The following is a 72,089-nucleotide window of genomic DNA, read 5'->3' as shown; positions in this document are numbered from 1 at the left end:
ACTGTTAATTGACTTCTTTTTTTTTTCTTAAAAAAATATTTTAATTAATATTACTGTCTTGACTGCTAAATTACTGTCTCCAGCAGTTATTTAACTGTCGGACACAGTAATTAAATTGTTAATGATTTTTTTTTTCTTAAGAAAAATATTTTAATTAATATTATTGTCTTCGTTGCTAAATTACTGTCTCAAGTAGTTATTTAACTGTCGGAGACAATAATTTAACTGTTAATTGACTTTTTTTCTTTTTGGAATTTTGTTTTTTCTAAAAAAAATTATTTTAATTAAAATTATTGTCTTGGCTGCTAAATTACTATCTCAAACAGTAATACTATTGTTCGGAAATATCAGTAATATTACTGTTCGGAAATATAATATTCATAATATTACTGTCCCAAACAGTAATATTATTGTCTGAGACAATAATTTAGCAGCCAAAGCAGTAATATTAATTAAAATATTTTTTCTAGGAAAAAATAAAATAAAAAAAAAGTCAACGCCGGAATCTGGCCGGAAAAAAAAATTTAGAAAAAAAATTATTTTTTCAAAAAATTATTATTTTGGGGGTTAATGTGATATATTTGTTTAAATCCGGGGTCAATGTGTAATATTAAGGAAGTTAGAGCATAATGGATGGAATTGATAATAATTATATTATGGAAGGTATTTTAGACTAAAGATATGGGGATAGGTTTATTTGAAAGACTGTTTTTTTGTTTTTTTTTTTGTGGACCAATGTGCATTTAAGTCCCTTGTGATAGACCTTTTTGTCATTCGCCCTATTTTGATCACCTTTCTCGAATGCGATCCAAGATCTTAGTTCAATTTTGGATTGTGTTGGTGGTACTACAAACAGGCAAGTGCACGTATTGAACAAGTAATATAATGGACAATTAAGTCCGAATATCGATCCCACAGAGAATATTTAATTACCTAATCCTTGTCGCTAAATTCTACCAATTATTATCAAGCATACCCTACACAGTCGAAAGTTGATTAATAATCATAAATTAAATTAAAGCAAATTAAACAAGTTAGAGCAAGAAAGCGATTAAACACGAAGATTTATCAGAATAAACAAGCATATGATTTTATTCTTCCCCATATGTGATTATTAATTCCCCAATTTCTCCAATTATGCAAGTTATAAATCGGATTACTAATCTGATATACTAAATTAACCATAACCCACTTTCGCGTGTATTATAATTCTAATACTCTAGATTCAATTACTGTATTCCTACGCAATTAATTCTAGAACACATCATGAAGCACAAATCTCAATAATAGCTACCTAAGAGATTAACTATATATTCTTATGTTAATACTACAAATGCTCTTCTACCCAAGTTCTAATTATTAACCCAATCTTCTGATTCATGGGATTAACAATAACCGAAAAGCATATAAAGTGGTCAGTTTCATGCACTTAATAAAGCATGTAGAAGAAATAATCTGGTTTAAAAACTTGCATAAAATCATGGAAAATGGTTCATAAATCCCACATAGGGTTCAAAATAAAATCCTATAATAAAAGAGTTCAGCTACTCGTAATTCTTATGATAAATCAAATAGAATAAATAAAATAAATAAGAAAAACTATGCTTTAGTCTTCGTTGATCTTCGTTCTTCACGTTTTGTGGTGTAAAATTTCGTGTTTATGGTGTAGAGAATTGTTGCTTTTATAGGCCTTTCTTGATATAAGGAAGTAGTGAAAACCTACTAGGAATCAATTTCCGCCACTTTCCCCTATCAGTATCTGTTCTTCGATTTTGACAATGCTGGAGACCGAATTTTAGAATGTTGTTGCGTGAAATAAGAATTGTAGCCCTTGAAATTAGTTTTCCAATGCCGCCGAAATCAGCTGATTTGGAGTTCGTATGAGAGAGATATGCTCGAAATGGTAAACACTGCCAAAGCTGTTGCGAGATTTCTTCTTCCAATTTAATTTATCTCCTTATTTGCACTTTTTCCTTTATTTTTGATCATTTTTCTTTCATGGACACTTAATTCTCGTTTTTCACCTATAAAACACAAAATCAATTAATTAAAGCACAAATACAACTAGTTTAAACAAAGATCCACGTAAAATAAACGTATTAAATGCAAAATCTATACTCAACAGATTGCGATCCTATTATCTAGAACTGGGGTCTGAGAGGTTTTATCTATCCTACACCCGGTGAAGGTTACACCGGGTGAATCTTTACCGTTGATCTACACATACCAATGTGGGTGTGTGTGTGTTAGTGTGTCTATGAATGGTAAAGATCTACCCGGTGAATTTCACCCGGTGTAGGATCTCAAAAGCCGGTCTGAGATTCCGTTACAATTCTGGAATTGAGGTCCCATAAGGCAACAAGGGTTTTTCATCCGGTTATCTCGGATTTTTAACGTTGTTTCGCCTCCTTGCCCACTACAACCTCGAGCTCTCTCTTTATTCTCATACACAGTCAATTAAACAACATATCAATGTATTTATCATATCAAATTACACAAAAGTCCAACCGAAAGTACATGTAATATAATTGAGCGCAATTTATACACTCAACAATACCCATACACATGTCTCCACTCCAACCTATGCCAAATCTCCCCATCTTCGTGTTGAAGCAAATTTGCAAAATTCATTCGAAAACAAATTCTTACCAAGATCGTGACGGTTTGTATTTCTTTTACTAAAAGCATTACCAAACCCTAATTTTTTCGGTAACAGATTCTAAACGGGGTGGATACCCATGGGTAGCTAGCATATCAAGTTATTTTACGTTCCCTATTCTAGTGTGATAGTAGAGGCGAAGTACCAATTCTCTTAGTGAGTGATGGTTCATAAGAAACACAAATACCAATACTTGATCATTTATCAACTTAGATAATTAATCTGGATTCAGCTTTTCTTTTAGTGGGTTCAGACTGTTGAATAGATAATTAGTACAACTAATCATCTACATCAGGTATGCCCATCCTTCATTAACATTTTTTAATTAAAGTGAAAAAAGTTTAAAATATAACCCTGCATTGTGAACAAGAAGTTCCATTACTTCATTATATAGTTTATTTAAGGTTAATTAATTAATAATTAAGAAAATGGGACTCATTAAGAATCTTTAGACAAGTGCTTTTTTAATTATAATGCCCTCATAATTTAGGTTTTGTACAACTTACACCTGATAAAATACACCATGTAATTTTATATCATTGATCTATACATAATAACACACACTCATGTGTATGTGTACTTAAATGAATTGTTACTTATATAAATTTACGATTTAAAACCACATGATGTATTTCAACATATATGTAACCCATAAACCTATAAACTACAATGGCCGCTCTAATAAGTTGGCATCTTATAGTTAAATTAATAAATTTAAAAGAATTATTATTATATATTATATTTATAAGAAGAAATATACAGAAACCCCAAAAAAGGAGAAAAGCACAAAAAGATGGATTGATGAAAAGGTTAAAGAGACAAGACTGGAACAAGTGATTCTGTCATGCAAAATTCTGCCATGTTGGAAATTTCTTTATTTCACGTGGCAAAGGTAGCTACCTCGTGATAAAATAATATTTTTATTTTATATTATAATTTAAAAATATGCATTAATTATTTATCAATTGTGTTTATAATTCACTTTTACCTGTATTATTAAAATAAAATAATATAAAATAAAAATTATTTTTTGTAACTTGATGAGGATTGAAATTGTCTCCAAACAATCAAGGTTTTTCCTTCGTAGCGGCTATTTGCGTTATTATCGACATGTTAATACTTAATAATGAAAATACATAGAACCTCAATAACTTAATAATATTTTTTTAATAATAATATTTTCATTTTCAACTTTGTGATAACATGTTACATTTTTATTCAATAGTGTAATATTTCAGTAGAATTAATAGAATTTTGCTAGTCCCAACTATATTAATTTATAAATATTTAATTCTACAATTTATATTTAGTACGTGGGATCATTTGTGAATTAATATAAATCAAGATACAAAGTGTTAACCCGATTGATTGAGGAAAACTAAGTACGTAACTAACTACTTCCTCTGTCCCATATTAATTAAGTACAACCTGCAACCACAAGGAACATTATATTACGAAGGAAAAAAATACACATCGCATCATAAATTAAAAGTTGTATTGTTTTAAAAACATATCTTTTTTTTTTTTCCAATTTTAAATCAAATAAAATTATTTGATCAGCTATTCAAGATCAATTGTTAAAAGCTCGTTCGAGCTCGGTTCACATAAATAACCAAGTTTGAATTTATATTAATCTCGGTTCATAAACCATGAAAATCGCTCGAGGTTGAGCACAATTAGAAAAAAATGACAAAAATAAGTACAAAAAAAAAAATTTACTCGAGCTCAAGTGCGTTCGAATAGATTTAAAGCTCGTTTGGTACTCAAACTAAGCTCAAACACAATTTAAAAACCCGATAAAAGTTCAAACAGGCTTGACATGCAATCATGCATTCAGACAATCAAACATTTAGCTCGACTCAATTCGTTTATATAATACTGATATATTTTTTTTTTTCATTTTATTGTATGATTATAGGATTAGGGCATGTGAATGGAACATTCATATGTTAATTGTGAAAGGCTGCAAATGATGATGAATAGAATTCGTTTGTGTAATAAGTTGTCTCTATTTTTTAATGTTTTTTTGTGTTGGGAGCAAATTAAAATAAAAGATCCTTAAACGAAAACAGTTGAGTTAGGTAATGTATCAAATGACACGCCACCACGTGGACAACAGGCAATCTCTTATTCCAAGAAAGGACAATCCCCAAGCATCGGATCATTTCATTCATACTATACACACACATTTCCTATATCTATATCTATCTTCTAATTAATATGTTTGTCAATTTTTTTTATTTTTTTTTTGCATGCATGCATTATTAATTGCATACATATATATGTTTTTGTTTCTTTTAATTAGAAGTGAAAACCCCCTTTTTAGTTGATATAATGATCGACGCAATCATCATTAACTTTCAACCACTATGATTAATTAATTAATTAAGGACAATATATATATATATATATATATATATATATATATATATATATATATAGTGTGAAATATGTATAAAAAAGTTATTTTCTAATTAACATTTGAGGGCCCATATAGAATAAATATATATATGTGGACACCATTTTTTTAATTAACGGAATAAATGGATATAAATATTGGCTGTACATATGTGTGTGTGTGAGAGAGAGAGAGAGAGAGAGAGAGAGAGAGAGAGAGAGAGAGGGAGCTTGAGAAGAAAGACTAGTAAAGAAATAGTATTTTTTTTTTTGTAAAAGAAAAAGCAAATGTTGGTGGTATAGGGTGGCACCTCCCCTCATTTACTTTTTCATTATTTTAATTTTATATTTCTCTTTTTGTTCTCTTATATCAAAACCCCCCTTCCACCCCCCAACTTCTCAAACCTCCCTCCCTCCCTTTTCCCTTTTTTGTCCATTCAATCAATTAAGGTCTCTCTCTCTCTCTCTCTCTCTCTTTAAATCTTGCAAGAGATAAGTTTTGTGCAACTAATTGTGTTTTTGTTTTTTTTACATGCAGCTGTATAGTTCTTGATTCTTCAGGCTTGGTCTCTAATTTTTTTGGACTAGAGGCCAAGCTAGTACATACATATATATATACAATACATATTTTTCCGTCAGGGTTTTCGTTTCAAAGGGTAGGGAGAGTAATTAATTTGGATATATATATATATGGCGCCGGTTTCATTGCCTCCTGGTTTTCGATTCCACCCCACCGACGAAGAACTCGTTGCTTATTACCTCAACAGAAAGATCAACGGCCGTAAAATCGATCTCGAAATTATTCCTGAAGTTGATCTCTACAAATGTGAGCCATGGGACCTTCCAGGTATCTACATAACCATGCATCCACCCTTTTATTTTCATTTAATTTAATGATTATTATATATATATACTTTTGTAGATATATAATTTATCATGCATGTTCTTAATTCATAATAACATTATGTTATATATACTTGGAATATCATTAAATCAAAGAATAATGTGAAAATAAAGATTGGAACTGAATAAAGTGAAAACCAAGGAAGGTATAATTGAGAAGGAAACCTCAGTCTTACAATTCCAATTCTTCAACCCCTTTTTATGATGAAACCCAAAAAGAATTAAAAAAATTAAAAAAATAAAATAAATCTTTGAACTCTACATTTCTGATTAATATATATATATATGCTTTCAATACTTGAATGAAAAAGGAAATTTCTGGATGGTTCTTACATCTTTTCAAGTAGGGTAAATTACGGCCACCTCCTGAAATAAGCTCAAATTACGAAAATACCCATCCTATTTCGATAATTACACTCTCAACGAAATATTGTCTTACAAAAAGATCCCTCGTTAAATAGTAAGTTTGACACTGTAATGCTGGACGTGTAAAATAATACATAGTTGGTGGGTAGTTGTAATTATCCAAAACATAAGTGTTTTTTCGTAATATGAACATACTTTAGGGGTTGCTGTAATTTGCCTTTCAAGTAATATCTTTCACAAAGATATATGCAATCATCCAAAATTATCAGTCTTATTACATAAAGCAACTGAAATATAATTAATTAAGAAAACACATGAGTACTTATTGAGCATAATCCAACAAATATAGCTACTTTAGTCAAATATAGACTAATTTCATCACAATTAGTATTACCAAATATAAATGCTATTTTAACTTTATAAGAGTAAGATTCCCATGCAACGTACTCTTTTTAATTTATTTCTACATATGTTACCTATTATTATTTTGCAGGAAAGTCTTTATTACCAAGCAAAGATCTTGAATGGTATTTTTTTAGCCCTCGTGACCGTAAATATCCGAACGGGTCGAGGACAAATCGGGCAACAAAAGCCGGATACTGGAAGGCGACAGGCAAGGACAGAAAGGTAAATTCACAGGCAAGGGCAGTGGGTATGAAGAAAACCCTAGTTTATTACCGAGGGAGAGCTCCTCATGGATCTCGTACCGATTGGGTTATGCACGAATACCGATTAGACGAAAGGGAATGTGAAATTCCTACCGGCTTGCAGGTTTAACTTCCCTTAATTACGCTAACTTTACTTGCTCGTATTATCGTAAAACTTGTGTTTTTATTCGTATTTCAAATTTTATTAATGTTCTTACTTTCTTGCTTTAATTTTTGGACATATACTAAATTAAGGTTATATTTCTTAATTAAAATGACTCACCTTCCCCTAAAAACTACATGCATGAACATTACTTTGTATTTATGCATAAAAATACAAAATCTTTTATTTGTTAAACCCGATTAATTTCATATAAAATAAAATTAAACCATATAAGTACGGGTATTTTATCGTAGCGTATATCAATGCATGATCGATGTAAAGGTAATGCAACCGAAAAAATTATCTTCACTAAGTGAAATCTTTTTGTATACGAACATTCCTTTTGTTTTGGTTAAAAAGTCCGTCGGCCAATTTCCCATCGCTTACATTTTGATCATTTTATATAATTTTTAAAATTAAATCAGGATGCTTATGCGCTTTGCCGAGTATTCAAGAAGAGTTTGAATATCCCGAAAGTTGGAGATCATTATGTAAATTCATCAAGTTCGAGCGTTGACTATCAATTGCCGTTGACTTCATTATCGACTCCAATTAACATAACTGGTTCTTCTTCATCAAACGACGCGAGTTGGGCACACTACTTATCAGACGAGGCTTTCAATCCATACTCCAATTGTGCACCCACACCATTTCCACCATCTAAGGTAATTTCATTTTTATTATGTTTCTTTATTTATTTATTTTACATTTAATCTCATGAAACTACATACACACATACATACATGTGGCATGCGAAAATAACGTACTATATGTTTATATTGATATTTACATTCTTAGTTTTAAGTTTTTGATTTTTTTAATTATTGTTAAATACTTTATCCAAAAAAAAATTGTTGTTAATATTTTTAGTATATATATTTTATTTAAAAATTGTTGCTAATACATATTATTTAAAAAAAACACTGTTGTTAATATTTAAATTGTATTTTTCCAGGTTGACATAGCATTAGAATGTTCAAGGTTACAGAATAGGTTTTCATTGCCTGCATTGGAGGTCCAGGATTATAACATACAGCCTCATTTCCCTAATTACAATCCAGGGATGATGACGTCATATTCAAGCCCTAATAATTTCCATGAGAATCAACCTCATGATATTGTGCAAGAAATTCTTTCAGTTGCTCAAGATCTTCAAAATAACCAGCGGGACCCGCTGTACGCTCCGGTCGACGATTTCTCGTTTTTTCTCCAGAGTAGTAACCAACAACAGCCTGATCAAATGAGTCCCTTCAAATATATAGACAATAATATTCACACATCCATTGAAATTGGAGATATTCATAATAGTGATCATTTATTCCAATCAGAGAGAATGGTTGAGAACTTGAGATGGGTTGGAATGTCTAACGAGGAACTTGAAAAGGTAAAATCTCTCTCTCTCTCTCTCTCTCTCTCTCTCTCTCTCTCTCTCTCTCTCTCTCTCTCTCTCTCTCTCTCTCTCTCTCTCTCTCTCTCTCTCTCTCTCTCTCTCTCTCTCTCTCTCTCTCTCTCTCTCTCTCTCTCTCTCTCTCTCTCTCTCTCTCTCTCTCTCTCTCTCTCTCTCTCTCTCTCTCTCTCTCTCTCTCTCTCTCTCTCTCTCTCTCTCTCTCTCTCCCCCTCTCTCTCTCTCTCTCCTCTCTCCCCGTCTTTCTCTCCCCCTCCCTCTCTCCCCTCTCTCTCTAGATCTCCCCCTCTCTCTCCCCCCTCTCTGTGTGTGTCTCTCTCTCTCTCTCTCTATCTCTCTCTCTCTCTCTCTGTATGTCTATCTCTCTCTCTCTCTCTCTGTATGTAACTAATTGTCTTAACTTTGACTTTGACAGGCCTTTTCAGATGAATATAAGACAGTTCCAATAGAGAACTTTTCCAGCATGCAAAGAGAATATCATGATTTTCAAGGTTAATTATTTGCATTGTCACCTTATTAATTAATCCCATTTCCCATGCATGCATGTATATATGTATATATATCATTCACCATTATATATCAATTCAATTAACATAACATTTATTTGATTAACAGGAGAAACTAGTAACCACAACTTCAATCCATTCACAAACACCATCGACGACGAGGCGAACGACGACAATATCTCAATCGGGCATTTAAATAACAACGACGGTGACAATATTAATAATGGAAGCGACAATAACAACTTCTTGGAAGACGGAGACCTGGACGATTTCTCGAGCACTCCAAACTTTGATTTGTACGAAGGCAAACTGCTCGTCTCGACCCGGCAAACTCCCAACACGTTCTATCACAAAGTCGTGCCTTCGAGGACAGTGCAAGTTCTTATGAACCCTACGGTGATGGTGCGTCAATTTCCGTCATTACCAAAATCGTCGAGCAACTATAACGGAAGTTTGTCCGAAAAGTTGGTGTCGTTTTCAAGAAATATGCTAAGTGTCGTGAAATCGAAAAACTGCGCCAGCGCAAGAGTTGTTGAAGGAGGGGAAGTGAACAACATAAAGCCTTACTTGACATTTGCTTTGGCTTTATGTGCCATTTGGGTACAAATTGTGACACCTTTCTCTTTAATTGTGTAAGTAGAATTGCAGTAAATTGCTGTATTATGTAAGGGGGGTCAGTCTAGTAATTATGCTTTGAACAATTTGGGATTTTTTATTTTATTTCATTTTTTTAATTTATTTTTTTTGGATTAAGTGGTAAGAGAAGTGGGAATTAATCCATAGATATTGGTAATTGGTATACTGTAACTTTATGAAATTTGACCTACTTTTGGGGTCATTAATCATTGTACATTTAAAATTTGGAAGATCTCCTTCTTGATTTTTATAATTGGATTCCGAATAGTTATTCGAATACATTTAGATGGTTTTTTTGCAAAAACAACCCTTGTGTAATCTTGAATTGTTGAAAAACCCCTTGTGTTAACTAAATTAGCAAATACCCCTTATGGAAATTAGTCAAAGGCAATAATGCCCCTGCTAGCCGAACGTGTGTAGCACGCGCGAAATGTGCGAATGGTTGTGTATTTTTTGATGTGAAAAAGACTCAAATACCCTTTAAATTAAAAAATTAAAAATTATAAATTCACCCCATAATTTTAATCAGGACCAAAATGAAGTTCTCAAAATTTTCAATTCAATCCCCAATATTTCTAAAAGGCAATCTTCCCAAATCAACCGAAAACCAATTTTTTCTTCTCCACCACACACCTACAACCACGAAAAGTTTCCCCCACCATCAAATAATCCATTACAAATCAACAAACAAAAGGGAAGTCGGAATTCAATTCAAGCCAAAAATGAAATACATTTGCATTTCCATTACAGACCGTATATTTGTGTGTGTGTGTGTGTAAGACCCACCATTAGAACACGTGGTGGGGAGCTTGAGCAGACACGTAATTATATTGTTGTTGACGGTAAAATTCGTGTAAACACAATAATAATATTATCAACCACATCAATATTTATTTCCTTTTGGCTTTTTTATTTTGTTACCATTGTTTTGTTATTTAAAGTGTCTTTTTTTGTAGTGATTTGTGACCGATTAACGTAATAACATTAATGTCTACTATTATAATATTACTGTAAACAAAATAATATTATTGTGGTTGACGGTAATATTACTATCGTTAGAGTAATATTATTATGGTCGACAGTAATATTACTGTCAACCACATCAATATTAATTAATTTTGCCTTTTTGTTGAGTTTGCCTTTGTTGAACGATCAATGTATTAATATTACTTTATTACACAATAATAGTGATGTTTTTTGTGTTAATATTATTGTAGTAGAAAGTAATATAGCAATATTACCATGTTAAACAGTAATATAGTTAATATAATTGTCAAACCACGGTAATATAACTATTTAAACGGGCAAAATAATATTCACGATTTTTTTTTTCAAAAAAAAAAAAAAAAGTCAATATCACCGGACACCAACGTGGACCGCCGGTCAGCGGCTGAAAAGAAAAAAGAAAAAAACAACGCCGGAGACCGTAGGTCAACGGCGGTGCAGTCGACATTGTAATCAAAATTGGATTAGGGGTCAAAATTGAATAGTTGGTGACATTTGGGGTCAAATTGAGGTTAAATTGGATTAAAAGATAAAATTTGAGCATATTAAAATGTGAGGGGGACACAACTGTGAACATTGTATGTTCGGGTCTTAGACCCGGAACCGGTCCGTTTGGGGCGGGTCTGGGCAAGTTAAATGGTTTTTGGTTGGGTAATGGGTTTCAGTTTCTAGAACCGGATAGTTCTGGGTCGGGTTACGGGGTCTTATTGGAACCGACTCGTATAAATATATCATATTTTATAATTAATCTATATATCCAAATTAATTTATGATTTCTTATATAAAACTTTCAATTTTCATTGTGTCTATTCTTTTTTACCCATTTTTCACAATTTCATATTTTTGAATCTCATTTCTCGTAAGTAAAATCTATCACTTGTACACCACCACTAGCCGTCTTGCCTTTTGAATTTTACTTATCGTAGAAGTTAAATATAATTCATTATATAATTTTATTATTCACTTTATATCACTTGTAGAAGTATTTTATAATATTGTATTTTAATTTTTAGATTATTCTGTTAAAATATAGAAGCAAAATATTATGAAAGTTCAAAAATAATAAATTTTTTATTTATGTTAACGGGTCTAGCGGGTCTGGTGGGTCAGAACCGTTTAATTCGAGTATGTGTTTGGGACGGGTCTGGGTCTAAGTTGAACCGGATTGGAGCGGGTTTGGATTTTATATATTTTTCGAGATCAGGTATCGGGCTTAGACAAACCCGGCCCACAACCGACCTGTTGTCATCCATATTTTCAAAAACAAAGATTTGCATAATCAACTTCATGAAATTGTACTTAAAGGGGAGGTTTTTATTATTTTCGGAGATTGAGAGATCTGAGAGATTTTCAATTTAGTCGATTTAGGATGATTTTCTATTTTTTTTTTTTTTTTTTTTTTTTTTGAGGTTAGATTTTCTATTTACATATGTTATTTTTCATAAGTTTTTAAGAGTATTTTTGACACAAAATTTAATATGAAATTATACAAAAATAGAACTTATAACTTGAATTATACATAGCCGCGAGTCCACCCTTGGGTAGATATGGCTACGGTTCAGTTCGGTTCCGATTCCAATTTTGGAGGAATCGAAACCGAACCGAATATTTCAGGTTTTTTACGGTTCGGTTCCCATTTGGTTCCCGATTCTAATCGGTAAAATCGGCCGATTCTTAGTAATATTTTTTTTATCTTTTTTATTTTTCATTTTTTAATATTTGACTTTAAAACAATACTTAAAAAAACTTTAACGAATAGTTAATTTGTTACCAAAAAAACAGTGAAAAGAATACTTCAAAACTTATTTATTTTTTTAAAAACATATTTATAGTTTTTTTTAAATACTTCAAAAAATTATTTTTGTTTAATTTGAACGTTGGAAATATTTTTCTTAAATAACCGATTTTCTTAAATAGTTCAAATTAAACAAACATAACCGATTTTCTAGGTTCCGGTTCCGGTTCCAATTCTTGTCAAACTAGTTTTGTTCAAAAATCATTAACGCCGGTTCGGTTCCAATTCCAGTTCTAACCGAACCGGTGGTCATGTCTACCCTTGGGTAAGGCTGGACTCAAGCCCATCATCAATTGATAATTTCCCACCTATATTATACTATATATAATTTAGACCACTCAATTTGTATTAGTTACCCACCCAAAATTTAGATTAATGCAAACAAATCCCTAATTTTCATTAATTAATCCACTAAAAACTCAAATTAATGCAAAAAAAAAAACCCATTTTATATTAATTAGTTGACCCAAAATTGAAACTATGCAAAAAAAAACCCAAATTTTTTTATTAATTACTCCACTGAAAATTCAAATTAATGCACAAAAAGCTCTAAAATTGTTTATTTTTCTTTTTTTATTTTCTGATTTTATCACAAAAAAAATCCTAAAAATAATTTTGGGAACACCGCGAAGGTGTTATATAAACAAGTCCAAAAAGAAAAAAAAAAGAAGAATAAAACCGAAAAAGGAAAATCAGAAGCATATACGAGTCGGTTTTTCTTTTTTCTTTTTTTTTTTTTTTTTTTTTTTGGTTTAGGTTTGAACTTCTAAAAGGTCAAAAAATATTTAAGGACTTATTTTTAAGAAAATAATTACCAAAGTAAGGTAGGTGCTCTCCTAATACAATTATGTTTTCCTAGTCCAAGTAGGTTTTTTCATCTGCCGTCTATATATACATATTTACTCATCTCACTTTTTCTCCCATCGACAAAATTCAATTCTTTTTTCTAAGGTACATCTTCTAATTTATCATATTTATTTATTTTTTTGTGTTTGTTTGTGCCTAGCTAGGTATATATTAATTTTTATATATACACACATTGATGGCTGATTGTACGAGCAGAGTGGGGTTCGAATATAATTACAACTTGTGGTTAGACTATAGTTTAATTTCAAAGGATCATGGTTACAGATTAACCCATGGTCACAACAATTTCATCTTCGAAATCCGAACTAATTTCATCCTAAAGAAGATACGTTCCGAAGATGAAGACGAAATTCTCGACTCGGAGGAATTCGGCGTATGCTTCTCCGACGACAACGGCGCTCCGTTGCCCCTGCACTTTTTTATTTGTTACAGGCTCGAAGACTACTGGATGACTTTCGACGAAACCAGCGCGCTAGAACGGGGCGCCGTCGCTTTCGCAAGACAAACCGCCGCGGCCGCCACGTCAGCGAATCGTGATCTCGTGTTCCCTGTGGTTATTGGGATCGACGTTTGCACCGTCCAACAAGAGGGAGAGACGATTGGGGAAGCGAGGGCGAGGGCGATTCGGTCAAAACACATGGTCCCGGTGTTTCTGTATCAACTCGCGTGTTTTAGACTCGATCAAAATAGATCTGCAAAGCTTTGTGTTTTTCTTAGGGATGTTCTGCCGAGAACGAGAGTTGTTGACGTTGTCGTTAGTGATGACGAGGATTTTGTGTGCCCGATGTGTTCGAAGCGTCCGTGGTTTGGGGTTCAAGTAACAAGCCTACCGTGTTGCGGACGGACTTTTCATTCGCATTGTATTGTTACGTGGCTCGAGCACAACCACGTTTGTCCGTCGTGCGATTCTCCGGTTTACGATCCAGATTACATGCACTTATATTAGTTTTTTTTTTTATTACAATTACAGAACCATAGTACTGTGTTTATTAATTATTATTCGACATGCTTATTAATATCAAGTTTTCTTGGCTTCCCTCTTACTATATGTAACCAAAGTACTTCTATCTGCTGGCTAGTATTTTTGTTATGTGATTAATTTATTTTTGTTATGTGACAGTCTACAGAATTACGACCCACGATAAATGGAAAGGAATAATTTTCAACTATGAGCCTTTTTTTCGCTATGCTTTACATAGTAAAGCGAACAAAAGAAAAATAATGCAAAATTGATTTTGAACTTTTGATCAAGTACAAATAAAATAAAATGATTTATGTTATCAAAAATTCATTCGGAATAAGTTAAAGTTCAAAACACATGTGCAAGTCGTCGTTCGTTTGTTCTAGTTTGTTGTGGGTCGAATCTTAGTGCAATTATTCAATATCCGATCGTTGTACCTTGGGAAACTACTGAGAATAGACGATTGCATCTTCAGCAACCCGGAAATATTATCTTTATTTATCTTAAGGGAATTGCTCGAGCCAGCCTGCTCAATCGTTATTTTGTGCGTTTACAAATTCCATATCCTTCCGGCAATCAAGTAAATGAAATACGTGATTTACAAATTTATTAATTTATTACACAAATTATTATTTACACCATACTTCAAAAGGAGGGTACACGATAGATAGAAAATAATGCGTGAGGAATAACTAGTCATTATCATCATTGACGATGCTGGAGATAGATCACTTTAAATAGTTGAAGTAGGATGAGTTGGAAGAACAAAGTGGATGACCTCGAGATATCTGCGATCAAAGAACACGTAAACTAAGCCGGGGGTTGATCCGTCAGAAACCCCTCCGACGGTCAAATCAGGTGTGTGGATAGCAAAAATCGTAGATAAAATACGAGCCATTGTATTGTTCGAATATTGAACGTACCTTAAAAAATGAATTGTAATCTTTATTTATACCGAGTTGGTTGGGCTGAAGTTACTTAATTGTAATTGTCGGGTACAAACTTTATTTGAAGGTGATTGAGCCTCGGTTGTAGTGATCTCAATATTGGGCTTGTGTCCCAGTAAATAAAGAAAATTGTAGGCCTATTGAATTGACCCAATTAGCCATATCAATCATAATAAGTTGTTTGATATCGAACTCCTTTACATACTTTAATTTGAAATTATTTTGGAATTTCCATATAAGCTAAAGTAAGATCGCAACAATATTTTAAATAATACATTAACAATAATATAGGAAATTTTTTAACATTTCAAAACAAAACTAGCTCAATTATTTTAATGTAGTTTCAGATTTATAGCTGCTCTAGTAGTGAAGTGGAACTCCACCTATAATTTAGATGACACCAAGATGCTCAAATCCAACTACTCTTGTTTTTCCCTTTTGTTTCTACTTGTGGCCGGTCTATATTATAAAGCGAATTCTCTCTTTATTATTTTTGTTACATTTTAGTGAAAGTGCAAATGCAATGATTTTGAAAACTATTTTAGCTAGGTATACATCTAAAGTGCAAATACAAACTTATGTGCTTTTATACTTAGAAGTATTATTATAGAGTTATATTTAGATTACAAGTTCTAGTTAGATTGTAGCTGGACCTATATTTCTTATTATAAATAGGGTATTTATGAAGGAATAATATGCAAATTAAATTAATTATGATATATTTCCAAATTGGTTCTAATATGGTATCAGAGTTATACTGTTGTTGGTTTTTTGGTGTTTATCCATCTTTCGCTCGATTCTACCGAGACGAAAAATACTATGGACCAACGCACTTTTTGATTTGTCATTGCTATCTTGTTTGTGTTGTTTCTTTTTATTCATCGCGCTTTCGCCGCAAAGGAAAATAAAATAAATTATTGCTCTTATTTTTCTTTTATTTTTGGTATTTCTTTTTATTCCTCGCGCTTTCGCCGCAAAGGAAAATAACATACAATACTATTCTTATATTTCTCTGCATTCTTATTTTTGGTGCTTCTCCATCTTTTGCTCGGTTTCACCAAGACCGAAAACAGTATAAATCATTGTTTTTCACATTGGTGAATGTACTTTTTATATAACAATCTTATTTTTTGTGTTTCTTCTTCTTTATCGCGCTTAGATCGCTAACAGAACACCATATATTATTGTTGTTATACATTCACAATCGTGCACAACGTTCCAATGAAGATCTTCGTTAGTCGATCTATTCAATCGATGGAATCCAGACGATCACAGGAGATGTTAGAAATTTTGCCCACCTTCGAGCGCCGGGACTCACAAAGCTACTCGCCTCAACTGAAGAGACATTGTTATGCTTTAGTTAACATCATTGATTTATGGTGTTCTCTAAGCGATCTAAGTGCGATAAAGAAGGATAAAACCAAAAACAAGATTATTCTATAAAAAAGTACATTCACGAGAGCAAAGCAGTAATTCATAGTGTATTCCGTCTTGGTAGAACCGAGCGAAAGATGGAGAAACACAAAAAATATAAGACTGTAAAGAAATACAAGAGCAATAATACAAGGTGTTTTCCTTTTGCAGCGGAACCGCGCGGAATAAAAAGAAACACCACAACCAAGATTGGATTGACAAATCAAAACGAGCGTTGGTCTATGGTGTTTTCCATCTTGGTAGAACCAAGTGAAAGATGGATAAACACCAAAAAATCAACAGTATGACTCTGATACTATGTTAGAATAGTTGGAAAACTATCATGACTATATTGAATTGTGTATTATTCTTTCATAGAGATACCCTATTTATAATAAGGAATGTAATTCTAGTTACAATCTTACTAGAACTCCTAATCTGAAAATAACTCTATAATAATACTTCTAATTATACTAACAGGTCCCGTCAAACTCAAGGCGGGTGATAGACCAACTTAAGGTTGTTAACTAAAGCATAATGACTTCTCTTCAGTGAACAGATTGCCTGGTTTCCATCGATTGAATTTCTTACATCTCCTATGACCGCCTGGTTTTCATATTGAATAGATCGGCTAACGACGATCTTGGTGGTACCTTGATTGGAACGTCATGCACAATTGTGAATGTATGACAACAGTGATTATGGTATTCTCTTAGTGATAAACGCGATGAAGAAGAAGAAACACCAAAAACAAGATTGTAGTATAAAAATACATCCACCAGTGAAAAGCAGTGATTTATAGTGTTTTCGGTCTTGGTCGAATAGAGCGAAAGATGGAGAAACACAAAAAATAAGAATCCAAACAAAAATAAGAGCGATAATTTTCTCTAGGGAATATGAATCAAAGGGCTCATGATCCCCTCTCATATGGTAGGATCCCCTAGGTGGAATAAATGTATACTCGCGATGATGTCCAAACCATGATAGCAACGACAATAAAAAATTATCACTCGCCCCAGGCACACGAAGAAAATAAGGGAAGAACGGAACAGAAGAGATGTGCCTTGAACCAAAAAACGGAGGAAGAATGTGACGGTTATTCAGCGGCTCGGGGAGAGAAAAGTCGCGACGTAAGGACTGAAGTAGATAGTCTCCGAAGATAAGCCCATTTTCCAACGGTAAGCCATATGGTTTCGGACTTGGAAAGACAAGCCCATTTTCCAAAGAAATCAGGAAGGATACCATTCCAGTAAATTATCGCGTTATTTGGTTCAAATACAATGGTACCACCGACCTAATTGAGCATTTGAGCCGGTTCAACAACACATCTTCTCTTCACCAACTAACCAAGGGAGTGAAGTTTCGGGATTTCATCAACACTCTTACTGGGGCCGCCCAAGCATGGTTTGGACTACCGCTGAAAGGCGGCATCCGATCTTTTGACCATTTCGCGAAAACCTTTGTGAATCAATTCACCGGTTCAAAGAAATGCAAAAAAAAAAACATCTTTTTATTCAACATTAAACATAAGGAAAAAGAAAGCTTACGAAGCTACATCAAGCGATTCCCCGCAGCAACCTTGGAAGTTCCTCTCACAAGCGACGAGGTGCTGATGGCTGGTTTATGCCAAGGGCTACAGGACGGTTAGAGGCATTGTGTCATTTCTAAAATGAGTTTGGACACGAGATCGACAAATGCTCCCACCTCAAGGACGAGGTAGAGAGACTCATATGAGATAACAAGATACACGATTTTGTCAAATTTGATCCACCACAAGAGCAAAAACGAGGTGCCCATTTTGGACCACAAGGGAGAGTAGCACCACCGCCCCCTCCCGAGAAGGGAAATGTTCAAATGATATCAGGTGAGCCAATTGGCGGAAACACATATCGAGCACAAAGGAGATACCTCGGGGAAATAAAGAATATAGGAGAGGTATATCAGATAATGTGCCCCACTAATAGGGGTGAACATTCAGCTTGGGTCGGATTATTCGGATTTTTGGCATTATAAATCATTACCCGAATCTAACCTGAAATAATTGAGGACCCGGCAATCGGGTACCCAGTTATTTCATATCAGGTCGGGTTCGGATTTTTTCTTATTTTTTTGTAATTTTTTTAATTTTTTTTAGCACAAATATTCAACAATAGTGTTGATATTCGAAATTCAGTAGTGTCATTATACCGTCACGCATTACAAAGCCATTTATCTTATATATAAAGAAAGAAACGCTAGGGCAACCCTAAGAAACCCTAATGTCATATTTGTAATTGTTTTTCAATTTTTATCAAATTTTTATCTCCTTAATATTATTTTAAATATTATTTTCGAATTTTATCATATTTGTATCCCTTAAATATTATTTTAAATATTATTTTTTATTTTTATCAGATTTTTGTCTCCTAAATATTATTTTTTATTTTTATCAAAAAAATTTCTCCTAAATATTATTATAAATAATATTTTTTTAATTTTATCAATTTTATCTCCTAACTATAATTTAAATATAATTTTCAACTTTTAGCAGATTTTTATCTCCTAGATATTATTTTCTAATTTTATCAAAGTTATATCTCCTAAATAATATTTTAAATATTTTTTTCGAGTTTTATCATGTTTTTATTAGTTTTTTTATCTCCTAAATATTAATTTTGTTTTTTTATCAGATTATTGTCTCCTAAATATTATTTTCGATTTTTATCAAATTTTTATCTCCTAAATATTTTAAATAACAATTTTTATTTTAATCATATTTTATCTCCTAAATATTATTCTAATTATTATTTTCGTATTTTATCAACTTTTATCTCATTAACATTATTTGAAATATTATTTTCGATTTTTATCAAATTTTTATCTCCTAACTATTATTAAATTTTATTTTCGATTTTTATCAGATTTTTATCTCCTAAATATTATTTTTTGATTTTTTTTCAAATTTTTATATACTAAATATTATTTTAAATATTATTATCGATTTTCATCAATTTTTTATCTCCTAGATATCTTATATATAAAAGAAAGAAACACTAGGGCAATCGTAAGAAACCCTAATGTCATATTTGTAATTGTTTTTCAATTTTTATCAAATTTTTATCTCCTTAATATTATTTTAAATATTATTTTCGAATTTTATCATATTTGTATCCCCTAAATATTATTTTAAATATTATTTTTTATTTTTATCAGATTTTTGTCTCCTTAATATTATTTTTTATTTTTATCAAATTTTTATCTCCTAAATATTATTATAAATAATATTTTTATAATTTTATCAATTTTATATCTCCTAACTATAGTTTTAAATATAATTTTCAAATTTTAGCAGATTTTTATCTCTTAAATATTATTTTCGAATTTTATCAAAGTTATATCTCCTAAATAATATTTTTAAATATTTTTTTTCGAGTTTTATCATGTTTTTATTAGTTTTTTATCTCCTAAATATTAATTTTGTTTTTTATCAGATTATTGTCTCCTAAACATTATTTTCGATTTTTATCAAATTTTTATCTCCTAAATATTATTTTAAATAATAATTTTGATTTTAATCATATTTTATCTCCTAAATATTATTCTAATTATTATTTTCGTATTTTATCAACTTTTATCTCATTAACATTATTTGAAATATTATTTTCGATTTTTATCCAATTTTTATCTTCTAACTATTATTTTAAATTTTATTTTCGATCTTATATATAAAAGAAAGAAACGCTAGGGCAACCTTAAGAAACCCTAATGTCATATTTGTAATTGTTTTTCAATTTTTATCAAATTTTTATCTCCTTAATTTTATTTTAAATATTATTTTTGAATTTTATCATATTTGTATCCCCTAAATATTATTTTAAATATTATTTTTTATTTTTATCAGATTTTTGTCTCCTTAATATTATTTTTTATTTTTATCAAATTTTTATTATTATAAATAATATATTTTTAATTTTATCAATTTTGTATCTCCTAACTATAATTTTAAATATAATTTAAAAATTTTAGCAGATTTTTATCTCCTAAATATTATTTTCGAATTTTATCAAAGTTATATCTCCTAAATAATATTTTTAAATATTTTTTTCGAGTTTTATCATGTTTTTATTAGTTTTTTATCTCCTAAATATTAATTTTGTTTTTTATCAGATTATTGTCTCCTAAACATTATTTTCGATTTTTATCAAATTTTTATCTCCTAAATATTATTTTAAATAATAATTTTGATTTTAATCATATTTTATCTCCTAAATATTATTCTAATTATTATTTTCGTATTTTATCAACTTTTATCTCATTAACATTATTTGAAATATTATTTTCGATTTTTATCCAATTTTTATCTTCTAACTATTATTTTAAATTTTATTTTCAATTTTTATCAGATTTTTATCTACTAAATATTATTTTTTGATTTTTTTATCAAATTTTTATCTCCTAAATATTATTTTAAATATTATTATCGATTTTCATCAAATTCTCCTAGATATTATTTATAATAATCTGATTTTCGATTTTACAGAAAACGGTTAATAAATCTGATTTTCATCCCTAGCGAATTTTGTGACATCGTTTTACATAATGTCTGCAACATTTGAATTTTATTTCTTCCCTACCTAAGGCTTCTTCTTTTGGTAACCCGACTTTAGATTTTGTTTTTTATCTTCTTCATCCTATTGAATGTGTGGCAATTAGTTTACATCTTTTTCTTCCATCATGGCTTATAGGTAATTTCATTTTGTTAAATTATGTGTTTCATTAATTTATACCAAAGTTTTCAAATTTTATGTATAACAATTATTTCATTTTATATGTTATTGGACATGTTATTGAAATGGACGATTTGAGAGAATTAACCAAAAATGGGCGGAGCCACAAGCTATTGGAAGTCGACCTTCAAGACTTATTGTTTGTATGCGATATTTAATTTATTGTTTATATTTATTTTTGTTTCTTAATTTTCCAATTGTTAATTCCAGTGGCAAAACAGCCTGAAAATGAGGCAGTGGAGAAGGGCTTAGTTCCGATGCAAGATGTATAGATGGCCTTTTATGTTGTCGATAGTTTAGTTTTGATTATGTTAACTAAGTTATTAAATCTAATTACTTTTAAGCTCAACATGAAAGACATAGTTGATGATTTTTTTCCTGGTTCAAATTTTCAATCTACTGGTATTAGCTGATTCAATTCATTTGGGAAATTATTCAACAGTAAAGTTATTTCCTTTTTTTTGTGTGTAGTATACTTAATGATGTTCCAGTATAATAGAATTTTGATCATACGATACATCAAACGTTTGTTTATATTCTTACAACATAAAAAACAATGCAATTTGTTGTCCCGTGCATCGCACGGGTACAATTACTAGTTTATGTAAAAAGTAATAAAAGAAGCCAATCTTAAATATTCTTAGATATTCCATTTTCCTTTTTTTTTTATTAGCCTGAGTACCCGATCGGGTATTCGGGTAGAAATACTAATACCCGGATCCTATCCTGTTTGTGAACACCGGGTACCCGAACCCGGCAATACCCGATAAAGTTGAAAATTACATGATCCGGTCAGATAAAATTCGACAGGGTTTGGTCACAACCCGATATAAATGCCCACCCTTACCCACTACCATTGAGTTTAGATCTGATGACGTCCTCGAAACCACTGGACCTCACAATGATCCTCTCTTAATAATGATTAGCGTAGGAGGATATAATGTAGCTTGCTCCTTCGTGGACACTGGCAGTTCAGTAAGAGGTGACCAAGTTCAAGCGATATCCTATTACGTCGAGATGGTAAAACTGGCAGAAAAGGGAAATAGAGAATGAGGAGTTCGAGAAAATTTAGGCGACAAGAAGCGGCCTAGAGTCGACCCCGGAGAAAAGGTAGCCATGTGCAACCAATGAATGAACTCGTGACGATTGAGTTGGCTCCGGGCGAGGGAGAACTAACCAAGGTAAGCAGAGACTTAGAACCGACACTTTGAGAATGACTAATTACCCTGTTACAAAAGAACATGGACGTGTTCCCATGTCAGCCAAAAGATTCAACTGGGATAGACCCAAAAGTGGCGGTACATCGTCTTAGTTTGAAGCTTGCATGCAAGCCAGTCAAGCAGAAGCAACACCATTTCGGTGCCGAGAAAGACCCTCTTCAACCAGTCATATACATAGGGCTAGGATATCCTGAGTTCACTGTACTTGGTAGATCTCCCTTTTCTTTATACTCATGAGATATCTCTTCCTTAAATAAAGATTAAATAAGGAGATTCCCTTATTTGAAATTCCTATTTTGTAGTGTTGGTTTTTGGTATGGCCCAAATGTGGTATGGGCCAGAAGTCCAATTACTCCCCCTTATAGTACACCACCATGAGCTAGCCCAAGAGAGGGTTAGTGAGCCCAAGTCAGATTTGACAAAATCCATCCGTTGGATTTCTGGGGTTAATCGTGACCGTTTATTTCCTCACTTATATATCCTCTTCTCTCTTCTCTAAACTCTCATTTCTGAAAACCCTAAACTTCTTCATCTTCTCCGCCGCTTCTGCTTCTGTCTTCTTCCTCCCTTGTACTTGCCATGGCTGGAGGTCAAAGTTCATGGTACATGGCTGACTTTGACCCTCCAGTACAGCCTTCACCGGCTATTTTTGACTTCTGTCTCTATAAATACGGGTATGAAGGTTGGAAGAAGATAAGATACAGATCTAAACTTAATCTCGACCTAAATTCTTCACTTTTTCTTTTGTGAGCTCTGAAAGGGGGTTTTTGGTGAGTGTGTAAGCTTGAGTACTTGCTATGTTCTTTCCTTCGTGGAGCTCTAGGTGAAACTAGGGTTTGAGTGTGAGAGAGAAAGAAGATTTGTTCTTCTTGTGGTACTCTGATGGTGTATTGTGTAAATCAGTGTGAATCTCTAGTGTGAAAAAGTTGGAAGACTGAGCTGATATTATTATTATTATTATTATTATTATTTCTTTCAATTTATTCATCCTTGTTCTTCTTATTTCTGCATATCCTCTAGTATAGTTCTCCTTCGCAGTAATCAATACTGTATAAGGGGAATTTATACATATTTATATCTTAGATATGGAGATTGACAGATACCCATCATGTAGGCTTTTTTATGTCATGAAATCAATTTTGCGAGATCAGGGTGCATTCTAGGCTCCTCCGACCCTACACCCGGTGATAAACACCGAGTGGGTCTTCTGCTGCCACGTGTCCTTTTTTTTTCCTAAAACCTCTAAAGGTAAACCCTATAGAGAGAATATATTATAAAATACAAAAAAGAACACGTGGCAGCAGAAGACCAGCCTGGTGTTTATCACCAAGTGTAGGGTCGAAAAAATCGTAAGTGCAGAGAGTCCTCTAGATACTTTTACATTTAAAATCCTTTTTTAGGGTTGTTGTTGTCCACGATGGGCTGTATATCGAGCTGCGCACGACCCCTTCGGTGATCCAACTCGATTTTGGATTTGAGACGTGTACTAAATTCACCCCATCAGTAAGGAAACATTTGTATTGAAATATGTATCACTTTATGTAATATATTAAAAATCAATATATATTGATTAGGAGTGAAAGTCGGATGGATCGGATCAGAATTAACCTATTTTCGAAAAAAATTCAAAAAAATTCGGAAGCACAAAATCAATTCCAATTCCAATTCCAAAAATTTTGGTATCAAAAAAATTTCATTCCAATTCCAAAAGACCCGGAAATTTCGGAATTTCGGAAAAAGTTCTGAAATCACATTATAAACATTAAAATTTCAAAAGTACTTAGCCGAAATTTTCTAGAATGTTCATAAGGTTTCAAAAATAAGAACAACCACGTCGATAAAAGTTAAACTAATAATTACTAAATTTCAGTTCAAAAAATAAATAAAAATAAACACATCATAATATCAAATAAAACTTCTAACAACAATTCATTATGTCAAAATACAAATACAAAACTTATAGGTGTATTTTTCGGAACAATAAATATTACATAATATATATTATTTATAGGTGTGTTTTTCGGAATTAAATCGGATCGGAAATCGGAAATTTCAAATTTATTTAATATAATTCCAATTTCAATCCAAAAAATCGGAAAAATTCGAAAATCGGAATTTCGGAATTCGAAATGAAAATAGTTGTTCCAAATCGGAACTTTTCGGATCGGAACCGGCGAAATTGGAAATTCCATTCCAACTTGCACCCCTAATATTGATATATCCCGACACAATGAGTAAGTCCTAGCTAGTACAAGAAAAGACGTAATGAAATTCGACCTTTGAAGTAAATAAAGAGGCTCGGGCTCTAGCACGGGCAGATGAATGTGCTGCCGAGTCAATTAAGGTGCCACGTACCCAAATAATGTTGAATTGGAGATCTACTTAACATCTAAGTTTAACGGTACTATTCGACTGGCAAATCGGATTGAAATGTCATTGGAAATCGACTTCTTCGACCATACACCCGGTGATAAAACACCGGGTGGGTCTTCTGCTGCCACGTGTCTTTTTTTGTATTTTATAATATATTCTCCCGCTAGGATTTAACTTTAGGAGTTTTAGAAAAAAAAAAAAAAAAAACACGTGGCAGCAAAAGACCCACACGGTGTTTATCACCGGGTGTAGGGTCGAAGGAGCCTTTGAAATCCGCAGGGACTCCAATAAAAGGAGGGCAGTATTCGATACCATAGTAAGCAACCTGTTACGTGGTAATTTGAGTAAAGAAACATAGTTCGAGAATTAAGAAGAAATCGAGAGATATGAATTAGGAGGAGAATTAGAAGAAGAATTAGAGAGGAGAATTAAGAGAAGACAAAGGGAGATTAATTGATTCTTAAACTTCATAATACGTAACATTCTAATTACCCTATTTATAATACTCATAAATAATAATTAACTACCACCCCACTAACCCCTTAACCACACTAACCCACTAATTTAATTCATGCCCACTAATAAAAAACTACCCACTAACATATAATTTGACTAATTCTAATTAAATTAAATAATAAAACATATCATTCCCGCCCGCTCAAAATATCCTTGTCCTCAAGGATATAGTCTTAATACGTGTATGGGATCATTTTGTGAATTCAGTTGATCGGGTGATCCATCACATATTTGAGAGAGTTGTTCGAACTCTTCATAGTAAATGGCATCAATGAGTGTTTGTTTCATGAAACGAGTGAGGGCTTCGGAAGGATCGTCACATTCGGTAGGACTAAAACGGTAGAGCAACGCCTTAGTAAAATATTCCCAGGCCGACGAGCCCTTGAACCCAATTAACCGGCGATTCCGTTCCAAAGTGAGTCCTTCCAAACGAAATGAATCGAGGTGCACCTGCTGATTTTGGGCAATACTTTGAAATTCAAAATATTGCTTGGCTTGGAAAATCCATTCCGTTGCGTTATCTGCGGCGACTTTTGGAATTTGTTGTTTGAGGTTTGTATTTGGTCCAGGGTATGGAGTTAAGTGTGTTGTAGGTATATTTATTTTTTGCTTGACCGGTAGTGGTGTTTCTCCCACAACAAAGGAGTTGACATCATTTTCGGCTTTGGAGGAGGCTCTTAGAGCTCGAAGTTCGGTGAGAACAACTTGGAGGGTGTTGTGTATTTTGTCGAAATTTGATTCGTGTCGAGCTAGGGTTTCAATAACCTCAGCACGAAACTCAGCATCTGATTGGTTACGTGCCTCCATGGAACGTAACGGCTCTGATACCATTGTTACGTGGTAATTTGAGTAAAGAAACATAGTTCGAGAATTAAGAAGAAATCGAGAGATATGAATTAGGAGGAGAATTAGAAAAAGAATTAGAGAGGAGAATTAAGAGAAGACAAAGGGAGATTAATTGATTCTTAAACTTCATAATACGTAACATTCTAATTACCCTATTTATAATACTCATAAATAATAATTAACTACCACCCCACTAACCCCTTAACCACACTAACCCACTAATTTAATTCATGCCCACTAATAAAAAACTACCCACTAACATATAATTTGACTAATTCTAATTAAATTAAATAATAAAACATATCATTCCCGCCCGCTCAAAATATCCTTGTCCTCAAGGATATAGTCTTAATACGTGTATGGGATCATTTTGTGAATTCAGTTGATCGGGTGATCCATCACATATTTGAGAGAGTTGTTCGAACTCTTCATAGTAAATGGCATCAATGAGTGTTTGTTTCATGAAACGAGTGAGGGCTTCGGAAGGATCGTCACATTCGGTAGGACTAAAACGGTAGAGCAACGCCTTAGTAAAATATTCCCAGGCCGACGAGCCCTTGAACCCAATTAACCGGCGATTCCGTTCCAAAGTGAGTCCTTCCAAACGAAATGAATCGAGGTGCACCTGCTGATTTTGGGCAATACTTTGAAATTCAAAATATTGCTTGGCTTGGAAAATCCATTCCGTTGCGTTATCTGCGGCGACTTTTGGAATTTGTTGTTTGAGGTTTGTATTTGGTCCAGGGTATGGAGTTAAGTGTGTTGTAGGTATATTTATTTTTTGCTTGACCGGTAGTGGTGTTTCTCCCACAACAAAGGAGTTGACATCATTTTCGGCTTTGGAGGAGGCTCTTAGAGCTCGAAGTTCGGTGAGAACAACTTGGAGGGTGTTGTGTATTTTGTCGAAATTTGATTCGTGTCGAGCTAGGGTTTCAATAACCTCAGCACGAAACTCAGCATCTGATTGGTTACGTGCCTCCATGGAACGTAACGGCTCTGATACCATTGTTACGTGGTAATTTGAGTAAAGAAACATAGTTCGAGAATTAAGAAGAAATCGAGAGATATGAATTAGGAGGAGAATTAGAAAAAGAATTAGAGAGGAGAATTAAGAGAAGACAAAGGGAGATTAATTGATTCTTAAACTTCATAATACGTAACATTCTAATTACCCTATTTATAATACTCATAAATAATAATTAACTACCACCCCACTAACCCCTTAACCACACTAACCCACTAATTTAATTCATGCCCACTAATAAAAAACTACCCACTAACATATAATTTGACTAATTCTAATTAAATTAAATAATAAAACATATCATTCCCGCCCGCTCAAAATATCCTTGTCCTCAAGGATATAGTCTTAATACGTGTATGGGATCATTTTGTGAATTCAGTTGATCGGGTGATCCATCACATATTTGAGAGAGTTGTTCGAACTCTTCATAGTAAATGGCATCAATGAGTGTTTGTTTCATGAAACGAGTGAGGGCTTCGGAAGGATCGTCACATTCGGTAGGACTAAAACGGTAGAGCAACGCCTTAGTAAAATATTCCCAGGCCGACGAGCCCTTGAACCCAATTAACCGGCGATTCCGTTCCAAAGTGAGTCCTTCCAAACGAAATGAATCGAGGTGCACCTGCTGATTTTGGGCAATACTTTGAAATTCAAAATATTGCTTGGCTTGGAAAATCCATTCCGTTGCGTTATCTGCGGCGACTTTTGGAATTTGTTGTTTGAGGTTTGTATTTGGTCCAGGGTATGGAGTTAAGTGTGTTGTAGGTATATTTATTTTTTGCTTGACCGGTAGTGGTGTTTCTCCCACAACAAAGGAGTTGACATCATTTTCGGCTTTGGAGGAGGCTCTTAGAGCTCGAAGTTCGGTGAGAACAACTTGGAGGGTGTTGTGTATTTTGTCGAAATTTGATTCGTGTCGAGCTAGGGTTTCAATAACCTCAGCACGAAACTCAGCATCTGATTGGTTACGTGCCTCCATGGAACGTAACGGCTCTGATACCATTGTTACGTGGTAATTTGAGTAAAGAAACATAGTTCGAGAATTAAGAAGAAATCGAGAGATATGAATTAGGAGGAGAATTAGAAAAAGAATTAGAGAGGAGAATTAAGAGAAGACAAAGGGAGATTAATTGATTCTTAAACTTCATAATACGTAACATTCTAATTACCCTATTTATAATACTCATAAATAATAATTAACTACCACCCCACTAACCCCTTAACCACACTAACCCACTAATTTAATTCATGCCCACTAATAAAAAACTACCCACTAACATATAATTTGACTAATTCTAATTAAATTAAATAATAAAACATATCATTCCCGCCCGCTCAAAATATCCTTGTCCTCAAGGATATAGTCTTAATACGTGTATGGGATCATTTTGTGAATTCAGTTGATCGGGTGATCCATCACATATTTGAGAGAGTTGTTCGAACTCTTCATAGTAAATGGCATCAATGAGTGTTTGTTTCATGAAACGAGTGAGGGCTTCGGAAGGATCGTCACATTCGGTAGGACTAAAACGGTAGAGCAACGCCTTAGTAAAATATTCCCAGGCCGACGAGCCCTTGAACCCAATTAACCGGCGATTCCGTTCCAAAGTGAGTCCTTCCAAACGAAATGAATCGAGGTGCACCTGCTGATTTTGGGCAATACTTTGAAATTCAAAATATTGCTTGGCTTGGAAAATCCATTCCGTTGCGTTATCTGCGGCGACTTTTGGAATTTGTTGTTTGAGGTTTGTATTTGGTCCAGGGTATGGAGTTAAGTGTGTTGTAGGTATATTTATTTTTTGCTTGACCGGTAGTGGTGTTTCTCCCACAACAAAGGAGTTGACATCATTTTCGGCTTTGGAGGAGGCTCTTAGAGCTCGAAGTTCGGTGAGAACAACTTGGAGGGTGTTGTGTATTTTGTCGAAATTTGATTCGTGTCGAGCTAGGGTTTCAATAACCTCAGCACGAAACTCAGCATCTGATTGGTTACGTGCCTCCATGGAACGTAACGGCTCTGATACCATTGTTACGTGGTAATTTGAGTAAAGAAACATAGTTCGAGAATTAAGAAGAAATCGAGAGATATGAATTAGGAGGAGAATTAGAAAAAGAATTAGAGAGGAGAATTAAGAGAAGACAAAGGGAGATTAATTGATTCTTAAACTTCATAATACGTAACATTCTAATTACCCTATTTATAATACTCATAAATAATAATTAACTACCACCCCACTAACCCCTTAACCACACTAACCCACTAATTTAATTCATGCCCACTAATAAAAAACTACCCACTAACATATAATTTGACTAATTCTAATTAAATTAAATAATAAAACATATCATTCCCGCCCGCTCAAAATATCCTTGTCCTCAAGGATATAGTCTTAATACGTGTATGGGATCATTTTGTGAATTCAGTTGATCGGGTGATCCATCACATATTTGAGAGAGTTGTTCGAACTCTTCATAGTAAATGGCATCAATGAGTGTTTGTTTCATGAAACGAGTGAGGGCTTCGGAAGGATCGTCACATTCGGTAGGACTAAAACGGTAGAGCAACGCCTTAGTAAAATATTCCCAGGCCGACGAGCCCTTGAACCCAATTAACCGGCGATTCCGTTCCAAAGTGAGTCCTTCCAAACGAAATGAATCGAGGTGCACCTGCTGATTTTGGGCAATACTTTGAAATTCAAAATATTGCTTGGCTTGGAAAATCCATTCCGTTGCGTTATCTGCGGCGACTTTTGGAATTTGTTGTTTGAGGTTTGTATTTGGTCCAGGGTATGGAGTTAAGTGTGTTGTAGGTATATTTATTTTTTGCTTGACCGGTAGTGGTGTTTCTCCCACAACAAAGGAGTTGACATCATTTTCGGCTTTGGAGGAGGCTCTTAGAGCTCGAAGTTCGGTGAGAACAACTTGGAGGGTGTTGTGTATTTTGTCGAAATTTGATTCGTGTCGAGCTAGGGTTTCAATAACCTCAGCACGAAACTCAGCATCTGATTGGTTACGTGCCTCCATGGAACGTAACGGCTCTGATACCATTGTTACGTGGTAATTTGAGTAAAGAAACATAGTTCGAGAATTAAGAAGAAATCGAGAGATATGAATTAGGAGGAGAATTAGAAAAAGAATTAGAGAGGAGAATTAAGAGAAGACAAAGGGAGATTAATTGATTCTTAAACTTCATAATACGTAACATTCTAATTACCCTATTTATAATACTCATAAATAATAATTAACTACCACCCCACTAACCCCTTAACCACACTAACCCACTAATTTAATTCATGTCCACTAATAAAAAACTACCCACTAACATATAATTTGACTAATTCTAATTAAATTAAATAATAAAACATATCACAACCACATGTCTACCCGCCCTTTATATCGATTATAATGTCATTTTCTCTCTCTCATACACTATTTATTTCATCTTTGTCCTGGTCAACACTAATTGTTAGTTTCTAAAACATATTCAAGTAACAAAATTTTGTAAAATAAAATATATATAGAAAGAATTAAAACACCAGCCATCATGCTTACACAATAAATTAAAATGATAACCACAAAGGTTAGTGGAAAAAAAAATATATAACCACTAATTGTTAGTTTCTAAAACATATTCAAGTAACAAAATTTTGTAAAATAAAATATATATAGAAAGAATAGAATTGGAGAAGGAGAGAAATAATAATGCGTAATAAAAACCCCCATTGTATTATGGGTTGATTTACATGGAATATATATAGAGAAATAATACGAGGTAATAGAGTTTGACTAGGTAATTAAATCCTAACGAATCTAGGTAACCGAATCATAATAGAATCCTAATATCCTATAATATCTAATAATATAATATACTCTAACAATATATATTAGGGTATATGAACAATGTGGGTACTAGCTAATGGTTTTAAATGGGTAGCTAAATGGAGATCACTGTAGATATTGATATTAAATGATACATTCCACCAATAGTTTAAACATTTGTTTGAGATGGTCATTTAATATGGTATCAGAGTCGGGCAAATGAAAGGTCCTGAGTTCGAATTCCACCACCAGTCATTTCAAATATTTCAAGTTCAACACTTCAAATGTAATTCGCATGTCACTTGAAGAGGCATACTGGAAATATTAATATGAAATCATACATTTCACCAGGGCCGGCTCAAGCCCATATGGGGCCCTAGGTAAAAAAATAAATTTAGGGCCCTTTACATTAACTTTTTAATATAAAATTAACTATTTTGAATATTTTTATTTTAGTTTAAATACACGTATTAAATTATAAATTAATATATTATTTTTTATACAAATTCAGGCTATATATATTAATATTTTTATTTAAATAAGAAAATATAAATTTTATTTTGTATTTGGGGGGCCCTAATTAGAGTACTCATAAGTGGGGGACTAGCTAGGCTAGGCCTAAGTTGTTTATAGCCTAGGGTCGGGCCTGCATTTCACTAATAGCTTAAGCTTTCGGCTGAGATGATAATTCAACAGGGACGTGTTATCCGGAAAACGAAAAGGGCGATTGAGGAATTTTTACGATGCTCACTCCGTGTGTGCATTTAATTTGCTAGTATATTCCGAGCTAATAGTTGATAGGTGAAAGTGTTTAGTGGTACATGCAAGTCACATGCTAAAAGTAGTGCAGTAGTTTAGAAATAATAGAAGCAAAGTGATGAGAAGAAGATGACAGAAACAAAGGCAAAATTTTTGGTTCACGGGTCTCTCTACTCAAATTAACCACTAACCAAATTCACCTTTTACAGGTAAATATGCCCACAATTCTTGTCTTCAAATTATTCTCAAACACCCCCCCCCCCCCCCCCCCCCCCCCACCCACCCTACCCCCACCCTGCTCTCTCTCACTGTCATCTCATCCCCTCTTCATAATATCCCTTTCACCCTCAACCCCACATTGTCTGTATACATACACTATATATATACACATACTAGTGTGTGTGTACGTGTTTGTGTGTGTGTGTGAATATTGAACTTGTACTAGAGCCATTTTAGTAAGTAAACAAAGAGTGTTACAATTAAAAGGATGTCTCATCACATGATTTTGTTGCTAATAATTATGAGTGTGTGTTTTTGCGGGTTCGGGAGTCGAGAAATAGTGACGACAAATGCCGCGGCGGTGAAATTAACGGGCAACATTTCGCAGGTGGAAGATGCAGCTTACCTTCGTATATATTACGGGCAGACATTTAAAGTGATCAAGAACGGGTTTGATGGCAAGAGTTATCTTCTCATTCAGGTTTTATTTCTTACTTTCACTTTGACATTAATTATTGTTATTTCTTTTTAATGATGGACAAATTTAATTCCATTCATTTTATATATTATTTTTCCTAAATTAATTGCTTTTATTTGCGGTTGGATGTGTTAGTTACAGTGGATTAAAAAAATGAGAAATTTAATTAACCTTAGTTTTTTAAATTATAATAGGCGGCATTTTTATTTTATTTTCAAATATTCAATGATTCAAGTAAAGATGTGCAATTTGCAATAATACAAGGGGCCCAAATTTTCGGGGGCCAACAATAAAAATATGACAAAAAATGTAATTTTTTTTAAATATATATGGGTAAATTATAATAATCCTTAAATAAGAGGATCTTTGAAAAAAATATTTAAAACTAAGAGTCTAAAGTAACCCTATATAAAAAAAAATGAAAATAAAACTTACAAATAACCCCTGGAGAATGTCTAAAAAAAATAAAAAATAAAAACTGTTACTCCAACCCTTCCAAATTAATTGTTTCCAAATTAGCTGTGACTTTTTTGTTTCAATAATATCTGTTACTTTAGATCATGATTTATTATTTCTCAATTTTGTGATTATTACTCTTAATTACTTGATCGAGAATTAATAAAATTAAAATTAATGGCGTGAGTATTTCTGTCACACTATATGTTGCTTCCCAAAATTTAGGAGTACATTAGTTTTCTTAATATATGTTCAACAATCTGAAATAACAGTTATTTTAAAATGGAGGAAGCAAAAAGTACTTATTTGCAATTTCTTATAACATTACTTGCGTGTACAAATCGTATACATCCTTAGACTATCAAATTTCATACTTTTCTTAGAGCATATCAAATATTAAATTCAATATCTACTACTAAGAGTGGCACATATGATACTTTGAAAATTTTGTTCAAAAATCATTTCTAATGCAAATATTAAATTAAATCTCTATGGCACAAATGATACTTTGAGATTTTTGTTCAAAAATTATTTCTAATGCAAATATTAAGAAAAATCTCCTAATAATGTGGCGATGAGATGACACTTGCGATTTTAGAAATTCTTAAGATGACATTCTGAAATTGGAGTGTCATCTTGAGAATCTCTAAAGTGTCAACTCATTATTTAATACAATTTTTCTTTTAGTTTCTGTTAAAATATTTTAATTTTAAGTGTCGTATTAAAGAAGACTTTGCAATAGATAATCTCAATCTTGCCAAATAGGATAAAAAAAATTATGATTCATATTTGTTACTTGATACTAATGATTGACACCTAAAATCTTCATATTGTTGTTTTAGTGATGCGTTGGAGATGCCATTGTTTTTAATAAAGGTATATTAGGTATGGTCAAATTATTAAAAAAAATCTCATGTTTGGATAATTTACATTTACTCCCTCAACTATGAATCTTCTTACACATCCACCCTTATGGTGCCAAATTCAATATAATCATCTAGATTCTGTGAAATGTTCTCTAATTTGTGCTTGTTTACAAGCCTAAAAAACACATCTTATGATCATCTTGCTTTAAAATGTGGAGCTCGAATGGGATTAAACGTGTACAAAATTGAGAATATTCCATATAATCTAGAAGATTCTATTAAATTTGAAACCGCAAGGGTAGACGTGTAAGAAGATTTATAGTTGATGAGGTGGTTGTAATTACCCAAACATGAGGGGGTTTTTCGTAATTTTACCATATATCAGGGGGTGATTGTACGGAATTCTCGTGCTTGGTTTTTTTGTCGGTCACTTTGACGAATCACGAATCGATTGAACATTTCACACATACATGCACTTAGCACTATAGACATTCACATATCATATCACAATAAATTTTGCAAAGACAAAAAGGTTGGACCATGAACTTTTTTGTAGAAATATAAACTAATTAAATATTTCAAAAACAAAATATAATTCATTTAATTTGTTTATATAATTGACTTTTATTTACACTTTTAACATTTTTTTTATTAATAATACTTGATACTAAATCCATGTAAAATTTTATGCTACATCTATTTTAGTTGAAATTTTTAATTTAATTTTTATTCAACTATAGTTCTAGTTAGGGGTGTTACTCGGTCGGCAAACCATATCGAACCAAAAATTCGGTACGTGTCAAATATCGAACCAAAAATTCGGTGCGGTATTCGGTAATAAAAAATAGAATTCCGGTATAGGTATTGATGCACTTTTTTACATTATTTACAAATTAGCCTATATTGAAATCACTTTTTCTTTTTAGGGCCGATTATTGAAATGTGAATGTCTAATTCAAGAATTAATTAGTTTAATTTTTAATTTTTGTTTACCTTTTTTAAAATAACAAAATATATTTTCGGTTTTACCGGTATCGAACCGAAAAAACGGAATTGATTCGGTAAAAATCATATACCGAACCGAATAGTTCATTTCGGTAAATGGTACAAAACTTTTTGAAATACCCAAATTTTGATTTACGAAAATTCATGTACGGTTCGGCACCATTTTACCGAGTTAACACCCTTATTTCTAGTCGATCCAACACTAAATAACGAAATAGGTGAAGTAAATTTTATTATATAGTTTTTGCTGATTTTTTAAAATCGATTTTTTTTGTGCAGAATAATTCGAAGATGGCAACTAAAACAAAATACTGCACCTCAAGGATAAAATCATTTGTCATTCCATTAGCCAACTACTCAATTGATGCTGATTATTTTCCAGGTTATTTTAATAATATTTATATTAATTAATTAACTCCTTTTCAAATATTATTATTACTTACTCAATTTTTGGTGTTTTTTTCATCCTGAATTTGCAGTTTCTTTCTTTGAGGTGAGGATTGCCGGTTTTAGTAAGAAAAATTATTACTTTTTGCAATTTAATTAAATAAACAGTTAAATTTCTATAAATTATGAATATATTCGGGACTAATACAAGCGAAATATTAAATTATCGAACTAATAATCTATACGTTTTTACCGAATCGGGACCAAAAAAAATTATTATTTAAGCGAAGTTATTAATTTATCGAGCTCCTACTATATAAGCTACAACCATGCATGATAATAGTTGAAAAACAATTGAAGAGGATCATAAATTACATGTTTATATAATAATTCCAAATTTATCGAAAATTTGTAAAGGAAACAACATATACATTAGAACCTCGATAAATTAATAACTTCGCTTAAATAATAATTTCTCCCAGTCCCGACTCGATGAAAATGTATTAAATTATTAGTTTGAAAATTTAAGATTTCGCTAAAGTAATAAAACTTTGTTAATCCCAACTGTATTAATTTATAGATTTTTTTTTTCCCTAATAATTGGTGGTGTTATTACAATGAGGGGCAGCTCCTAGGATTACTTGGGAGTTTGAAAGGCATAACATCAGAATATGTATCTTCTGAATGTGTAATAAAATTGTACAATGAGGGACAAATTCAATTAGTCAACAAAACTCAGCCACAAGAGTTGACTCAATTTGCTGCACATTTCATTGTAAACACTGATCAGCCACAGTCATGCAATTTTGCTACCTTTCTCCCTATGGGTGAGGAGGCTCCTCTCCAGGTACATTTTATATATATCGAAACAAATTAAAACCCGATTTTTTTTTATTTATTAATTTATTTATTTAACGAAATCGGCTAAGTATTTTTTTTATTCTTGAAATTTCTCAGAAAGCTGAGTGGATTAAGTACTTGGGAGTTTTCGCAAATTTGGAAACACGGGCGAATCAGGTCTACAACGTGGTAAGTATAAAACTTTTTTATTACACGAACGTTATAACATTTAGGCTGTGATTCGATCGTAAATACGAGAAGCAAATTAATGAAAATAGTAGGTATGATCTATTTTATACATTTATTAAACATGTATTAATCAATATGATTTTTTTTTTTTTTTTTTTTTTTTTTGCAGATTAAGAATAACTATATGTGCTTAAGTAAAGCTGCAACGAGCAGGGTGGCGCCATACAAACCGATCGTGGCTTGGATGTCGTATACTAATGCATGAACCATTACTAATACTTTAAACAATTTAACTTTCATTATTTTAGTGAATATAAATATTTATATTCTTCAAATTAAATCTTCGAATTCGTTTCCAAATTGTTACAGGGTGTCTGGTCATTCGCGAAAGAGACGTACAAGCTAAAGGTAATTTAGTCTAGTTCCGACTCGATTTTATTTACCTAGGATCAAAATTAAATGCAATCTGGAAATTTTAATTAGATATATCTATATGTAAGATTCAATTTCCCTTATTTTACTGCTCAAGAAGTGCATATGTATATATATGAATGTAATAGTTATATAAATGTTTTTATTTCTCTTATTCCTAACTGATTTTGAATTTTCTTGCTAACTAACAATTCTTTAATTTTTTTTTTTAAATCATTCAAATAGTATGTGGAGGACTCGGGCGGTGAAAATATCGATAATTCCATAAACAAAGTCACGTATAATGTATCTATGCCAGACGATTTGGAAGCATTTCATGCCATCCTTTGTGTAAGTCGATTAATAAAATGATGATGTTATATTCGTAGTTTTTATCATTGATTGATGTTTTTAAAGCTCAAACTATAGTCTCGTTTTTCATCGGTTTTCTGGAAACCCCGTTTGATTAATTTATTTTTTTTCAATTTTAATTTTATTAGACTAATGCAATCGTTGTTGGTTAGACTATCGATGCGGTGATCGACGAAACATATACATCGGACTTATTGGCTTACAACGCGTCAACATTTCTTCAAAATTTGAATGTCGAAGATCAATCTTGCTTCGGTTTCATGGCCAATCAGAGCCTTTGGAGACATGATAAAAGAATTCAAAAATCTATTGCTCTTGGTAATTTATACAAAAGGACTTCCCTTAATTTATTTATTTATTTTCTTGATTTTATTATATGCTAATAAAAATAGTGATAATTTTTTTTTTTTTTTTTTTTTTTTTACATTGATGAAGATTGGTATGATGGAGCAATATCACAACCTCATCTAGTTCTAGCAGATCTCATTGAAGCTTTATTTCCATCAGGAAATTACACCACCACTTATTTCCGAAATATCGCTAAGGTATAAAAAAAAAAAAAAAAAAAAAAAAATCGGCCGTTTTTTAATTCTTATTTTCGAATATTGATATAAATTTATGAGTAGAGGTGTGTATAATTTTGTTGGTGTCATTATATTTACAGGGAGAAGGAGTTGTAAGCATTAGTCCGGAGATGTGTAACAGAGAAAGCTCTGTTCCCATGGAACCCTCGATTGTAGCTTGCTCGTAAACGTATCGAAAAATTCGAATATTATTTTTTCTTGCATTTATCTCCCAATTTAGAGGCATTTTTATCATGTGTCAAGATTTTTAGAAAGAAATTTTAAAAAGTTGATTTTTTTTTGTTAAGTATCAGGTGTAGTAGTACTCGAGTTTGGACGGAAAATTTTACAAATCTCCGTTATGGGGGTTTAAATGTATTAAACATAATTCGAAAGGGGTTGTATAATTAACCTTCAACGGATCTAAATGTAATGACACCTAAACTCGTGGGAGGTGAGTGCAATTACGGGTGAATTGCGTTTTGCACCTTGAAAATAACATGGATTGGTGCTTTGCATCCTTAAATTTTGAAATTGGCAAATTGCACCCTCGAATTGCATATCTAATGGCAAAATGCATCATACACCTCTTTTGTGGTGTTTATTTTTATTACTTTGTATTTCTAAATTATTATTTAATTATATTATAAATGAAACACAAAGGAAGAAGTAATGATTATTATTTTTGTTAGTTATTTTTTTCTTTTTTTTATCAAAATCGGAATTATATATGATTAATAAAAAATGATATAAAGCTAATTTTAAAAAAAAATCAAAAAGTTGGAATTTATGCTACGAAAAACATGTAAATTATTAACATTAGTATTTATGTTACATACTTTAGGTGATTTATTCTAATTTTTTAAATCTAAATAATTGATTAATTGTCTAGTTACATTCTAAAGTCAAATTTTATGTTATTTTAATATTGTTTGTACAAGAAGCTTTTGTTTGTCCTACTTAAATTCTCATAATTTTTTTTTAAATACTAATAATTGTAAATATTAAAATATCATGATATATTTATCTTTTGGTTAGCATCTCACAAAGAACAATTATAGGTACATAATTTTGCCATGAGATATGCAATTTGAGTGTGAATTTTGCCAATTGAAAAATCAAAGGGTGCAGAGCGTCAATCCATGTCATTTATGGGTGCAAAATGCAATTACCTTTGTAAATTGTTTTCCATGTAACAAATAAATGACTCACATTTTCAATCACCCTAAGTAGTATGCTTTTTCATGTGTTTGAGCTCTTATTACATCATGAAAAATAAGCCTTCTTCTTCACTTTTTTCACACTAAATAGCTTCTCTCTTTATTTTCACAAACCATAAAAGTAATATAATTTATTCCATTTTAATTAGTGTTATATAATTTACATGAAAAATCTACAAAGAAATGCTCAAATTCAGACAATTTATTTATGCCATACTATCAACAATTTCTATAGTCATCTTCATTTTCTTGATTTCCTTCACAACCCAATACAAAACTATTATAACCACTCCCCCTAAAAAAGACTCATCTAATCATCAATTCACCCTCTTAATCGGAATCCTCACGAAACCCGACAAATACGAGCTCCGCCACTTCCTCCGCCTAATCTACGCCGCCCAATCACCGCCCTCCCCACCCGCCAAAATCGACATCAAATTCGTCCTATGCAACCTCACGAAACCCGAGCAAAGAATCTTCATATCACTCGAAATCAAACGCTTCGATGACATCATCATCCTCGACTGTCTCGAAAACATGAACAACGGGAAAACCTACACGTACTTCTCCTCCCTCCCGGAAATTCTTCCCGCCAAATACGACTACGTAATGAAAGCGGACGACGATTTATTCCTAAGGCTTAAACCCTTGGCTTCGTCTCTAGAGGCATTGCCTAGACAAGACATGTACTACGGTTTTGTGATACCGTGTAATAGCATGAATCCGTTTAAGCACTACATGTCCGGTATGGGGTTTGTGCTGTCGTGGGACCTAGTTGAGTGGATCGGCGAGTCGGTAATCCCGGTTAATAATACGTTTGGACCGGAGGATAAGCTTGTGGGCCAGTGGTTGGATGGCGGGAAAAAGGCGAAGAATAGGTTTTCGAATAAACCGGCTATGTACGACTATCCTGGGACTAACGGGAGATGCTCGCATGATTTGATACCCGACACAATCGGTGTTCATCGAGTGAAGAGGTGGGATCAATGGTTTCGTGTTCTTGATTTCTTTAACGTGACTAAAGATATTAAGCCCTCCAGGCTCTATACATTATAAGTAGAGATTTATTAAAAAAATTCGTGTTTTTTTGTTTCTTTTGGAGTTAAATTTTTGGAACAAAGGTCAGATTTCATATATAGGTGTGTGATGTTATGTAAATTTGAGATCATGTACCAACTCTTCTAATGAGTATTGATTGGTCGAATTGAATTTTAGTATTATTTATATGCTCCTAGGCCTCGTTTGGTTGGGAAATTAGCCATGATTAACTAAATAATTGGACATTATTTGATGTTTGGTAAACAGAATAACTTCTTGGGTCGACTCGAAAATATTATGTTATCATGTGACTTTTAGGGATATTTTTGTTGGATCTTCTGTAGTCCAATACAACAATTGGATTTTCATTAGATTATTTAATCTTATCTTGACTAATCCCATCCTGGCAACCAAACGAGACCTTATTGTACTTGCGAGTTTTATGTATTCATCATTTTGTGTTATTAATCAAAGACAATCCATTCTTGATGAACTAATATCATCTCTTTAATTTTTTATTTTAAATTTACATATCACCATTTTAGACAATGTTAATGTAAGTAAACAAACTTATGTAGTAACTTCCATCTCACAGATGCTTTTCTGCAAGTTGTGTTCTTCATCCTGCTCCGATTTTCCCGGGATTTCTTCAAGCTCCTCCAAATAACCTTTAACAAGAACACGAATTCCATCGTTATTTCTATACTAAACATAAAATCCACTACAAGTTTCAGAAAACATGGACTTAATTCAGTTGTCTTACCTTCTCAACGTCGACTCCGAGCGCCTGAGGTATAAAAAACAAAAAACGAGACGCTACATCAGTTATCCGTAAATTTCATAAATCAATAATATTCCTATGCTAAACTTTTTTCTAGGAATTAAAAAAAAAAAAAGTAAATTCATGCCTTTGTGATGGCTGTGGCTTTGGTTTCTCCTTAATCGGTTCTTGCTGTCGAGTTTCGTCCTTTTTCATGTCCAGATTCTTGACCTGTATCATCATTAATTAAAAAATCAAACACCAAATTAAGATTATTACAAGTCAATATTCAAATGTATGTATGTATGTATATATATATATATATAATATATATACCAAGTTGTTGAATTGAAGATTGTAGAATGTGTGAATGTATCTCCCCTTGGCCTTCTTCTCATCATTATACAACCTCCTCCAAAAGCTATAGATACATCCCATATTCACAACTTTATTCGCGTATATCTTCCACGTATACCTTCATCAAACGAGTATTTAAAAAAAAAACGAGCAAATTCATCAATGTATATATCGAAACATTATCTAAGGTATCGAGTTGTATTTGCTTGAATTTTATGTTGAAATGCGTTAGTTAGTAGAGTTTTTTTACCTTTCGTTTATGCGCTCGAGTCCTTGAATCGAAATCCGGTTCCAATACTCGTTATCCTCCTTGCACTTTACAAAAAAATCGGCAATCTTATCGCTCGACTCTTCTCCCTTGTTTGGATCAACGTGAAAACCGGAAACCCCGTCAACAATTATCTCGGCTGGTCCACCTTCGCTAGTGGCAAAAGTCGGCAAACCGCAATTCATGGCCTCGATTACCGTCAATCCAAACGCTTCGTAAAGAGCCGGTTGAACGAAAGCTCCCTTTGTATCGGCCACGAAACGGTAGAGTTCGCCGTTCCTTTTTCTGTCCGTTTGCGCAGCTATCCATCTAATCTGTCCTTTGAGTTTATATCTCTCGATTAATTCGTGCATTTTTTTAATCTCCGAAGCTTCTTCTCTGTCTTTCGATTTCGACGGATCGAAGAAGCCTCCGACGATTACGAGGTTGACTAGGGTTCGGAGACGTTTGTTTTTTCCGTACCATTCCGTTAGCCCGGTGATGTTCTTCACCGTGTCGAGCCTCGCCATGCTGAATATAATTGGTTTCTTTCTGTCTTCTAAATATCCTCTGTTTTATTTATTTAATTTTTTTTTTTTGAGGAAAAAAGAAAGAAAGAGGTGAATGTTTATTTAAAAAATAATATGAAATAAAATTGTATAGACTATGTTTGGTTTTATGGATTTTGAGCTAACATGTGTTGAGCATTTTCTACTTTGTTGAAGAGTAGTTCTTCGAGGGCGGGGCGAAATGCGGTGAATCGTTTTGCTTTGTCGGTGTAAGGGAAATAAACCGATTGGTCTGCTCCGGGAGAAGCGATGTTGAACTTTGGATCGAAGACGTTTATTCCCGATACAACTCGATGTAGCCCCGGAAGAGTAAAGGCGGTGTGGCTTTCGTACTGCCCAACTCTATCTTTGCTGCGAATAGAGACAACATATATAATCAGTAGCAAAGTCAGCATAGAGCAGTGGGGGCCACAACCCCCAAAAAAACATCTATTATTTTGAGTTTATTGCAATTAGTACACATGTGTTATATCGAATTGCTAAAAACTATTCCATGTTATTTTATTAGCAAAAACCCTCATATGATTTATTTTTTCAGCAATTAGTATACAAAAAAATCTAATCGTAGGGGTTTTTTGCCAATAAAATAACATGGGGTAGCTTTATAGCAATTCGAGATAACACAGGGGTACTAATTGCAATAATAAAAATTCTTAATAGTTAAGAATTATTATTACCTTCCGGCGATTTCTTGGTATGTGCTTGTAATGATGAAATCTGCCGAGTTCATTGCGATTAAATCGGCCGTGAACTGGCACGAAAAGTGATATTTCGAGTCGAATTCCTTCCATTTGATGTCGGAGTCTTCATACTTAGTCTTCTCCAATGCATGTGCAATAGTTCCCTAGTATTCGAACATCCATTATCGTATATATTTCGAGTTTTTTGTCAAAATATTTATATATAGTTAAAAAAACTACATGAAAAAAAAAATACCAGGGTAGTGTCAAGTTTACTAGCCATCAATGATGCCACCAGATTTCCATCGGTATAGTTGCCGATAATTAGATCGGGCTTCACTTCCATTATTTCGACGATTTTCCTCGTCGCGTCCTAATAAATTTATCGATTAAAAAAAAAACGTTTTTAAATTTGATATATCTAGGCAAATTAAATAATATTTGACCTGAGTGAACTTCTCGAGATAAGGATAGATATCGAATCGAGAAACCCATTGTCGAAGAACGCCGTTTTCGGTCGTGAACGGTACTCTAAGGATGTGGGAATGCTTTGTGTTCATCACCGGTTCTAATTCCACGTTGCATTTAGTCCCTTTTGCATCGGGAATTAGTCTAGTGACCTATATATACATTATAAACGAAATTATTGTTTCGTTTTTTTATTTTTTGGTGTTCGAAACATCTTCGATTAAATTGATAGGAATTAATAATATTTACTCGTACCACAAGAATCTGAGGTTTCACATTGAGACCTTGCTGCTTAATTCTCAGCAGCAATTCCTCTTCCAATGCAACAACTTGATCCAACACATATACCACCTGTCCAAAATATTATTTTTTTTTCGAAAAAAAAAAAAAAAAATCTTGTAAAATATGAAGGGTAATAAATTCAATTGAAATATCACTAATGCAACTTGATATTGCATATATATATATGGTAAATTATTATAATGTCAAATTACGAAAAAACTCCTCATGTTTTTTCGTAATTTGACCTGACCTCAAGGGTAACTGAAATTTACCCAATATATATAATAATTCTGAAGATAGTGCTATATATACCTGTCCACCGGTATCCGGCAATCCAAGAACATCGGACTGTCCAAAATATCCGTGCACAGACAAAAGTACGACGTTAAATATTACAGGAAGCCTTCCGAAAAATCGGTCCATATTCAACGGATCGGGAGCTTGAAATATTTCCGAAAGCGAGTGCATTGTATCTTGAACTCTTTCAGCATTATCACCCCATCCTTTCTCGAATCCCCATTCTTTAAACCTATATATATATATATATATGTATATACGTTTAGTTTATCAGCTCGTTGTATATAAAAAAAAAAAAAAAAAAAAACCGAGATAATTAAGAAATAGACTCAGTTTACCTTGTCTCGAAGCTCTGAAAAGGTGTATCTTTCGGAAGTGAAGAAAGCGCCGTTTCGGCTACTATTAGTGCAGATTGAAGCTTCGGCACTGTGTTTAGTGTCTCGTTTATCATAAGATTCTACAAAAGTTTTACGACAAGATCATTATATTTTTCAAGAATTATTTTCTTATAAATAAGAAAAAAACATGGTTAGCTAAAATAAGTTGCTTATAAGATCGATAATCGTACTTGTCCTTGATGGTTTAACGAGAGCAAGTAATCGACGAGAGATTGTGCGCTCGGAGAATTGTTATTTAGCTTCGATGTGAGAAACTTAGAAACATAGCCGACTCCATTACCGATCGAAGACGATAGGGTTAGATGAGGCATAGAGAAGTCCATTGCTCCAAAATCAATTTCCAATGCATTCTCATCAATTGCCCTGCATGGATGCATGCATTTTCAACAAAAATTGTGATACATATAATTTGGGCTCTTGCAAATGTAAGCAAAAAAAACAGAGTAATATATGAAAAATCCCATTTTACCCTTGAGTTCTTTCATTTCAACCAAATAGGGGACATAAAAAATAAATAAATAAATCACACAATAAATATACCAGGTCTCAACCATAGTCATCTCTTTAAATTTCAAGTAGTCAGTCGACGAGATGCCCTCCACGGAAAGATCGTTCGCGCTAACTTTAACATACTCCCAAAATCCCGGAGAAGGCCGAACAGCAAATGCCACGTGTGGAGGAACTACTGCTGCTTCCTGCAAAAAAAAACAAAAAAATAATGTTTGCGTCAATAATCGAAACAAAGACCTAAATATGGATTAATAAAAAGAAACACGCGTTAAGGAAAATCGTAGTACAATAGAACCTCGATAAATTAATAACCTCGATTAAATAATAGTTTCTCCCGGTCCCGACTCGGTGAAAGTGTGTTAAATTATTAATTCGATAATTTAATAATTCGCTAAATTAATAGAATTTCCCTGGTCCCGACTGTATTAATTTATAGAGGTTTAACTGTACGCACCTGAGTGGTGCACAAGATGTAACCGAGCAATCCTTCGAGCAACTGAGTCCTTTCGGATTTGTCGTCTATGACTTGCTCCATCTCTTTCATTAAGTGGTGAACTTTCATTAGCCGTTTTCCTTTTTCGGTGTACTTTGCGAAGCACCTCTTCATGTGGTACCGGCTTTGCCGTAAGGCCTCCGGCATGCTCTCTGCTATCGACTCCGACCTCTTCAACGCCGGTGCATTCGAACCCATTTTTTTTTAATTATTGTTTTCCGTACGAGTTTAAATGAAGTATCTTCGGGTGTTTGTTGGTTTCGATTATGGATCATTTTGAGATTTATTTTCATGCATTTATAGATGGAATGTTTTGAGGGCATAAAAGGAAGCAAAAAAGAAAAAAACACAAGGGAAAGAACATTCTTTTTGGTCTTGAAATTGCAAAAGAAAGGAATTTTTGGTGCCAAGGTAAACTTATGTCTCTTCTCATTAATTAGGAGTTTGGTTTTGGTATCATTCTTTTCTTTTTGGGAGAATTGCAATTGCATATAAGGTCATGGGCCAATATTTAATTGCAACTATATCCCACTTTAATATTTTTCTATAAAAAAGGACATCAATCTTATCAACGACTAAAAACTTACTCCAATTTCACCCCAAAATACTAATTTAATCAATATAGAACATTGACCCTAAATTTGACAAATATTGCATATTAACCCCAATTTTCACAATATTTAAAAAAAAAAATCTGAATTATTTTTTCACATTGACCCCAATTTTCATTCATAGGGTTTGTCGTCCGAATTATTCAGTTTTGTTTACGTGTTCAAGTAGTTGTTTTTTAATTCTTCATCTGTTAGACCTTTTCTTTTCTTTTTGGATAATAATTAGTTTTTGGGCAAAAAGTTCACTTTGCACTCCTGATTATGGACTGTAGGGGTGGTTTCGGTACGGTTACCGAACATTTTGTTCAATACCGTGTACCTACCGTATCTTTCGGTATTGAAAAATTCTATACCGTTACCGTACCAATAATTGCGGTATACCGTTATTCGGTATACCGTTAGTTTCGGTACGGTATGATCGGTACGTGGTAATCTACCGTACATCATTTTGTTGATTAACTCGGATGATACCATAATTAAGATGAATACTAAATAAATGCATAAATACAACAAATTAAGCAAATGAATATGGTAATCAGGCAATTTACATGAATGTACATTATACAGGCAATTTACATGAATGTACATTATACGACCGTAATAGCATTTCAATTAACTAATGATTACTAAGATATCTATAGAAAATTTGTAGAAACTAATGAGCAAAAAAGTTTTATGTTATATAAAGAGAAAAAAAAAAAAAAAAAACTATGTTGCAATAATGCAAATGAAACAAAAGGCTGGGAACTTAGGGGGGAAAGAAAGGGGGAGAAGAAAATTGTGGCAAAAGTATCCACCAATAAGAGATTAGATGGACTTTGAAACTAAAGAAGTACATGACATAAACAACTCAACCAGAGCCAAATATTGAGTTTGCATAAATATATGAAAAAAAAATAAAAAAAAAATAATTATAATATATATATATATATATATATATATATATAATATATATATAGAATGTATCATATCTTATTCTTGTTTTCTATTTTTTTTAAATAATATTTTGTTGACTATATTTTTTTTATTTAACAATATAAAAGGAAAAATATGTTAACTAATTTTTAAAATAAGTTGCGGTACGGTACGGTATTACCATGGTATTAAAGATACAATACCGCTACCGTACCGTAAGACAATGGTACGGTACCGATACCGTACCAAATGCAGTGGTAACCGATAGTTCGGTATTTATTCGATAATTTGTGGTAGGTATACCGTGGTAATCGCTATTTGGTAATTTTTGCCCAGTCATAATGGACTGTGTCGTATACACACCCCTCAATTACGATATGAGGGTTGATATTATTACAAATAATATAGTGTACACATGTAGTTGAATCGATATATTACTTGCATATTGCATTCAGAAGAAAGCAAATATGCTGTTGATTCAATGCCCTTGCTAAAATATAATGTAATCAATAAAAACAAGGGTAAATTACAACCACACCATTTGAGGTATGCTTAAATAACTTTAATGTCTCTATGGTATCGATAATTACACTCATCCCATGAAACGTAGTTAGAAACTCTGATGGGATAATGCATTGGATACATTATTCCGACAGAGTTTTAACGGACTATTACTGTTAGCCAGTGGTGGAGACAGCATAGAGATATGGGGTGACATGGCTGCCCCAACATTTCTTAAATCACTCATAGCTCTTTGTTGTCTCCACCACATCCTGAAACCAATAGTCCGTTACGACTCTATCGCAATAACGTATCCAATACATTATCTCATTAGAGTTTCTAACTATGTTTCAGGGGGTGAGTGTAATTACCGATACCACAGGGACCTTAAAGTTATTTAAGCATACCTCAGGGGTGTGGGTGTAATTTACCCTAAAAACAAAAAAAAACAAAAAAAAATAAAATATAAAAAGATACATATATTCATATATTTTATATATATTGGCATTATTAGATTTTCTTATGGTACATTGATTTTTTTAACAGAAAAATAAAAAATTCTGTCTTGTGACCCAATTTCAGGCAATTGTCAAATATTACATCGATATTCGTCAATTCATTCGAAACAAACAACCAGCAGTTTGTATCTATTTATGATTGCTTCGCTGTACTTAATTTTACTTGATGATGCATCCGTTTCCAATTTTACTATTCTCATTCAAGAAAAAAATGTCCCATATAAATAAATAGCATTATATATATTATATAATATTCGAATAATTCACAATAACTTTACATCATCCTTAATTCATTACATTACACTCTAGTACGTGAACTTCACTTTCCGGGTACGAAGTTTGTGGCAAAGGCCCAAGCGTTGTTGCCAACGGGGTCCGCAAGGTGATCGGCAAGGTTCTCCAACGGGCCCTTTCCGGTAACAATAGCCTGAACAAAGAATCCGAACATTGAGAACATTGCAAGCCTACCATTCTTTAGCTCCTTAACCTTTAGCTCAGCAAAAGCTTCCGGATCCTCAGCGAGCCCCAACGGGTCGAAGCTACCACCCGGGTAAAGTGGGTCCACCACGTCACCGAGGGGCCCACCGGCAATTCTGTAGCCCTCAACAGCTCCCATCAAAAGAACTTGGAAACCCCAAATGGCCAATATGCTCTGTGCATGGACCAAGCTTGGGTTGCCCAAGTAGTCGAGCCCGCCCTCGCTGAAGATTTGGGATCCGGCCTTGAACCAGACGGCCTCACCGAACTTGACCCCGTTGCGGGCCAATAGTTCGGGGAAGACGCAACCAAGAGCACCAAGCATGGCCCACCTAGAGTGGATTACTTCGAGTTCACGATTCTTGGAGAATGTTTCGGGATCAGCTGAAAGCCCAGCGGTGTCCCAGCCGTAGTCCCCGGGGAATTCGCCGGTGAGGTAGCTAGGGGCCTCCCCGGAGAATGGGCCCAAGTATTTGACACGGTCAGGGCCGTACCATGGGCTGCCCGATGAGGCGGGCTTGGGCTTGGCGGCGGTCTTTCTCATTGAAATCCTGCCATTGCCGGTGATTTCGGGGGTGGACTTGACAGCCTGTCCGGCGAAAGAGGGGGAAGACAATGCCATTGAAGAGGCAGCCATTGTTGTATTATTGAAACTGAATTGACTATTTTGCAAAAGTAGATTGTTTGTTGGATTGATTTCTAAGGCATGCAGGTGAAGGTATTTATATGAATAGGTGGTGGATATGTTATGAATATCATTATCTAGACTGGTGGCATATTTGGGAATGTTGACGTGGCATGTCCATTTGGCATGCCCTATGACCACTAATCCTATGTAAGAATCTCAGGAGAGGTGTGATGTGTTGTTTTGGCCAATGAGATTTTGCCAAGTGTCCGGCTGGAGATTAATGTATGAAACAGAGATGCTTGGATGAGGATCGGAGATCTAATGTGGATATCTGGAGATCTTGATTTTGAAGCATTGCCACATGCACACGATATTGAGTTGGGGGAAACCGAAATAAAACTAGAAAAATGAAGAATGAAGAAATGACAAACAACATAAAGTGCACTGGCTTGATCATGAATCTACTGCAGAGTAATTAGTGTAATTGTTTATTTTCATTAGGGAAATTAATTATAATATTTTCATATCATACTCTAAACACGGTCATGGGCCGATTCGGGCCGGTTACTCCGGTTCGCGGTTCACTTTTTCCGGAATCGGAACCGGCCTGTACTACACACAGTTCAGCGGGCCGGTCAGTCAGTTTATTCTGGTTCCCGGCCTATCTGGGCCGATTCGGAAATTTATATATATATATACATATATATATATATATATATATATATATATATATATATATATATATATATATATATATATATATATTTTTTTGAAAATACTTGATAGATAAATAAATTAAAAGAAGGGGTAATGGCAAATAGGCCCATGACAAGGGCACTTAATTAAAAGAGGGACATCCAACTTTTTTGTCTTCCAAATAAATCCAGCCCATTCAAACTTATTTGCAAATAAAGAAAATACTTTTATATATACCAAAATTATCCCCAATTCAATGAAACCCAATTTAACTCCAATTTCATGATTTACACCCCAATTTAGCCCAATTTCTTCAATTAACCCATTTTAACCCTAATTTCAATTTTGACCCGCCACCACCGAAGACCGCCGGTCGCCGCCGTTGACCGGCGTTGACTTTTTTTTTTTTTTTTTTTTTTGAAATTTTTATTTTCCTGAATTTTTTTTCCGGCCGGTCAACTGCCGTTGACCGCCAAGTCTCCGGCGTTGACTTTTTATTTTTTATTTTTTATATAATTTTGGTTTTTCTTAAAAAAAAATATTTTAATTAATATTACTGTCTTGGCTGCTAAATTACTGTCTCCGGCAGTTATTTAACTGTCGGAGACAGTAATTTAATTGTTAATTGACTCTTTTGTTTTTTTTTTCTTCAAAAATATTTTAATTAATATTACTGTATTCATTGCTAAATTACTGTCTCCAGCAGTTATTTAATTGTCGGAGAAAGTAATGAACTGTTAATTGACTTTTTTTTTTTTCCTTAAAAAAATTATTTTAATTAATATTACTGCCTTGGATGTTAAATTACTGTCTCCAACAGTAATTTAACTGTCTTAGACAATAATATTAATAATATTACAGTTCGGAAAAATAATATTCATAATATTACTGTCCCAAACAGTAATATTACTGTCCGAGATAGTAATTTAGTAGGCAAGACAGTAATATTACTGTCCCAAACTGTAATATTCATAATATTTTTTTTCTAAGAAAAACAATTCACAAAAAAAAAAAAAAAAAAAGTCAAAGCCGGAGACCGGCGGTCAACGGTGGTTGACCGACCGGAAAAAAAAAAGTTTCAAAAAAAAAAAAAAAAAAAAACAAAGTCAACGTCGGAATCTGGCCGGAAATAAAACATTTCAGAAAAAAAATTATTTTCTGAAAAAAAAAAGTTTTGGGGGTTAATGTGATATATTTGTTTAAATTCGGGGTCAATGGGTAATATTAAGGAAGTTAGAGTATAATGGGTGGAATTGATAAGAATTATATTATTGAGGGTATTTTAGACTAAAGACATGGGGATGAGCTTAATTGAAAACTGTTTTTTTTGTGGACCAAAATGCATTTAAGTCCCATGTGATGGGCCTTTTTGCCATTTGCCCTTAAAAGAATTACTTTTAAATATGAAAAAAAAAGAAAATAAATAAAAGGGAAAATGAGGGAAAACCCCCCCATTAGGGAAAATTACCTAGCCCAGGTCCAATTTGTATTTGGGCTATTGTATAAAAGTCCATATATTTTTTCATCAATTGCTTGACCCCCCTTACGGATGTTTTCTCCCTATTCTGCCCTTATTGTAAATATAATACCCAAACAACGTATCAATCAGAATTGGCGTGAAATCTGTGATTGTACCTCCGTATATCTCGCCCTACGTGATTAGTGCCAACTGCATAATCATAAACCGTTCTGTTTATATCATTATAACTAATCTTCACAGTCAAAAATCTTCGTCATAAATTCTTCGACACAGGCGATACATGTGAAGATTACAGAGTGTGGAATAAAATTTAACGACGAGAGATTGTTTAAAAGAAGGTATGATATTAGTACTAAATCGGCTTATCAGATGAGATGGGGGTTTGTATATACAGTTTCGTTTTGGAATTGGAATTTCAAGTTACTGTATTTGATTGGGTTGATTGCATAGTTTAATTAGTCAGTTCATAATTACAATGGGACTTACGGTGGTCATCCAGACGGGGGTGATTTATTGCTGTTAGGATTAGAAGTGATTTTAAAATAGGTGGTTGTTTTTTGGCAGTTTGCTATGTTTATAGCTCTGTGTCACAGTCGTTAATGTAGTGTGCTATGTCTGTATGTTTTCTCTGGTGTGATAAATAACACTGATCAATTTAATTTTAATAAAATATATTATGCGCGACGAACGTAGTAATCTAACTTACAAATTACATTATTATGAATTCATACAAAAAGAACAATTAAATTGTTCATATAGAATGAAATTTGGTATGTTTATAGCTTCTGTGTCACAGTTGTTAATGTAGTGTGCTATGTTTTTATATTTTCTATGGTGTGATATTTGCTTATGATGAGTTTCCACTTTTCACATTTTTTTTATTTTGTCTCCTCATGCAGTAATCAAATGGCGATTAGTGTGATGCTGATGCTAAACTATGCGGGTGTGAAAGCATTGAAGCGTTTCACAGTTGGTATGCGGTATGAAGCATTGTCTGGCTTTATTTGTTCGAAATGGAGCGGTTTGAGTGCCGATAATCTGTACTTGACGTACAATTTGCCTATGTTTGGTGATTGCATTCTCGGAGATGATGAAGATGTATTGTCAATGTTTGCCATGGTACAACAGTTAACTTTGCAGAATATTGTTGTTAACGTGAAGGAAAAGGAGAAGCGTGCTGAATTGGGAAATAGGGGAAGGTCGTTGGCGTACGTTGATAACGATTTTCAGGTTCAAAATGCCCTAGTTGGGAGTTTATCTGCGTATGCACCATCTGCATTATTGGTTGAGAATGATGGTTTATGTGAAGAACGAATCATGGGTGTGCCATCGAATGGTAAGCAACTATTGAGCCACAATTGGCTTTTTTTTATTAGGGATGTGGGACAGGTTTTTAAAGGGGGCGTTGTTGAGTTTAGGAAAGCATTGTGCAAATTTTCTGTTGAATCTGGTTTTGAGTTTAACTACGTGAAAAATGAGTCATATCGAGTCACGGCACAGTGCAAGTACAGAGACTCGAAGAAATGCATGTGGAGAATACATGCATCGATTGAGAAGTGCAACAAATTTTGTTATATTAGGAAATATCATAAGTATCACACATGTGGCATGACATTTGGAACTTGCAGTAGAAGAAGGATCACGTCCGATATTATTGCAGAGCTTATTGTGGATGATATTCGAGCTATGCCTACAACGACCCCTAAAGATGTAATTCACCAAGCTAAAGATAAATATGGTATTGATATTAGTTACTTTGTTGCATGGAGGGCTGTAGATGCGGGCAGGGAGGTTGTGTATGGTGATCAAACCACATCGTACTCATTCCTTCCATCATATTTTCAAGAAATGCGAAAGACTAATCCGGGTAGTATTTTCCATTTAGATGTTGATGAATTTTCCAACAATTTTGTGCGGTGTTTTTTCGCTTTCGCTGGATGTTTGAGTGGTTTCAAATCATGTCGTCCCGTTGTATGTGTTGATGGTACTTTTTTGAAGGGAAAACACAAGGGTATATTGCTCAGCGCCGTTGCGAAAGATGGCAATGATGGTAATGTTTTGACGTAGTTACATATTTTTTTTTGGAATTGTATTAGTCAATCATAATGCATGTTTAAATTATTAGCAACTAGATTATTGACGTAATGTTTAATATGCAGGTTTATTCCCGTTTGCATTTGCTATTGTGAATGAAGAAACAAATGCTAATTGGGCATGGTTCTTGGAACATTTGAGAGACTCAGTAGGTACGGAGCGTGTACTAACATTTATATCTGACAGGTGCCATGGCATTGTTGAGGGGGTGAAGAACATTTTTCCAGGCTCTCGTCATGCATTTTGTGTAATTCACTTGAAGAGGAATTTGAAGAACCATTTTAGGGGTGTTGGTGCCAACCTTCGGAAAGCAATTGTACTTCAGTTCGATTCTTGTGTTTATGCTGCATCGAAGGAAGAATTTGAGGTTGCAATGGGTGACTTAAGATCCAATGGAGCGGAAAGAATTTTCAATTTCTTAGCTGACCTTCCTTATGAGAATTGGGCGCATTCGTATTTTGAGGCTGGTAGATATGGTCAGACCACGTCAAATGCTGTTGAGTCATGGAATGCCCAAATTCGAAGGTATAGACATCTTCCCATCACCAATTTCATTGATGCAATTCGGAGTTTGTTAATGGTGCAGATGTGTATAAGGCACGAGGAGGGTGACACGTGGACAACTGCTATATGCCCGAATCTTGAAACAATTGTTGATAGTTTTGTGAATGAGGGTAGACCATTGACGGTTAAAAAGGCGTCTGAATTTGTGTATGAGGTGTACTCGGTGCCGAATGCTGTTGTAGATGTGCAGGCAAGAACATGCTCGTGCAGATGGTGGCAAATCAATGGATATCCTTGCGTACATGCTGCAGCTGTGTTGTTTTTGTACAGAAATGATGGTTATGAGCACATTGATGAGTACTTCCACGTGTCGATGTTCAAGAGTACATATGCTATGTTAATACAGCCTTTTGGTAAAGTGGTAGTTGACAATCAACAAAAATTGGTGGGTCCCCCAGATTATCATACAAGACGTGGTAGGCCAAGAGTGAAAAGAATTCCTTCTAGGGGAGAGCATATTGCTCGGAAGATGAAGTGTGGTCGTTGCAATGAATATGGACACCATAATAAGAAGACGTGCACAAAGCGGATAGGATGAATTTTTATGTAGGAAGATGATTGTATGCAAATGGTTATTTTTCCTTTGTTTATTTGCATTTGTTGAACTATTCTGTTTTGTTTGTGGACATTTTTCCGCACATGTTCTGTTGAACTATGTTTTTATATCAATGCACATGTTCTGTTGAACTATGTTTTTATATCAATTGCTATGTTTTATACGATCGTTGACTGTTTTTTAAATGGGGTTTTGCATTATATATTAATTTTACTACGAATATGCAGTTTACTGAAACGTAATAAGTTTATAACAACAGAGGCAGTTTACTGTAACTTCTTAGTTCACTGTAAGTTGTACGATGATTTGTACAGTATTGGGTTACTATAAAATTATTCTTACTTTAATGTAATTTGTTTACTATATTGTATAATTGTGGCATAGTTGACTCATGGTTTACAGTTCACTGTAAATGGTTTACTGTAATGTATAATGTAAATAGTTTACTATAATGTAAATAGTCAGTTTACTTGACTCAGTGATTATAGTTCACTGTAAATGGTTTACTATATTGTATAAAAATGCATAGTTGACTCACTATATATGGTACACTGCACTATATACACTGCATTGTGTTTTTTATGAACTGTACTGTACAATTTAGCTAGTTCACTATAAATAGTGAACTAAAGTTTACTATAGTTTTATATGAACAATAGTATAGATTGTTAACATAGTTGACTCACTTTTTAAGCCCCCGATGCTGGTAAAACAGTTTTACTAGTAACAAAAGAAGACATAGATACGAAAGATAAAACAAGTTGGATGCAATATAGTAACCAATGTGCATAATCCAGAACATAAAACAGTAAAAATAAAAAGAAGTATAACTGGTTGTGCAAAAAACTAATAATCCGAACAAAAGAGATATGTTTGGAGATATTACAAAACTAGGGTGTCACTAGCTACATCTTATTAGTTTTGAAGCGTTTATTTCTGTAATCCTTCCCATTTCCCAGTTGCAAGAACAGTTCCACCAATTCACGACGCATGTTACCTATTTCCATTGTTGCAGTTTGTGATGGTATTGGCTGTTGCGTGAAATATTTCTTGATGATGTACAACACCACTATACCACAATCATTGGTTCCACACGCTTGCTGGGGAGCGTCTTCCATCGTTTGAATATCTTCGTCATTTGGTATATCAAGATCATATTTTGCAGCAGTTTTTTCAACGAATTCCTTCTGAAAAAAGAAGTTAGGATTCATATAAGATTTGTATAATTTGTAGTATGATTTCAGTACATCAATTGAATTATTCAGATGTTTATTACCATATCTTCCGCGTCCTGGAGGTATGCATCCTTGTGACCCTTTCGTGGTTGCAGGGAGTTGTAAAATCTCCAATCACACAGTAGTTTGTCAAACACAAGAAGTGTCCAGTGGTCTATTTTTTTAATTTTATTGCCCTTGGAATGTAGTGGAAAAATTAGGTAGCGATGTGCGCACAGGTGCACAGGTGGCACAAATGTCTTATCACCGGAACTCCTCAGACAGTACTGCAATTTGATTTGGGGAAATATTATTATAAAATTATCAATTTTTTTTACAACAACGAGGAAAAGATTTTTGAATTACCAATAACATGGAAGGGAGTACGATGCTCGTTCCTTTCATATCTTCAGATTGGGCAATGTCGAACAACCCATTTGACTGGTCCATGCTAAGCTTCATGCAGTAACAATCGATGAACTGGGCTCACAAATATATATATAGAGATATATATACCAGTTACGCACATTATAATCAGTTGAAAAATGTTAATGTGATTTACTATGAAGTTATGCTTACAGAGCTCCATATTGATTTGTTCTCGATGAGCGCAAAGAGGTCGTTTGAAAGTACGGATTGGTTGCTATCTGGTGGCCTCCAAATAATTGTGCTGCGTGTGGTGACAGTTGTAAGAAATTGATATGTAACTAAAAAACATAACATAGATTACTAAAAGTGTGAATAGAACGCTATATGAATCGTGCACCGACAATCATCAAATAAATTGAACTTTTGAGAAATTTAAACGTTTACTTACTCGACTTGTCCCCTTTGAGATGCGAGTGAATTGATAGTTTCCTTATCCTCATCCGAAAGGTTCTTGTAAGTGGTGTATTTCTTGTAGCTGTTCCTTGGTTTTGGGATTGTTTTGAGTGTGGAAGGGGTTACATGTTGCTTTTTTGATCTCGTTCTGTTGGCAACTACGGAGTTAGGCCCCCTCATTGGCTTTTTTGAACTCGGACCAGCTTCTTCGAAATCATCATCGGACTCATCGAGCACTGGAATTGTCTTGGTACAGTTGTCGAGGGCTGTGGTGAGCTCTTTAATTGTGTGCTCCTGTTCCGTAATTTTCCTTTTTGCCACCAATTCCTGTTTTTGCATCACCTGGACAGTTGCTTGTAGCTCCATTATTGTGAGATCTGCTACGGGCATGTTGGTGAGCGTTATATCATCGGAGTTTTGCTGAGTTGGGGTTAACAGCTCGAAGGACGGTGTATCGTCTCTGCTTGGCGGGATGTTGTTGATTGCAGGCCCGGAAGTAGTCTGTTTTCGGAGTTTTGATATTTCTTCTTCAAGGTTGGTGTTGGCTGATTGAAGGGATTCATTGCAAGTCTTTAGCACGGTTAATTCAGCTTGCAGCTCTTGTGTAGTAGCATTATTCATCAACAATCGTTCATTATCAGCTTTAACCTTCACGAGCTCAGTTTGGAGGTCCAAATTGCGTTGGCGTTCATTTTGCAGATTAAGATACGCTTCATTCAGTTGGAATGTAAGTCTACGATCCAATTCATGTTGACTCTTGGCTTTCAATGATGATAATCGGTCAACATGAAAATCAGGATTGTTAGACGCCGCTTGGATATTTGAAACCTTGGTTCGTAACTCATCTGCTTCAGATTTGGACGACTGTAGAGCGTCTTTTAGATCTTTTATTTCAGTTTCGTATTGACGTACGGTTGCTTCCAAAATTGCTAGTCTGGTCTGCATATTGGGCTCTGAACCACATCCCCGTGCATTTAAGTCATGGATCTCGGGATTATGGTCAACTGGGTCGTGCGGCGGAGAATCATCTGCATTTCCATGGGCATCACCAATATCTGGAGAACCCCCATCTGTGTCACTGTTTGTAGTGTCATGGTCGCTGTCTTCTGAAACACTGTCTTCTACAACATCATCACTGTTGGATGTGCATTGGGTCTCTGTGGATTCATACCAATTGAGTACGGCTTTTTCTTTGGATGAAGGTTCCAATGGTGTGATATGAACATCTTTTCTGGGAATGTCCATTATTGCAATATTTCGTAGCGACTCCGACAATGCATGTAGATTCCATCGCTGAAATCTTGGGAATGCGCATTCTCTCGCGGGGCTTACAATGTTCGTTCTTTCGCAAAACCAAAACTGGGTATAATTTTAGAGCATTTGTTAGCACACAGTTCAATGTAGATAGATTATATTGTACTACGCAGACATAGTTAACTAAATATTACTCAGTAGGTGACGTAGGTATAATGCGTGTATGAAACAAAAGAGGAAAAACTTACCAATAGTAATGCTCTGCAACCCTTTACATCGATTGCTTTGTCTTTGCGTACGCTGCTCATGAAGAACTCTGTTATAGCTTTCCCCCAGTTGTATTGACTCATCATATCTATATCTTCGCAATACTTAAATGTCCACCACCCCACGAGAGATCCACTAGTTACGAAGAAGAAGTTGGTGACCAAATACAAAATTATTAGTCTTACAACATCTTCAACACTCTCTTGGTCCTCATTACCAATGCACTTCATCAACTCTGGTTTGAGATATTTCCGTTTCAGTTTCACGTGGTCGCGGAATTTACGCTGTGCCAGGCCTTCACGAGGTTTGCTAGATTTGTTGGTGTTGATTTCAATGTGACCAGGGTTTATGCCAAATATCAACTGGCATTCCTCTGGGCTAATGGTTATCTCTTCCCCCCCAATAATGAATTTGTCTTTTTCCTTGTCAAACGCCAAAAGTAACTGTGCAGTCCCAATCTGTGTGCACTTGACAAACTTGGCATCGACCTTCTTATCTGCAAATTGCATTACAAAGTAGTAGAATGGCGTTTTTTTGAGGCATCGGATATGGGCTGGCCTTAGAGATATGCCATTGAAGAAAGTGATGGTTGAGGTGAGGGTCGATCTGTACTGCTTTATATACCCCAATTCTTCTCTTTGTTCTTTAATCACCTGCTTTGTTTGCACTGCATTAGAAAACATGCACACATCAGTATACAAACAACAATGTAGTCAACTAGATACACTTAAATGAAGTATACAATACAAATAAATCCATGTTGTAGCACACTGTCAAATTTCAGATATTGGAGTAAACTGTAACGCAGTAAACTATAATGTAGTAAACTCTAATGCAGTGAACTGTAATGTAGTGAACTGTAATGTAGTGAACTGTAATGTAGTGAACCGTAATGTAGTGAACTATAATGCAGTGAACTTTAATGCAGTGAACTCTAATGCAGTGAACTGTAATGTAGTGAACTGTAATGTAGTGAACTGTAATGTAGTTTACTATGATTTTGTTTACTATGATTTTGTTTGCCAGTTTGCTTTCCAAGCAATTTTCACAGAACAGGTTTGGTAGTACACTCAGTGCCATTTTTTTAGAAACTGTAAATTCAAATGAACAACAATAACACAAAACAGAATGTAGTGAACAAGATTGTATACACTAATTAGTGAGCATATCCTAATACACAGCATAATGTAATAAACAATATGGATTAAACTAAGTTTCAATAAAACCGTGTTTATTGTACACTGTCAAATTTCAGTGAATACAGTAAACTATAATGTAAACTGTATGTAGTAAATTAAGTTGTGGACACAACTTATTAGACATCAAAATACAGTGAACTATATATAATGAACTAAGTTTACAATGCAAGTTGACTCTAAGTTTACTAAGCAGTTGACAGTTAATCATGTATCATAGTGGACTAACATACAAAGAATACAAGTGGACTAGATATCAAATTGACTTAATGAGTTGACCCTGAGTTTCTGCAGTAGTAAACTATTAAACAATTGTCATATGAATGGTGTGCTCAGACAAACTATATTTCATTGCAAATGTCTGCTGTAGATCAACACATTTTTTTGTACAATGCATACATATAATTGTAATCAACTTCACAGTTCAACTACAACACCACCCACACTGTTTTTAGATTCATAATTATGCAGTTAACTACAATGCCCAAAAAAACATAGTTCAATTGGAAACCAATTTGCATAAATTATTACCAGCGTTTAGATGCAGTAAGTCAACTGTCATTTTGCTATGTGGCGTTCCTGGGAAAAGAAATAAAACATAGATTAATTCTTTTGTACAAGTATTTAAATCAAGTGAACTATCAGTATGGACGATTTGTTAATACCTCTATTAGTGTTCTTCTTTCCCATTCGTTTCTTCGATTTTGGTTTCACTGTAATCAATAAAAATTTGTTTCAGTGGCCCATGTATGAAACATAGCAAAAGTAATCAAAATTGCTATGAAATTTACAACAAATCGAAGTGAAATTGATTGTCTATTCCAGACTTACCTTTGCATACGGTTTCTGTAGAAGTCTTCGATTTGCCCTCCGGAGTCGCTGATAATGGTGTCAGGAAGAGGAATTGTGGGGTAAATGCACAAAATTAGGTCAATAAAAAGTCGACGATAGAGATGGGTATATAGCAAACTACCTTTCTTCTTCTTCCCGCTCTTCACCATTGCTTGTCAACCTGTGTTGCTGGACGAATTGCACAATAAAATGGAGTTCTGGGTTTTTTTTTCCTGTGAAAATATAGCAAACTAGGGCAATTTTTGAAGGGGGAAAATATGCGGTGTATATATTGTAGTTTGTTTTTCGGCGAATTTATCGGCATAAATGTAGCAGACGAACGGAAATTGGGGTGAAATTATGTTGAAGAAGATGGTTTATGATATGCAGTATTTGGGGTAAACGGGAGGGGGGTCTATGCTATTACAAATTATAGGGGTATTTCAGTAATTGACATTTCTGAGGGGGTTTGACCCATTAAAAATATTGTAAGGTGGTTAGTCCTAATATTTTTTCTAATGAGGGGGTTATATCTTATTAACCCTAAATAAAATAACTTGAACTTAATTTTATAGGAAAAAATAGGGTGTGAGGGTATTTACCGGAAAAAATAGAGGGAAAAAATTCAAAAAGAGCAAATAACGGCCGGTTCAACTTTTATTTACTATTATTATTTTTTTTTAATTTCGGGTGAACTGCCGGGCCAGCCTTGCGGTTCACGGTTCACCTAATTCTAGAACCGGGCCCGGCCCGAGGGACACGGGCCAGTTCACGGTTCCGGGACCGGTTCACCGGTCAACATGCCGGTCCGATTTGTCAACGGGCCAGTTCGGACCGGTTCCGGGCCGAAAACCGGCCCATGGCCGTGTCTATGATACTTTCTCCTTCCCTCAATAATTGTCACTTTTGTTATTTTTTTATGTTTCAAATTATTTGTCATTTTACCATTCCAATAAATCATTAATTGTAATTTTTTTTCAATTTTAACCTTTCTCACTAGGGATGGCAATGGGTACGGGTTTGGCGGGCCTTGGACCCGGAACCGACTCGTTTGGGGCGGGTTTGGGTCAGCTAAATGGTTCTGGGTCGGGTAATGGGTTTAAGTTTCTAGAACCGGATGGTTCTGGGTCGGGTTACGGGTCTTATCGGAACCGACCCAGACCCGACCCGTATATATATATATATATATATATATATATATATATATATATATATATATATATATATATATATATATATCAAACTATCAATTTCCATTTTGTTTATTCTCATTTACCGATTTTCACTGTTTTATTTTTCGAATCCCATTTCTCGTGAGTAATATTTATCGCTAATTGTCTTGCATTTTGAATTTTACTTATTATCGAAGTTAAATATAATAAATTGTAATTTTATTGTTCATGTTATATCACTTGTAGAGATTTTTTAAAATATTGTATTTTAGTATTGAGATTATTTCATAAAAATATACAAGCAAAATGTTATGAAAGTTAAAAAAAATATTAAACTTTTTGTATGTTAATGGGTCTATCGGGTCTGGCGGGTCAGAACCGTTTAGTTAGGGTCTGGGTTGGGGCGGGTCTGGGTCTAAGCAAAAGCGGGTTGGGGCGGGTCTTGGGTTTATATATTTTTCGTGGGTCGGGTCTTGGGTTTAGGCAAACCCGGCCCAGAACCGACCAGTTGCCATCCCTATTTCTCACTCATAATTAATTGAACTATAATTAGTTAAAAATCAATTAGTGGCATGGAGATTTTAGTGATTTGCTATACTTTTTGTTACTATCTATGTATATTTATTGATTTTCTTAATACGTGCGAAACTAACAAAAGTATAAATATTTAATAACAATTCTTTCTTACGGCTGATTCTTTTCGGATTGATTTTTTTTTTTCGCTAACCGTTTTTTTTCCATTGTGTACCAATAGGCAAAATCATATTGTATTTGTCTCTAATAAATTTGAAGCTCAACTTGTATGATATTTTCATCTTATATTTGAAGTGCATATTGTATGATATTTTCATCTTATATGATCCTAAACAACGAGAGACGTACGAATGAGTTTAAAGAGACAAAAAAAAGAACTTGCAACTTTTGAAATATTTTTTTAAACTCTTTTGCTGAGGGAAAAATCTCGTATTTATAAAAAATAATCAGTGTCTTAAAAATCGGTCGAGGTGGCCAATTAATCGGTCTCGGAGACAGAGGCGATCTAAAACCTATATGATTTTAGTGCAAAGGTTTGAAAATCGATATTTTGCCCGCGAGGCGGGTTGATGCAGTCAAACCTTGGAGGCGGGTCAAACTTTGTTGCAAAAAACCACTCAGAAATCGTTTTTTTTAATCAAAAAAAAAGTTGAGCTTTTAATAAATAACATTGAATTATATTTTATTTATTTATTTTGTCTATGTTAATTTTTGTTTTTAAAGGACGTAATGATATAAGTTTGCAACGTTCAAGCATAATTTTGGATGCACAAGATTTTCATTTTATTTTTATTTTTAAAGTATTTTATTATATTATGATCTTATTATTATTAAAATTTTATTATGTGATAATATCTCAAATTTTATTATATGATATATAAATGATGGGGATAAAATCATGTTTAAATATATTTTTATACATTTGGAGTATTTATAAATAATATCTCAAATTATATTACATTAAATTTGAAAAACAAATTTATTTCCAATTTATCGTCGACGCACCGATTAATAAAAGTTGTTTTGGATTTATCTTAAAAATGTGAAATAAATTTGGGACCACTGTAACTGCACTTGTATGATGAGGGAATTTTGTCAAATTTTTCATTTTTTTTTTATGGCTGATTCTTTTCGGGTTTTTTTTTCCTTCTCTATTAGCGTTATGTGATGTCCTATAAGGCTCTCATACATAACATACCTCGATCTAGTAGTAAAAACAAAATCATTTTGTATTTGTCTCTAATAACTTTGACGCTCAACTTTGTCGAGAAAAGTACGTATTGTATGGTATTTCATCTTATGCGATCCTAAACAACGAGAGAACTATGTATGAGTAAAAAAACATTAACCTTCTAAATTTCAAAATAACTTTTTAAGAACTCTTTTGTTAAGGGAAAAATCTCGTTATTTTTTTTAGAAATAATATAAGGGCACGACAACAACTTCAATATTGTTGAGGTATTTCGGCAATTTTCTTCTTTCCATGGACAAAAATGATATTTCGTAATTTCCATTAAAGTTTGTTAAACATTATTAGTTTTAGGGGTAAACTTAAAACTTTCAAACAAAAAGGAGGATTTTGTAATTTATATATACTTGTAGTATTTTTTTTTCCATTTCTTTGTTTAGGAGTAAAAATTTAGACTTTTCATTTTTCTTTGCTCATTACCTGTAAATTGTATTGTATAAGTCCAAATGTTGCAGTTAGAGGTTGTTGAATAGAAATCTCAGCCAAGATTTTATTGAGAGTAAAAAAATCTGAAGAGATGACAAATGATATGATCCAGCCATGCATCGAAGTTAATGCCGAGCTGACCAAAGTGCAGACTTTCATTGTGCATTATGATGAGATGGTCGTATCGAGGTTTGACTCATTGAGGCTTCGAGCTACAAAACACCCACATTCGTTTACGCTTCAATGGCTGTTAGATGGTGTGTTTTGCGATGTGGTGCCAAGATGTGTAAGTTTGCTACCGAAGGGAGAGATTGATTATGAGATCGATTTTGTTTGTACTCCTGATATTTGTCCGGATTCGAGGACGTATCCTTTTAAAGAGAGCGAGTATGATACGATCCTGTCAAGCTCGAAGAATAAGAATTGGAATATTTGTCCGGATTCGAGGACAAATCCTTTTAAAGAGGGGGAGTATGATACGATCCTAGCAAGCTCAAAGATGAAGAATTGGAAGACGCGAAAGCGTACGAGTTTAAAGACATTATTCGAGCTGTCCGTGGAGAGTAAAGGGTTGAATAAGAACATTGAAGAGTTGATGGTTTGGAATTGGAAGAAAAGAAAGAGAAGAATTCGTTGGACAAGTCGAATTCCATGCATCCGAGATTCTCGCCTATTCTGGCAGAGTTTACCATTCGAGTTATTACTCGCGCATCTAAAGTCCATTTGAGCTGATTCAAAATGATTCGGAAAGCTAACTGAAATATCTACAACTTTCATGTTTTGAGCGAAAGATATTCAAAGTGGAACAGTGTCGAAATTGAGCTTTAATTGCATGCACGTGCACAACCCAATGTCGCGAGTTAAGAAGGGTGATCGAGAAGTCGACTTGAAGATCAAGTTATCTAATTTATTTATGCACGTTTTTAATTTAGTATTTATTATGTTTTTATTATTTTTGAGTCTTTTATGGTTAGGATTTGCTTATTTACAAGTTTCCTTTTTATAGTTTAGGTAGGAGTCCTTTTCCTTGTAAAAAATGAGTCTTTTTATCACTTATAAATAGGTTGCCAATTTGGCTTATTTTAAGGGACGAATTTTGATGATTTAATTGAGAATATTCTCTTTGGTTCTTTAAGAACTCTTCGAACATATCGGTGGATTCCGTTTGTTCACCCCGACTTATCAATCGATCTTTCACAATCGATTGTGGCGTCTTCACATACCAAGGTTCTTGCAACGGGTCTCGTAACAAGTTCTACGGGGTTCGTATCAACAAATACAATAGAATCTTGAAAATCCAAGAAAAGAAGATATCACAAGATAAGATCAACCTCCGCCTAACTATAAATAACTACCATCACCAATACTTCACTTCCTCTTTCTACTCATAAGCACTCTAGCAACCAATTAATTAACACTTCCCTTCCATCAATGGCTGCTTCTTCAATGGCATTGTCTTCCCCCTCTTTCGCCGGATAGGCTGTCAAGTCCACCTCCGAAATCACCGGCAACGGCAGGATTTCAATGAGGAAGACCGACGCGAAGCCCAAGCCCGCCTCATCGGGCAGCCCATGGTACGGCCCAGACCGTGTTAAATACTTGGGCACATTCTCCGGCAAAGCCCTTAGCTACCTCACCGGCGAGTTCCCCGGTGACTACGGCTGGGACACCGCTGAGCTTTCAGCGGACCCCGAAACATTCTCCAAGAACCGTGAGCTCGAAGTAATCCACTCCAGGTGGGCCATGCTTGGTGCTCTTGGCTGCGTCTTCCCCGAGCTATTGGCCCGCAACGGTGTCAAGTTTGGTGAGGCCGTCTGGTTCAAGGCCGGATCTCAAATCTTCAGCGAGGGTGGGCTCGACTACTTGGGAAACCCAAGCTTAGTCCATGCACAGAGCATATTGGCCATTTGGGGTTTCCAAGTTCTTTTGATGGGAGCTGTTGAGGGCTACAGAATTGCCGGTGGGACCCTCGGTGACGTGGTGGACCCACTTTACCCGGGTGGTAGCTTCGACCCGTTGGGGCTCGCTGAGGATCCGGAAGCTTTTGCTGAGCTAAAGGTTAAGGAGCTAAAGAATGGTAGGCTTGCAATGTTCTCAATGTTCGGATTCTTTGTTCAGGCTATTGTTACCGGAAAGGGCCCGTTGGAGAACCTTGCCGATCACCTTGCGGACCCCGTTAACAACAACGCTTGGGCCTTTGCCACAAACTTCGTACCCGGAAAGTGAAGTTCACATACGAGAGTGTAATGTAATGAATTAAGGATGATGTAAAGTTATTGTGGATTATTGGAATATTATATATATAAGGCGTATTCAGATATAAGTCCCTGTTAACAAAATTAATTAGAACTATATGACAAATTCAACTAAATATTTGCTTCACATCCTTTATTAAATTCATTCTAAAAAACGCCCATTCACTCACAAATTCAAGATATGCATTAAGTAAAATTCAAAGTGCATTTATCATTTTATCATTTAATATCTTCGTTTTCCATCTAACATATTCTTTTTCGTTTTTCACTCTAGCATTTTTTACATTATTATAAACAACATAGTTTTTTTTTCCCTTATATTTAACATTTTATTGAAAATTACGAAAAATTTTTTTTTTTGTTTTTGTTAAATAGTAGAGTAGATTTTAAAAGTAATGTACTATCGTATATTATGGTGTACTATAGTATACTAATATTGAAAACTATGAATGTTTTTTAAACAAAATCGGTCGTAGTCATCTATAGACACCTGTAGTAGCCATAGTAATATGTAGTCACTTACTCTTAAAACCCTATCTCCCATCTTGAACCCTAGCCGCTACCAATTCATAGACACTCATAGTAATCCATAGATATTAGTAGTCGTACGCACTCATCCAATATGAAACCCTAGATCCTCCATCACCTCCACCTATGAAAATGGATCCCCGAAATCTACCCATAATCATCAAACCTTTCATTCTCTTTCTCTATGTCTCACTTTTCATCTTAATTAGCCTTCCTCTCCTCCAAACCCAACATCAAATTACGACAAAAAATTACCGTCGGCGTTGAAGAAAAATCACCACCGACGCAAGCGACCGAAACCGCCGCCGTCCCTAACGACCAAAGTCACCGTCGCTACCAGCGACCAAAAACCACAGCTGTCTGCCGCCCCACATCAAGTCCGATCTGAAAAAACTACTCCTACAACGAGTACCTCCAAGTCAGGACCACTACCGGAGAGAGAGAGAGATAGAGAGAGAGGTGGGGCCGATGAAAAAACAGAGAAGAGGCCACGGTGGGATGGGAAAAAAATTGAAAAAAAGAGAGAGAAGTCGATGGTGGGCGGCGGTTTAGAGAGAGAGAAATAGATAAATGACATAAGAAAATAAGGGTTTTTTTTATTAGGTATAGTATGGGTATTTTTGAGTTAAATAAAAATAAAAGGATGTGGGTCAAATTTTATTTTCAACTAAGAATTTAATTAAAATGTTCTATTTAAGGTTGTGTCTCACATCTAATTTTGTTTGATTTGAGGGGTGTCTCCAATATTAATCCTTTATATAATGCTATGAATTGATTGTAGGGGTGGGCATTCGGGTCAGGTCGGGTTATTCGGGTTATTCGGGTTTTTTGCAAAAAAAAAATTACCCGAACCCGACCCGAAATAACCGGGTACCCGGTTGCCGGGTACCCGGTTATCTCGGGTCGGGTTCGGGTCGGGTTCGGGTTTTGCTATTTTCCTCTTTTTTTTTTTTTTTTTTTTTTTAAGAAAAATAAACAGTAACTAATTTTATTTAAGATATACATATATATACAGACATATATATATATATATATATATATATATATATATATATATATATATATATATATATATATGTCTATGTTTGTATGTATATATGTATATCAGTGTATATGTATATCAGTACGATATGTATATCAGTACATAGACATATATATATATATATATATATATATATATATATATATATATATATATATAAAAAAAAAAATTCAACCGGGTACCCGATCGGGTACCCAGGTAGGATTTCTAATACCCGGACCCGACCCGGTTTGGGAGAACCGGGTACCCGAACCCGGAAAAAACCCGGTTACGTAAAAAATTACCCGATCCGGTCGGGTAATATCCGACCGGGTCGGGTTATACCCGAATAACCCGACCCGAATGCCCACCCCTAATTGATTGCATACCGTCCTTGCGATGGACTTTATAAAAAAACACCTGTATAAAAAAAATATCATATAGCCCTTGCGATGGACTTTATTTGGCGTACCGTCCCTTTATTCATATCTATTGACTATAATAAAACGACTAAACTATCCCTGAAAAAATAAAGCAAAAAACCCTACACCCAAAAATATATACACAAAAGCCAATTTCTTATGTTTATATTTTTGAATGTTTATTTTTATTTTATATCTTTTAATAAATTTTAATTTTTAGTTCCTTTAGTTGGACTTTTATGAAATAAAATATGTATTAAATATAAATAAATCTTAAAGATTTAAATTAATTATTTTATGTTATAAAACTTTATTTTGTATTGTTTTTAAATAATTATATAAGTAATTTAATTTTACCGGATTTTATAATATAATTATTTTTATTTTTATAAATATTATATATTTCTTTATTTTGTAATTATAAAAAAAAAAAAATATGAAAATTAACTCAAATATATTTAAGGGGCATTTAGCAATAAACCCCTCAAACCGCTAAGAAAGAGAGATAAACCCAACCCTAAATTCACCATTTGCAATACCCCTAGCTTTTTTGTACCTAACACACCCCTTATTTACCTAATGCATCAGTAATTACATGGATTGCATTTAACTTTTTTTTTTTTTTTTTTTTTTTTTTTTTTTTTTATTATTTTTATTATTTATTTTTTAATATTTTTTTAATATTTTTTTTGTTATTCTTTTTAAACAAAACAATTGAATTTTTAGTACGCCGAATATGACTATAGTTGAATATGACTAAAGTCTAATATGACTAGGGGTGAAAGTCGGATGGATCGGATCGGAATTAGCCTTTTCGGAAAATTTCCAAAAAAATTCGGAAGTACAAAATCAATTCCAATTCCAATTCTAGAAATTTCGGAATCTAAAAATTCATTCCAATTCCAAAAGGCCCGGAAATTTCGGAATTTCGGAAAAAAATCGGAAATCACATAAGCTTTAAAATTTCAAAACTTAGCCGAAAATTTCTATAATGTTCATAATTTTTCAAAAATAAGAAAATTCACGTCGATAAAAGTAAAACTAATAACTACTAAAATTCAGTTCAAAAAAATAAATAAAAATAAACACAACGTAATATCCAATAAAACTTCAAATAACAATTCATTATGTCAAAATCCAAAAACAAAACTTATAGGTGTATTTTTCGGAAAATAAGTATTATATAATATATATTATTTATAGGTGTATTTTTCGGAAAAAAAATCGGATTTTTTCGGAATTAATTTTGGAATTAAATCGGATCGGAAATCGGAAATTCCAAATTTATTTTATATAATTCCAATTCCAATCCAAAAAAATCGGAAAAATTCGAAAATCGGAATTTCGGAAGTCGGAATGAAAAAAGTTGTTCCAAAATCGGAACTTTTCGGATCGGAATCGGCGAAAATTGGAAATTCCGTTCCAACTTGCACCCCTAAATATGACTATATGTCACTACATCAACTGTAGTCATATTCTTTCTTTATATTGCCCTTTTTTACATTTTTAACTTAAAAATTTCGATTATATAGTGTAGTACAGTCATGTTTACCAATTAATATAAAAAATGAAGATCGCCTATTATTTACGAAAATAATCCAATCAACATCCACACAAAAAATGACAACTAATTTGAATCTTGTTACTGTAAGTCAACTTGAAACGGGAAGATAGAACGGTTTGCAATCGGGGTGAGAAACGAGAGGAGCATACTCGAGAATGACTGTAGTCATATTCTTTGAAGCAGCTTCATGAGTCGGCGAATGGGCGGTGACGGGCAATCAATGCAAGATGACCTGTCAAACGACGCGCAATAAATTCAAGATTATAACCAAATAAAAAAAAAAAAACAGTATATCGAACCTAACTTGCAATCTGATTCGATAAAAACAAAGTTTCATTCTTATGTAAGATAAAACGAGAAGCTTAGGTACCTTTTCTTTGGTTGTACAACGGAGGCCCTCTCATTCTCAATGAAAATAACTCGTATTGGTTTTGAATGGCATCTTCTTTCTTCGAATTCGTGAAAATTGTTCGGAACCAGTCTTCCTCATCATCATAAACTATGTTATTCTTGATTCGCGTAACGAACAAGAAATTCATAAATTACTAATCAAGTGAATCAACAATAGTCACTGTTACTGCTTCAGAAAAAAAGAAAAAAAAAATCGAAACAGACGGAAAAAAAGTTAGAAATATAACAAAAGACAAAAGGGAGGGAGGGGGAGGCGACGACAGCGGCGGTGAATGAAAGAGAGTGAGGGAGGCGGCGGCGGCGGTGGTGGTGTATAGATCTGGAAAAAAAAAAGAGAAATCGAAAAAGAGATAACGAACAAGAGAGAAAGAGATTTATGTGGAGACGAAGGAGGAGGAGGAGGCGGCGGTGCAGGAAGGTCGGATTTTTCAGAGAGAGAGTTGAGAGATTTATGTAGAGAGCTGAAGAAGAGAGAGAGGAAATGAAATTGATAGAGGTGGAGGCAAATAGTTAGGATTTAGGGTTACAGTGGCTGAGGGTATTTTTGTCTTGTATGTCACACTAATAAAGGGAGGTCTCCTTAATTCAAAATGAAATTTGGGTGTAGGCAAAAGTCTTTAAAGTGAATTGAATTTAGTTCAAAATATTTTCAGTTTGAGAGGTATTGTATATTTCTCCTATATTTAAATAAACAAAATACATATTAAATAAAAAAAAAAAAAAGTCATCTTCGCGTTCCCCATCCCCAACTTGTTCCTCCTCTGCCATTCACCATCTCCGCTGCCTCTCTCTTCTATGCTCCAAGGATTGGTTCAATCACTGATAGATTCCTCTACAATTGAAGCCTTTTGCTCAATTTATTCGGCAACTTCTTCCCCATTCTTCTACATTTTGGCGAAATTTTTTTCCCCAAATTAAAGAACTAAGGCTTGAAGAGAATCTTGACCACTGTTTGGGGTTTCAAGGACTCAGTTCTGGTGATTTTTTAGATGAAATCAACTACCGGTGTCGGTGACTTGGGCGTTGCTAGAGAAGGGAGGGGAGGAGCGGTTAACGATGGCAAAGTCCGGATAGTGGATTCCAGCCATAAACGGAGCCGACGAGAAAAGGATAGGGGGAAGAAGAATGTTTGTGTGTTTTTGAGTTGCAATGGGAGAGAGCATGGTTATCAAATCGTAAACCGAATGAAAATTGTTTTGTCAAAATTACGAATCGTAAATCGTAAGATTTTTTTCATATTCATTAGAATGTTAATATATTTAATGATGTACACGTATTTATGAGACCTTGTATAATATTAACAACAATATATATATATATATATATATATATATATATATATATATATATGATATATTTCCATTAGAAAATCTACAACCAAACTATAAAAGTTATATAATTAACAAGCTAATATTTAAATTTAATAGTAAATGGACTTTACAAAAATGCAACACAATAAAAACAAGGGTTAGTGAGATATAAACCCCTCAGTAAGAAAAATATTAGGACTAACCACCCCCATTTAATTTTAATAAGGCAAACCCCCTCAATTAGTGATTTAGCATGTGCCCTCATATTTTGTGTGAGAAAAAGACCCCCCAATCTTACGAGAAAATAGATACATTCATAGAAGTTAACTATCTTCCTAAACCACTGCAATTACGCTAAAGATATTCCAAAAATTTCTCCTGAACAAATCTTCATAAAAACACGCTCTCTCCATCTTCTTCTCTTCTTCTCCATCTCCCCTCTCTCCAACTTTTCTCTTCCATCTTCTCAACGAAAACAGTTTGCTATGTTCAGCAAAGGTGAAGGGCCAGCGGTGTGCACTAGCGGTGATGGGATGCGGTTCACAGCGTTGGCGGCGGAAGGCAACACGGTGGTGAGGCGGTTGTGTGCAGGGACGTTGAAGACCGGTGGTTTGTGGCGACCATATGTGACAGTTCAGAATACTGCCTGGTTGATTACTCAATAATGGAGTTTCTAAACAATCTTGTTTTTCAGATCTACAAATCCATGATCGCATTATTTGATGACTCGTAAATTTTGTTTCCCATAAAATTTATTTTATCAGAGTTAGGGGTGCAAGTTGGAACGGAATTTCCAATTTTCGCTGATTCCGATCCGAAAAGTTCCGATTTTGGAACAACTTTTTTCATTCCGACTTCCGAAATTCCGATTTCCGAATTTTTCCGATTTTTTTGGATTGGAATTGGAATTATATAAAATAAATTTGGAATTTCCGATTTCCGATCCGATTTAATTCCGAAATTAATTCCGAAAAAATCCGATTTTTTTCCGAAAAATACACCTATAAATAATATATATTATATAACACTTATTTTCCGAAAAATACACCTATAAGTTTTGTTTTTGGATTTTGACGTAATGAATTGTTATTTGAAGTTTTATTGGATATTACGTTGTGTTTATTTTTATTTATTTTTTTGAACTGAATTTAAGTAGTTATTAGTTTTAGTTTTATCGACGTGAATTTTCTTATTTTTGAAAAATTATGAACATTATAGAAATTTTCGGCTAAGTTTTGAAATTTTAAAGCTTATGTGATTTCCGATTTTTTTCTGAAATTCCGAAATTTCTGGGCCTTTTGGAATTGGAATGAATTTTTAGATTCCGAAATTTTTGGAATTGGAATTGGAATTGATTTTGTACTTCCGATTTTTTTTGGAAATTTTCCGAAAAGGCTAATTCCGATCCGATCCATCCGACTTTCACCCCTAATCAGAGTTCACAACAAAAAAGGGATCATATGGCAAAAAACATAAAA

The 72,089-nt window shown here is 33.9% G+C and overlaps 7 protein-coding genes across 7 annotated transcripts; 5 read left to right on the top strand and 2 right to left on the bottom strand.

Moving 5' to 3' along the window:
* The first annotated feature begins 5,388 nt into the window (after nt 1-5,388).
* On the top strand, nt 5,389-9,963 carry LOC105956281 (NAC domain-containing protein 54). The gene is made up of 6 exons (XM_012980125.2): nt 5,389-5,903; nt 6,819-7,096; nt 7,561-7,800; nt 8,091-8,519; nt 8,956-9,031; nt 9,156-9,963. Exons 1-6 carry the CDS (start codon nt 5,747-5,749, stop codon nt 9,680-9,682), a joined length of 1,707 nt encoding a protein of 568 aa, XP_012835579.1. The 5' UTR covers nt 5,389-5,746; the 3' UTR covers nt 9,683-9,963.
* Nucleotides 9,964-32,356: 22,393 nt separating this feature from the next.
* LOC105956282 (plant/protein) lies at nt 32,357-38,198 on the top strand. Its single transcript, XM_012980126.2, has 11 exons — nt 32,357-32,690; nt 35,294-35,396; nt 35,494-35,507; nt 36,030-36,248; nt 36,359-36,430; nt 36,600-36,689; nt 36,800-36,838; nt 37,088-37,192; nt 37,366-37,531; nt 37,649-37,758; nt 37,878-38,198. The coding sequence occupies exons 1-11, from the start codon at nt 32,478-32,480 to the stop codon at nt 37,962-37,964; spliced, it is 1,218 nt and encodes a 405-aa protein (XP_012835580.1). The 5' UTR covers nt 32,357-32,477; the 3' UTR covers nt 37,965-38,198.
* Nucleotides 38,199-39,094: 896 nt separating this feature from the next.
* On the top strand, nt 39,095-40,220 carry LOC105956270 (uncharacterized). The gene has a single exon (XM_012980113.2). The coding sequence runs from the start codon at nt 39,180-39,182 to the stop codon at nt 40,050-40,052; it is 873 nt and encodes a 290-aa protein (XP_012835567.1). The 5' UTR covers nt 39,095-39,179; the 3' UTR covers nt 40,053-40,220.
* A 268-nt stretch (nt 40,221-40,488) lies between these two features.
* On the bottom strand, nt 40,489-45,410 carry LOC105956283 (sucrose synthase 5). The gene is made up of 15 exons (XM_012980127.2): nt 45,057-45,410; nt 44,633-44,787; nt 44,263-44,455; nt 44,033-44,151; nt 43,710-43,926; nt 43,371-43,466; nt 43,094-43,267; nt 42,904-43,020; nt 42,645-42,811; nt 42,094-42,318; nt 41,402-41,968; nt 41,131-41,269; nt 40,943-41,025; nt 40,798-40,821; nt 40,489-40,702 (listed from the first exon to the last, which is right to left on the bottom strand). Exons 1-15 carry the CDS (start codon nt 45,291-45,293, stop codon nt 40,684-40,686), a joined length of 2,532 nt encoding a protein of 843 aa, XP_012835581.1. The 5' UTR covers nt 45,294-45,410; the 3' UTR covers nt 40,489-40,683.
* Nucleotides 45,411-47,861: 2,451 nt separating this feature from the next.
* On the bottom strand, nt 47,862-48,916 carry LOC105956284 (chlorophyll a-b binding protein 40, chloroplastic). The gene has a single exon (XM_012980128.2). It carries the CDS (start codon nt 48,752-48,754, stop codon nt 47,960-47,962), a length of 795 nt encoding a protein of 264 aa, XP_012835582.1. The 5' UTR covers nt 48,755-48,916; the 3' UTR covers nt 47,862-47,959.
* A 2,911-nt stretch (nt 48,917-51,827) lies between these two features.
* On the top strand, nt 51,828-54,117 carry LOC105953518 (uncharacterized). Its single transcript, XM_012977188.2, has 2 exons — nt 51,828-52,971; nt 53,081-54,117. Exons 1-2 carry the CDS (start codon nt 51,828-51,830, stop codon nt 54,115-54,117), a joined length of 2,181 nt encoding a protein of 726 aa, XP_012832642.2.
* A 10,492-nt stretch (nt 54,118-64,609) lies between these two features.
* On the top strand, nt 64,610-65,403 carry LOC105953534 (chlorophyll a-b binding protein 3C, chloroplastic-like). Its single transcript, XM_012977208.1, has one exon. The coding sequence runs from the start codon at nt 64,625-64,627 to the stop codon at nt 65,324-65,326; it is 702 nt and encodes a 233-aa protein (XP_012832662.1). The 5' UTR covers nt 64,610-64,624; the 3' UTR covers nt 65,327-65,403.
* The last annotated feature ends 6,686 nt before the right edge of the window (nt 65,404-72,089 follow it).

Source organism: Erythranthe guttata, chromosome 11, assembly GCF_056151865.1.
Source record: "Erythranthe guttata isolate IM_541 chromosome 11, IM_541, whole genome shotgun sequence".
Lineage (NCBI taxonomy): Eukaryota > Viridiplantae > Streptophyta > Magnoliopsida > Lamiales > Phrymaceae > Erythranthe > Erythranthe guttata.
This window is presented reverse-complemented; position numbering and strand designations above follow the sequence as displayed.

What these genes read in the sequence shown, in the direction of transcription:
- LOC105956283 (XM_012980127.2), bottom strand. Translation starts at nt 45,293, where the DNA reads ATGGGTTCGAATGCACCGGCGTTGAAGAGGTCGGAGTCGATAGCAGAG. An exon ending in ACATCTTGTGCACCACTCAG is followed by an intron (nt 44,788 to 45,056) that starts GTGCGTACAGTT and finishes TTTTTTTTGCAG; the next exon opens with GAAGCAGCAGTAGTTCCTCC. An exon ending in TTTCAGAGCTTCGAGACAAG is followed by an intron (nt 43,927 to 44,032) that starts GTAAACTGAGTC and finishes ATATATATATAG; the next exon opens with GTTTAAAGAATGGGGATTCG.
- LOC105953518 (XM_012977188.2), top strand. Translation starts at nt 51,828, where the DNA reads ATGGCGATTAGTGTGATGCTGATGCTAAACTATGCGGGTGTGAAAGCA. An exon ending in TGCGAAAGATGGCAATGATG is followed by an intron (nt 52,972 to 53,080) that starts GTAATGTTTTGA and finishes TTTAATATGCAG; the next exon opens with GTTTATTCCCGTTTGCATTT.
- LOC105956281 (XM_012980125.2), top strand. Translation starts at nt 5,747, where the DNA reads ATGGCGCCGGTTTCATTGCCTCCTGGTTTTCGATTCCACCCCACCGAC. An exon ending in CACCATTTCCACCATCTAAG is followed by an intron (nt 7,801 to 8,090) that starts GTAATTTCATTT and finishes GTATTTTTCCAG; the next exon opens with GTTGACATAGCATTAGAATG. An exon ending in AGAATATCATGATTTTCAAG is followed by an intron (nt 9,032 to 9,155) that starts GTTAATTATTTG and finishes TTTGATTAACAG; the next exon opens with GAGAAACTAGTAACCACAAC.
- LOC105956270 (XM_012980113.2), top strand. Translation starts at nt 39,180, where the DNA reads ATGCTCAAATTCAGACAATTTATTTATGCCATACTATCAACAATTTCT.
- LOC105956282 (XM_012980126.2), top strand. Translation starts at nt 32,478, where the DNA reads ATGTCTCATCACATGATTTTGTTGCTAATAATTATGAGTGTGTGTTTT. An exon ending in GTGAGGAGGCTCCTCTCCAG is followed by an intron (nt 36,249 to 36,358) that starts GTACATTTTATA and finishes GAAATTTCTCAG; the next exon opens with AAAGCTGAGTGGATTAAGTA. An exon ending in AAGAGACGTACAAGCTAAAG is followed by an intron (nt 36,839 to 37,087) that starts GTAATTTAGTCT and finishes TCATTCAAATAG; the next exon opens with TATGTGGAGGACTCGGGCGG.
- LOC105953534 (XM_012977208.1), top strand. Translation starts at nt 64,625, where the DNA reads ATGAGGAAGACCGACGCGAAGCCCAAGCCCGCCTCATCGGGCAGCCCA.
- LOC105956284 (XM_012980128.2), bottom strand. Translation starts at nt 48,754, where the DNA reads ATGGCTGCCTCTTCAATGGCATTGTCTTCCCCCTCTTTCGCCGGACAG.